Source organism: Diadema antillarum, unplaced genomic scaffold (assembly GCF_040938485.1).
Source record: "Diadema antillarum isolate AM-2024a unplaced genomic scaffold, OU_Dant_1.0 seq00001124_RagTag, whole genome shotgun sequence".
Classification (NCBI taxonomy): Eukaryota; Metazoa; Echinodermata; class Echinoidea; order Diadematoida; family Diadematidae; genus Diadema; species Diadema antillarum.
In genome coordinates, this window is record NW_027271938.1 from 193,940 (window position 1) to 255,000 (window position 61,061).

Below are 61,061 nucleotides of genomic sequence, written 5' to 3' on the forward strand. Positions count from 1 at the left end.
CATGAACGTAAGAGAGGTTATAGATTTAGAGAAAAATCAGCAACTGGGAAAAAAGCAAGTAAATTCACCAGTCCTGATGTATTTGAAATACCTCTTTATCAGAAACCAATGATCTTACAGTTAGCTGAAATATGGAACACTCAAAAGCAAGATTAGGTAAAACTGTACTTTAAATAGAGTTAGGATGTGCATGTAATGATTCTTACTCAGCAGAAAATTAATTTTGACACCAACAAGTTTGAGAACAGAGCCAGTGAAACAGGTGAATATCTATAATTTGCTGTTGAACCCCCTTGTCCCCTGAATAGTGTCTATTTCATTACCGTGCCCTTCCTTACATCCACTCCTATCTCAACACTTCTTTGGATCCATCCCAGTCATCGGCAGTCTGGAGAGAAACTCAGACAGGTGTTATGCTGCCCTCGCTTGTCCACTGATGGCAGCATCAAACTTTGCTCTAATTGTCACAGAGCTCCAGCGTCCTGTCCAATTACAGAGTGGTCAGCCCTGGGACAGGGTCGTGTCATGTGATGTGAAGCCGTTGGTTATTCTAGTTGATTTGAATCATTGTCATATTCCACCAGGTCTGTAATTTTTTCCTGGAATTTTTCTGCTGTCTCCCATGACCCCCTCCCCCCCCCCCCCTTTCCTAAGAAATGAAGACTGTTAACTGAAATGTACAGTGTCCTGTTGATGTTCCAAGAATTATTGGGCATGGTGGTAGGAGAAAAGCTGAGGTGTTCAAACTTCTGAAGCCTGTGTTTATGACATGATTTAGATGACATATCTATTACATAGAGTAGATTTGATACACATTTCAGATGTATATAGAGCTCTAACTTATCTGTATTTGCTATTAAAGCTTTCAATTTGCAATCTTAATTATGTCAGACTGTAAAAGTGGATATTTTCGCGCGACTAATTATTCGCGTTTAGCCGGGTAAAAAGAGTTTCGCGTGTTTTTAATTCCGCGGACTCAAGACCTCAACTACTGGAACATATGGCAAGCAAAAATATTTGCATGCTTTTATTTCTGCGCTAGTTTCTGGTTGCGCGAAATGCACAAAAATTTCAACACCGCGAAAATTTCCACTTTTACAGTACTATGTGAAAATATTTCTTAATGCTTCTTGCATATTAAAACTTGTAAAAGAATTTTAACATAAAGTGGTGAATGCTTTAGGACTATTTGCCAAGTTTGAACAATGCCGTAGCGGAAGCATTTCAGGTTATTTTCAACAACTTGAGAAGAGCGCCCTACACCGGCAAACAAGCTAATTACCAGACCCGCGGGTCTCATATTTGCTCCCAAAACTCTGCTCAATTTCTCTCCAACAATCTTCCCTAATCTATGCTGATGACAAACAAGTATATCACGGTACCTCCCTCACTCATTTTTTTTTTAACATGAAAAATAAAGCAGAGAGGTTTCTTTAGGGCAGAGTAAAACTGTACATCAGTGAGTGATGTATCAAAGGAATAAATATAAAGTGTGAATGTGTCGCAAATTCCCATGAAGCAGGAAAGAATTATCATTAAATGGAAATTAACTGTAAAAGTGAAGTATTCGTGTAAAACAAAGCTCACCAGGATTTGAAATGTTTGAAAAGTGAATTAAATAGCTGATACACGGAGCGCAAGAGTTTTGAGAAAGGGAGAAGGAGAACTATAAAGTCACTAGATGTGTTGAGAGAAATAGAAATGAAACAAGAGAAGGGGATGGATGGAAGTGTACAAGAGGAATTATACATCTGTATATTCATCTGTATTTGTAACCAACTTAGAAAGAAGAAATGATAAGCAGATATATGAAAATAGACTATGTTTATGTAAATGTGAAGTGTGTACTGTGTGTGTGTGTGTGTGTGTGTATGTATGTTTGACGGAGAGAAGGAGAAGGAGGGGGAGAGATGTAATACATAGGGAGAACAAGACAAAGTAGAGACAGACATGAGTAAATGTTCACATTGACACACACATGCAGGTTCACACACATACACACGCACAGATTTTAAAAAAAGAGATATATTGTGGGAGAAAATACAGTAGAGGTAGTCATCAGAGAGGATCATGGGATAGGAGGGGAAGTTTTGCGGCAGGCAGGATTCAGGCCATTGCGTGTCCTTTAGCATGTGGTTTGCCCCAGGCGAGATTTTGACTAGCTTTTCCATCGCTGGAGGCGGTTAGGGGCGCTATGGACAAACCGTAACCTCCGTGTCACTGACTTCTTGCCTCTGTCACCCGCCCCCATCTCATCCTCTCTCTCTCTGTGTGTTGGGGAGGTGTTGATGTAGATAATCTTCTTGTTATTAATTGCCTTTGGTCATCCACAGACACCTGTGTGTGTCTTCAGGGATGCTTTCAAGCCATTGGAAGATGTTGGACAAAGTTGCCACAAAGTTGTACACTCTTTTGTAGCCAAAGTGATGAAATATCATAAGTTACATATGTTTATTTGTTCAATATTTTCACTTAATACATTAATATGTGAAAACAAAATGCCTTTGTATATGAAGGCAAAATTTATGTGAACTGAAAATCATTCCACTACCATGGCACTGGTGTTTAGCACTGTACGCATACTCAGGGCCTACACACACATAAGATGTTTGTAGGTGCAGTAACACTCTCAATATAAAATGATATTCACTGTTACTTCATCATTAATCATGAAGGAATGATAATAGTAATGATAGTGATAATGATAATAATGATGATGATGATATAGATACGGCTGTGATAGTGTCAACAATGTTGATAATATTCAAAATATGAATATGATGATAATAAAGAATTGTACCAATGATGATAATAACCTTAATCATAAATGATTGTAATAATTTAACAAACACAGTAAAAAATGCTAACCTAACCTGGTAATTCATATTAATGAAATTGTGTGTCAAGTTGATTTTATTGCATAACCTGGTATTTGCTTTCCAATCAGTTCTTGAGAGAGTAAACATGCTCAGGTCAGCTGTTGAACAATCTTTCACAGACTGGGCCGAACTGGCAAAAATAGGAAGAGTTAATATATGGCATTTGATCTCCAGAATTGACAGCTAGAGTACATCAGCAAATATTTCATCTATCTCTGTAAACCTGAATTTAATTTCAATACGGAATCACAGTCTGTGACTTCCATAGTAAGACATGACATGCTCCTTTAAAAGCAGACGGAAGAAAAAAATGTACATCGTCATTCCAAATGGTGTTTTTGAAAAGTTTGGGATTCATGTACGGTGTCTGTCAGTGATGGTTAAGTCAGCAAATTCAGCCAAGCTGCGGATTGAGAGTACTAATTAATGACATCGGTTTGTGTAGGAAAGTGAGTGATCACTGTCTGTCATCGATTCTAGTCACAGGAATTTGTCTGCGAAGACAAACACAATCCGCCCAGCTATTTTTGGGGAGGAGGGTTTTAGCGCGAAGCGGAGTTGTCAGGTATTTTTCTTGCATCTCAAGATCGTGCCACCAGAATCCTTTCAGACTGATAATGAGCTTTCGTTTGATGTCTTCGTCTCTTCCCATTTCTCTTACCTTTCTTCATCTTTTCTTCCATTTTGTTTTTCTTCTTCCACATCAGTTTCCTTCTGTCCTTCTCTGGCTTTTTCTCCTCCTGCTCCTCCTGTTTGGTCTTCTTCTTCTTTTTCTTTTCATCATCATCATCGTCATCATCACCATCATCACCATCATCACCATCATCACCATCATCACCATCATCACCATCACCACCATCATCACCATCACCACCATCACCACCATCATCATCTCTTTTGATATACTTTTCGTTTTTATGTCATTCAGATGCAAAAAAAGAAATTATACTAAAATGGTATAATTATACCAAAACATTGAAGCTGTATGATGCATTTATACATCTGAATGCTGACTAATGAAACAACATATAACGATATGATGGTCAGAGCATCGTTTCGAACTAGAACATGATGACGAATCTGCATTCCATCATGTCCATGTGCGTCTGAATATAGGGCGAGCATAGAACAGTGTAACTGGGCGGCTGTGAGTGAGGGTGAAAGGTGACCCTATACCTCTCACCAACCATGACATCATGACCATAACAACATGCGCTATGGGAAATTGCGCATCTATACGACATATTCCCAAACGGTTGAGATTATAGTTAGCGTCTGAATGGTTCGTCGGCTATGCGATGATTCTTTATACGTCGTTACTTTATCAAGTTTTGGTATAAACTGGTTTGCGTCTCAACAGGGGGTTTCTCTTGCTGTATTCCCTCAATTTCCATGTCTGTCTTCCGAAGAAATTTGTTTGTTAATTCATGGGTAACATACCCACCTGGGTCTCAATTCACACATTCATTAGTCTGCAAGCCGTGAGCAAAGTGAAAGGAAGAAAACCAGTTTCCCCTTTTCTTGAATGCACCGTCCCTCAAAACAGCCTGGCAGCCATGAATACTACCATTGTATGTATGCAAGAAAAAATGCTTTAAAAAGTCTTGCATCATAATGCGAGTATGATTTATATCTGACGGAGTGATACATGTTATCAAAGAGACATTTATAGGCGGTGTGGAGCACTTCACCTGTTGAGTGGTCCTCTCATGAAAATGTTTATGCAAAGTGATTTAAGAGTCTGTCCTGAGGCACACTTGTAGCTTCATTTCATTTTAAGAGCGATGACATTGTACCCACCAATTCAGGAAAGAAGTCAAATTAGCTGACACTCTGTGGGAGGAATTTGATGGGTTAAAAAAAAAGCCCCAAACAAACTTCCTTACCCCCTTTCCACTCCTCTGTTCACTCTGGAAGAACAGAGGAGAACCCTAGAGACTAATGTGAGTAAGGTCTAAATTCTGCAGCAGCCCAGTCTCCGACAAGATAATCCCGGAAAGGATAGCTGCATGGGAAGCATCTCATATCACTCGTCGTCAAATCTCTCCCCGTCTCTACCCACAATTAGCCCACATTAATGCCATGCCAGCCCCTGGCTACAACTTCCTCATTAGTCCGAAAGTTAATGTTGCCCGGCTCCATGCTCTAATTTCCACCATAATCCCGCTCTGTCCGTCTCTCATTACTATCTCTTTTTTTCTTTCTTGTATTTTACCATTCATTTGATGGTCATTATTTCTTTAAAACATCTCTGTCTTCTTTGCTTTTATCAAGATTTATGTGTTTCCTTTCCCATTTCTCTGTCTTCTGGCTTTCATTTTGTTATGCAATAACTGTACTTTTTGGACATCGTCTCTGCTCATCGTGTATTATACTCTCTCCATAACAGCTTTCTGTCTCTTTCTTTGTCGGGTATTGCTTCTTTTTGTCAGTAATTAATATTCCTAGCTCTCTTCATGTTATTTATGTCCTTTTTCTGTTTGTTTTCTCTCAGTTTTCCCTCTTGACCTCATAAAATCTGAAAACTAAGTCTCCAGAGAGCATTGAGCTCTGTTCTGTGAAATGTAACTCTTACTGTTACGTAACACTCGGCAAAATCTTGCCTATAGATGAAATTGAAATGAAACGAAATGAAATGTTCAATTAGATTATCGGTATATTTGCTATGTTTGTGTACAAACTCAATATATCCGTGATGCAAAACAGTTAGCCACTTCCTCATTCAGCAGATTCGAAAGACTTGTGGAAATGCTTCAAGGTGTTTGGAGGATAAGGGAAAACGGATGTAGCATGAAGATAACCAGAGGATATCCAAGGATGCGCTGATTTTTTGTTGTTATTTCTATGAATGTTTGTTTGATGTAGTTATAATTATATTTATTTATTCAATTATCTATTTATTTATTTGTTCATTTATTTGTTCATTTATTTATTTATTTATTTATTTATTTATGTATTTATTTATGTATTTATTCATTCATTCATTTATTTATTTATTTATTCATTCATTCATTCACGTATATGTGACCCTGCACCTCAAAACAAACAAAAAGTCGCCAGACATGATTTTTTTAGTTAAGACCATATTCTGAAAGAGCAGACTTTAAGCTTTAAAATGATGTATAACTCAAATCAAATGGACTCTTCTAACCTATCTAAATATTGGAAAGAAAGCACAAACTCGGGAAAAGTGTGAACTGAGAAAAGAAGCTCTGAAGTACAGTGTCTGTTCAAGCGCTTAGTCTTTACCAAACCGTGCTGGCTGTGCGATGAATGGGACAAAAAACAGGAAGTAAACCACCAGAGTAACAACAATGAAGGGATTATTAGATTAAACTGAAATTAAGCATGCCTCATTAACACATTCTGTCCATAATTACTGCCAATTTTCAAAGCAGTAGCACTATCCTTTCAAAAGTTATTAGAGTTGAAAGTGAAGAGTGTGGACAAGGTTTTTCAGAAATGAAAAAGGGATTCTAAAGACACGCCTAATCACACTATTCTACCAAAAATAATCGAGATAAACTGCTAAAAAAACACACCTTCCTGCCCGTTTTATGATACCAAATTTTAGCATAATGTAAAAGAAGACCCGTTCTTTCAGAAAATTATGAAAAAGTCAAGTTTGGGTAGGTTGACCCATTTCACTTATTTTCAGTCCTCACGCAAAATCAGTGTGTGCGACTTTATGTTCGTTTTGAGGTGCACGGTCACATATGGCTCAGTGTGGATCAGTAAAAATCAGTGCATGATAATCGGCCAATCAGATTGCAGAGATTCTAAAGCCCATTTTATTAAAATATAGATGCACAGCAAAGTTAATATCATGCAAGATTCATATAAGGTTTTTGTGAGAAGCAACACCTACTGTCGGATATCAATGATCAAGCAAATGGTATGCAATAATGTTATTGTTTAAAAATGGGATTAATTCTGCTGATTGTGCATGGTTTTGTGTCATTTCATCCCATCAACTGTGATGTCAGACACATTATATAATGTATATCAGTAGTGTAACCTGGAAGTTGTTACCACTTGATGGGACAAGCCTTTCCAAATGCTAAGAAACTTTTATCAGAAAATGTTGGCTCAGCATGGAGCAAGCTAGTTTTATCTCAAGTTACCATTATAGGTTGAAGAAGGGAGAAATTTTGATAACCTTTATTATCAACTTTTGATATGTGTTATTCCATGAGGATGATGATGATTATTATTATTATTGTTATCATCATCATCATCATCATCATCATCATTGTCATCATTATCATCATTAATTTCTATCGTGACATGACATCATATTTAAATTGTTATGACTTTTTTTTGACATAACATGATGAAACTCCAAGATTTGGAGTAATGCTACAGACTGCTTTGTTAAGGAGGGCCAGGACATCTAATATGTTTGTTTTTTGTTTTTTTTCAAGACATTTTGATCACATTTTAGTAGATCATGTTGATATTGTCAGACTGACATAAGAATTTTATTGATGTTGTTTTAGATAGTATTCTGGCAAAATGTAGTGACAAGTTTTGCACTCTTGTGTGATGATCTGTTGAAAATGAAACAAGCCTGAGTTAGGTTGAATCTGATTGGATCGTAATGACGTTTCAAAGATCTAGCTATACAAAGTTGTGTTTTTGAGATTTTATTTGACCTTTAACACTCCAGCAGAGTAGACATAAGCTTTGAATAAAGAAGGAAGACAGAAGTGCAAGTTTTGACAGCTCCATTAACTCTTTGTGTCTAACCAAACCTGACAGATCTGGCCAGCCCGTCCCCATTCCACGTGGGTTATGGGTAATAAATCTTTTGGGGCTCTTAAACATGAACTGAGGATGTTGCCCTCAGAATCCTTGACCACAATTTCATTCTTTCCCTCCCCCTCCCCCTCCCCCCTTCTCCATCTCATTCCCACCCCCTCCCCTTCTCCTCCTCCTCCTCTTTGTCCATCCCCCTCCACCTGTGACTTCTACTTATGCACTTTGCTATTCTTTTGAAATAGCCAGACGTGACAATGCAGGTTTATGAAATTTCTTTCCCCTTAATTCCCCCACCCTCTTCAAAAGACGAGAATTCATAGAATTCTGTCAGAAAATAGAGAGCTTGTTGGAGATATCACAAGTTTTCGATGCGAGGAGACGTAGAAAGGAAATCCAATCAGACGTGGAACTGTGTTCAGGATGACTGGGGCAAGCCCAGAGCTAATACCATTTCTTGTTTCACTGAAATGTGAGATTCTAAACTCTGCAAATCTCTCCTGTCTGTCTCTATACTGCAACAGCTTCTTTCTCTACAATCCCAGACTTTGTCATACGCATAATGTTTAATACATCCCCCTCCCCTCTGTAAGTGCATTTGAGATGAATGTTCTCAGTCAGAGGAAATCTTGGCAGCCATTTTCTTTTTTTCATCCTGCTTTCTTGCGATGTCATTTTGTGCTTGCCTAATTTTGCTCCGGCCAAAGTTTTTAGAGAAGAGATACTTTGTAGATTTTGGGTGGAATCTCAAGTCAGTTTTCATAGGCAAAATTTGTTCTTTGAAATTCTAGCCAGGAATGGAGCAAAATAATTATCATGATAAACCAGATAATACTAGCGCTGACGTAAGTGCAAATATATGGCTGAGAATGAGGGGGAAGATTGTCACAAAGATAGATGATTATTGTCAGTCTGTGGGCTTATGTTTTGTCGTTCTCAATGAAAATTTGGCTATAAATTCTTTATTGCTGCAAGTTTAGGCGGCAAGGGTGAACTAACTCAAATTTTGACAGACAATACAAGTCCGAAATATTCAAAATAAATACTTTTATAAATCCATCACCATTTTTCAAAAACTCTTTCGTTTGATATGGTCAATATCACATAAAGCTATTTGAAAATGAATATTTGCCAAAGGTGTTAGATGCAAACAATAGCTTGTTTAGGGAGAGGGGGTCATAGTTCAAGCAAACATCCTTTTGGCAGCCTCAGGATGGACAGATAGAGACTTGTGGCCTTTTGAAGGGTAGTAAGTTCCATGTGACATATAGCAGCAAAAGAACATCGCTGGATTGGATGTTGAACATAATATATGTGTACAAATCAAGATGCATATAATTTAAGATTGCTTTTTATTTCATTTGCAGTAACTCCATGTAAGAAAGGTACTATATCTGTGATGATTTTTATTATAGACCGATTCGGGTTCGTTGAGGGCAGCAGACATTTCATGGCACTGGGCGCAGCCATAGTGGGTGTCTGAGCCGACCCCCCCCCCCCCCCCCTGCTCTCCCCCACCCCGGGCAACATGTTTATCATGCACTTGTAACAAAGGTTCGCGCACTAAGCAAGCATTCGCGCACTCAGTACGACACGCCCATTGGCTAAAGCATTTTTCCATTCTGCACGCGTGCTAATGTAGGGAGAGGGGTGGGGAATGGGAAGGGGGGGGGGTCGGCTAAGACACCCACTATGGCTGCGCCCATGCCAAAAATACACATAGCGTGTCACAGAATCGGTCTATAAGAGACCAAGTGGAAAAGAAGGAACCATTCTTCAATTTGAGCTATTGTAGTCATGTGTATCATACAGATTGAACATGCAATCTTACTTTCAACAGTTAAAGATAATAAAAAGTTTTGGTACCTCAAAAGCTTCCCTGAATTTCCTTGTCTTGGTTTGTGTTTCAGGTTAAAGTACGTTGTCTGTGAGAATTACTCGCCCCAAAGTGCTCTCATGTCTTAGTAATCATGCAATAATGGTTTCGTACCAGAGCCGACGCTGTACAGCGTCGATAAATATTGTACGAAACCACTGACTGCGACCAGCAGCGTGCAGCCCATTGTACGCATAGCTAACTGCGACCAGCAGCCCCATACGCATAGCGTAATGGGGCTTCGCATTGTAGCATTCAGGATCACGACAGAAGTAGTATCGCGGGTAAATGTCAACTTAAAATCCAAAAATTTCTTCGATTTGAAGACCTACCAATTAAGTTGAAGTATTGAAAACAGGCTTCGAACAACGTTTGGTTCTGCCAATAGTCCCTTTCTGTTCGAATTGATGACTGAATGTGACTCGGTCGAGAGGACCTTGGGAGAGCTACACACTGGATACCATGGCCAGCGCATGCGCACACAAACATCTTATCCGTTCATGGATTTGAAATTTGTGTGCATGTGATGTGTTCGCATGCACTGGCTGTAGTATTCAGTGTACTGTATGTAGCTCTCCTAAGGTCCTGTCGACCGAGTCACATTCAGTCATCAATTCGAACAGAAAGGGACTATAGGCAGAACCAAACGTTGCCCGAAGCCTGTTTTCAATACTTCAACTTAATTGGTAAGTCTTCAAATTGAAGAATTTATGGGATTTTAAGTTGACATTTACCCTGCGATACTAAATCTGTCATGATCCTGAATGCTACAATGCGAAGCCCGATTACGCTATGCGTATGGGACTGCTGGTCGCTATGCGTATGGGGCTGCTGGTCGCAGTTAATTGCATGATTACTAAGACATGAGAGCTCTTTGGGGCGAGTAAGTCTCACAGTGTTAGTTATATGAAAGGTACTTTAACCTGAAACATAAACTAAGACAAGGAAATTCAAGGACACTTTTGAGGTACCAAAACTTTTTATTATCTTTAATGTAACAGCAACAGTAAACACAACTGCTTTCAACTTCACAAAAGTAAGCCCCACAAATTCTCTTTATTCAAGACATGTACAGAATAACTTTTCACTTTTATGATGAATTACTGCTGATTGGTGAATTTAACATGTGAAAACTCTGCCACCTACTTTACATTGTGTGGAACAAAACACATCTTTAATGCATACCACTTCATGTAAAGGCTTATCCGCAGTGTGATACTGTGTTTTCACCAGAATCACTTCAATGCATAGTTACCAATGCATTGATGAAATGTACTCACATTATTCATTTATTGAAATGAGTGATAGCTAGATAAGTATGTCTGCGCCAGCTTGGCGGTGTGTAATCCTATCAGCTTCAGCTACAAATTGTACAAATGTTTGTGGCGCTTCACATATGAGCAAATATGAAGCTTCATGTTCCTGATGTACGGGATTTGCAGGGCAGAATGGGGGTATTTTTTAATTAACTAGGGGTGAACAGATTCAACAATTTTGTATTTGTTTGAATGACTTGAGGAAGAAATTAAATTTGCAGGGGAAACAAAATCAAAACAAGATTTGGATGGGTTTGAAGGTCTGCTACATGTCAGTCGTTAGATTAACAAATCAAGAAAATGTTACTTAATCTCCTCATCCATAAAACTTCTTTGTCGTAGAAAATGTTGGTGCTTTCTGTATCAGTTCGGTACATTATAAAACCAGGATCATCTCAGCCGTAGCTGAGATTGGTTCACTGATGGGCACATCTGATGACATGCTTTTTCATCCCAGAAATTAACTCTTGGTAGATAGGGATTACCAGTATATCATTCTCATTTCAATGTGTGTTATTATCACAACATCTATTGCTATTTAACACATCAGTGGGTTTGTTGAACTCATGTGATATCACCGAGAGGTTTCAGTATGAAATGATATCTTGTTTGTAATCACGTTTCTATACCATGTGGCTAATCATGTTTAGATTTAATAGTTGTTAGTAATTTAGATTAAGTACTCAGACACTGAAAAGACTCTGAAGTAGAAGTGAATACAAGGTCAAGCTTAGCCTTTTCTCCTCAGTCATGCCTTTCAGAGGTCAAACTACTGTAAAACGAGGAATTTTCGCGTGCATTCTAATTTTGTGAATTTCGCGAGCGCCGAAATTCGCGAAATTAAAATGCATGCAAAAGTTTTTGTCTACACTACATGCATTGAACGTCAGTGGCAATTCGCGAAAATTTCATGCCACGAAAAAGGCTGTCGGCTCCAATTTGCGATAATTTCATGCCGTGAATATATCATGTTTTACAGTATTCAGACTGAAACAAACACCAAGAATCAGGTACAATTCCATGGATCACATCAAAATGTAAGCATTTAGTTGCTACAATGCTAGTGGTGGGATCCGTAAACACTGGCTGTATGCTACGTGCAAAAAAAATGAGGTGATCTTATGCACCCATGTGCAACATGTGGAGGTGCAGTAGCGTGGTTACACTATGGATCGAGTTCACTTGTGCACTGCCGCTAATGCTGAGTTACTGTGCAGCAGGCACAGGCAGAGTGTATTATGCAGTAATCTAATCTACAGTGTAATTTTCCACTTGACATGACTAAAACATTGTCACTTCACAATAGAAATGCATTTTTTAGAGCTTGCAGTTGATATTTCTTTTCCCAAGATGTAACAGTTGGTAAGAAAATCCACAAAACTATTGTAGTTTTGAGATAAAGATTGCATATCATGTTTTTTTTGTTTTGTTTGATCAAACAGAGCTTATGCTGTGCACTGGCACAGCATTGTTGACTCATTGTCAACCTGTTGAGGACAGTTTGATTTGGCTACAACATGCATTTCCCATAAACACTTGCCTGAGTATACTCGGGATTGTCCTCAACGGGTTAACAAAACTAAATAGTGCTGCTGCCATTTGAGTTTTTGCAATTATAAACATATGATAGCTAGGATTAGATTGAAAAAAAAAAAAAAAAAACTTCTGGACCTCAACTAGCTTTAAATTTTTATTTGAAAATATGTTTGGATAAAATGCAGTTCAAGTTTTCTTTCAGACTCAGAAAAATGGTCATGTCAGCATAAAACTTGTTTCCAAATTCATTTGGTCAGTATGAAACTCATCATCATCATCAAAGCTACTCATTGGCAATGTGCCTTCCTCCAGCACAGCTGGGGGCTGTGAGCTCACAGGGTCGGAGCAATTAGGGGATTAACATCAATGATCAAAATTTTGTGTGTTTAAATCTTCTCTGTGTCAAAGAAGATTCCGGAAGATCCAGAATTGTTATGTAACAACTTTGATAGATCTGATAATGGCTCCTTCATGAAAGATCTGAAGAAAAATCCTTGTGGAAAATTTAGTCAAATCTGTGGTTTTAAGTAATTTCTTATGATGCAAACTCTTAACATTTTGGTTCTTTGTAGTACTTTGTACAATTCCAAGGATTGGCTGTGGTTTTGTGGCACTTTCAACCCATAAATCATGAAGATTATGTATACAATGGCGATGTTCAGCTAAAAATACTCACCAAGGGTTCTTTAGCCCATTGTCTGGGCTGCTGTGAATGATAAATCATAGGGATTAAACTGAAATGGGTCAGTCTTGACCGAAGAAAGAACTCCCCCCTCTCACATCCCCCTTTAAAAGTTCCCTCAAAGCCATTAAATCATAAGACGCTGGCCCACACAAATGAGTCGTCTAATTAGTGCAAAACCTCGGCTCCCTTGAACTACGCCTTTGGGGCCTAAGATAGGAAGCCACCAAGTCCAGGTCGGTATTTGTGCGATCCTGTGACGGTGTACCAGTGCCTTGCATGCACCTTTGCCCCCTCAGGTGATTTTTCTCCGTCCTTTTCTCTTCATTGGAGAGAGGATATGAGAATTTCTGCAGGATTTTTGTTGTTGATTATCTGTGGATAAACAGCTTTGAATGCAGTCACATGACAAAAATTCAACCCCCACCCCCCTCGTCCTTGCACATAAATCAGCTTCTTGTTTTGAGTCACGTTCATGCGAAATTGATAAAAGGAATGACAGACATGTAATTATGCTTCCAGAAGATTATGTTGGAATATTAAATGCAATACCCACCTTCTTACATAGTGTTTGCAGTTAGGATTATCAAATTAGATGGACATTGAATTATCACACACTTCAGTTTTGAATGATGGAAAATGTATTCACATCACCCTCTGATATCATCATTGTAGCTTTAACTCTGTTTTGTTTGGAATTGTATCTATTTGCTGAAAACAAAGTGCTAGAATTAGTTTCTTATACCTTACTTTGGAATTGTATGATTGCTTGCCCTATTTGGAGGTACGACTTTTTTGAAGTCATAGGAAACTTTGCAGCAACAAACAAAAGAACCTTGGGCAATGGATCTCATGATTATAATGGGGCTTAGTCCAGAAAGATTATGTGGATTTGATCAAATTCTTGTAAATATCACTCTGACCGAGGAAAAGTTGAGATGACTCTGCAGATGACGTCAATCGCATCCTGATCTGGGGTTGGTAAATTTGACGCTTGCTTTGCTAGGACCCAGCAATAGTCTCTCACTCAACGTCTCTTGTCCCAGTTCCATCTCCAGCCCTTGATAGTCCGACCAGCTCACAGTGGCAAGGATAACTGCACAGCCTAACCAATGTGGCTTTGCCGTAGATCTGGATTGAGCTGATGCTGTTTTTGATCTGGTGATGAGAAACGTAGAGGGACAACTGACACAAAATCTCCCTTGTATTGAAATCTCTGATGATAATGATGATTACTTTCATATTTGTATTTTGTTGATAGTGTGAATTTGTAGGGGTTTTATACAGGTCGAAGACTTTTTTGCTGTAGATGTTTCATTACTGTCCCTCTTCCTGAAAAGTATTAGCAAAATTGGTCCTCGACCTAGATAAGAAAATATGATGTATATTATTATTCCCCACATATATATCTTAATCTTACTGCAGGATAGGTTGTTTCCCTTATGCAGTTGTGTGCATGGGCTCAAATTGAGACCAGTAATACTTGATTGTACAAGCAGAGTTGCCAAAGTAGTATGTTTATTATTTTATTTAGTATATTTAATTATGCCTCCGCCACGAAGTGGTGCCGGAGGCATTATGTTTTCGGGTTGTCCGTCCGTCCGTCCGTCCGTCCGTCCGTCCGTCCGTCCGTCCTTCCGTCCGTCCGTCCGTCCGTCCGTCCTTCCGTCCGTCCGTAATGAATTTTGTGGACAGGGTAACTACCAAAACCTTTTGAGGTATCCTAATGAAACTTGGCATGTATGTGTATTAGGGGGTGAAGTTGTGCCTATCAACTTTTGGGTGCACATGCTCAAGGTCAAAGGTCAAAAGGTCAAGGTCAAATGCTTAAAATTTTACTATTTCCCCCATATCTATGCAATGCCTGAAGATATTTTCTTGAAACTTAGTGTATACATGTACTACCCAATTAAGATTCTCTGGTGAAAGTTTGGGGTCATGAGGTCAAAAGGTCAAGTAAAATGTTAAAATTTCACTTTTTTCTCTGTATCTTGGAAATTGTTCAAGGTATCTTCATGGAACATAGTGTATATGCATCTACTGACTGGCAGTGGTTATCTAGGGAATTTAGGGTTCATGGGGTCAAAGGTCAGGGGTCAAAGGTCAAGGGCAATACTTCAAAATCTTACTATTTTCCTTATATTTATGCAATGCCAGCAGGATATTTTTTTTTTTTAAACTTGATGTATGCATGTCTAACCCAATAGAGATTCTCTGGGATTTTTTTTTTTGCCAAGAAGGTAAAAGGTCAAAGATCAAGTGAACGTGCTGAACTTACTTTTTTCTCCATATCTCGGAAGTGGCTCAAGTTATCTTGAAACTTAGTACATGCTGAATTTATGTATGTTCTGCCTGACAGTGCTTCTCTTATAAATCAAAGGCCAGATGAAAATGATAACAATTTACTGTTCAATACAGAAATTGCGCTTTTTCTCCATACCTTGAAAATTACTCAATGCATAAACTTATGAAATGGTCAAAGTCAAGTTAAAGTTCTTAAATCCCCAAATGCATGCTCTCCTATTCATCCAATTAAACATAGGTCAAGGAAGGTAAACATTCAATATATTTGTGACAAACATGTCATTTTAATATTTTGCCAATTTTGTGAAAATGTAATCACACATTGTCCACATGTACTATAGACCTATTAGGAGAATCATGCATTATGGCGGAGGCATACCAGTCGCCATAGCGACATTTCTAGTTTTCATTATTTTTTAAATAAAAAACTGTTTGTTTTTTCCTAATGGCATGGTTCATATGTGAAGTCTATAAACTTAATTTTATAAACTTGATTTTTAAAACCATTGTGATTCTAGCCGTTGAACTATGTTGTTGTTGTTTTTTGATTGGGCATCAGTGTATTTTAATCTTGTAATCAAGTTTGGCAGCCCTGTTGTAGACCAGTAGACCACAGACTGAGACTTTAAATCTCTGGTCAATTCCTTCAGCAGCAGCTCCTTGTTCCCATAGGCAATGGATGTTATCTTCATTGCATAGTCCTTTATAAGGGACTAAAACCTGTGTGTCTCCTGGGCCCTGTTTCATAAAGCTGTTTGTAAAGTTATGCACAACTTTACAAACGACTTAAATATGGCAAGCCAAGTGGGTTTCCTAATCATTGTTAATTTCAATAGCTAAAATTGAAATTGATGTGCAGATGATAATGATTATTCGTACATTCTAATATGCATTTTTAGTTGAAAGTGTATTTTTGCCCCAATGTAGATGAAATATTGACATATAGTCGTACTTTATAAAACGTAAGGAAAAAAAATAGGTACACATATTAGCCATTTGTAAAGCCATGCGAAACTTTACGAACAGCTTTATGAAACAGGGCCCAGGACTCTTGCCTATTAAAGGCAGCTGATCGCCATCCCTAATGGTACGTAAACTCCGAACGGCCGAAGTTTGTGCATGCAATTGCGCAATGCCAGACTCGGTGCTATATCCATTAACGTGTGGGACAATGCTGCCACTGAGACACGTGTGTGTGTGTGCATGTGTGTGTACGCATCATACACAAACATTGTCACCGCGAGCTGCGGTGATTGGAGGAGAGAGGCCAGAAGACGCGTGTGTGTGTGTGTGTACATGTGTGTGTACGCATCATACACAAATATTGTCACCGCGAGCTGCGGTGATTGGAGGAGAGAGGCCAGAAGACGCGTGGCTCTTTTGGCCTCTCTTCATGCGCATGCGCACTGAGTGTGTGCGTCCATTCGGAAGCTCACGTGGCTCGCTCGGACAGCCATTTTGGGTTAGGAGATTAGCACAGAGAGCGCTCTTGTAGCCTACGCGTTTTGTTCGCTGACCCATTGAGCCAGCGCTATTCTCATTCGGGGTCACTACATTTGATACAGAATGGGGGAGGCAGCGTGTTGCGTTCGTCTCCGTGCCGCACAAACCACTCGCCACAACTGAGTGCCTTTAAAGAGCATTTATTGCTTCCTCAGCAGGCACATAAAATGAATAATTTTTCAAATTCAAATTCAATCCATTTCAAATAGATGCACACTTCAATACCATACTTAGATAGACAGATAGATAGATAGATAGATATATAGACAGACAGAGAGACAGATACAGTAGATAGATAGATAGATAGACAGACAGACAGATAGATAGATGGATAGATAGATAGACAGACAGATAGATAGATGAATGGATAGATAGATAGACAGACAGATAGATAGATAGATAGATGGATAGATAGATAGATAGACAGACAGAGAGACAGATAGATAGATGGATGGATGGATAGATAGATAGATAGATAGAAAGACAGACAGATAGATAGATAGACAGAGAGATGGAAAATGGAGCAAAAGAAAGGAGGAAATGTAGAGAGATAGAGAGGGGGAGGAAATGGTGTCTTTCTTGGATACGATTGTGTCTGCCACATCTGGGAGAGGTTCAGAAACTGATCCACTGGAGCAAGTCAAGCATATACGGCCTTCCGTTACTGGGATAAAAAATTGGGCCATGGCTTTCACGCCTGATTATCAATTGCCATGGCAACTAATCTCCCTCCCCAAGCTTTTCTTCTATATTACTTTTTTATGCCTCTACAATGGATGATCAATGCTTACATATGAAAAGGGGGCAAGAACTACTTTTTTTCTTTCAAAATAGTACATCTTGGGGTTTCTTTGTAGCTGCCGTAAAGCGAAAAGTCTTAACTTTGACTGTTATGGATTGAGTTAAATCTCAACGTATATACCCAGGAAATTATTGAATCCATCTTGATTATATGATTTAACCCTGTTAAATGTGCTACCATTTGATATATATATATATATGTATATATGTATATATGTATATATTTTTTTTTTTTTGGGGGGGGGGGGCAATTGATACAGCTATGTGAAGAACTGAAACATCATGTTCTTTCTAAAATCTTATGTCAGAATATTTATCAAAATCCAATGCAGTGAAGAAGTATTAGATGATCTTTTGCTAGGAAACCCGCACGAAACAAATCAAAATCTAATCATGATGTAATCAAATATAAGTGAGATAAACGCACTTACATAAAGTCAAAGGATGTCAAATACGTCTTCTTTAATGTGATTACAGCAATTTTCTCCATATCAAAACTTCTACTCCCAAAACATCTTCTTTTGGCATCATGAAATTTCAGATATCCATTTGTTGCTTTTTGTTGTTGTTATAATGATATAATTTGTTGGATACAGATGATAAACAACAATGATATACTAAATATAAAAGTTATACATTTTACATAATGATTTTATAATGTTTCTAATATCAAGGCAGTTCAAAGACAATATGAAACAACAAACCAAGTGATAATGAAACAAAGAAATACATGTAGAAATAAGATGAGTTTTGATAACTGGGTTGTCAAGTATGCCAATATCATGGCTTGAAAAACTGTAAGGATACTTCGAACTCCATATTCATGTGAGTCCAGCTATAACATCTGTTGCAATCACTGTAAGACCAGAAACATTTGTGGAATGAATTGGAGCTAACTTCCTTTTTTGCGGCATAAAACTTTAGCGAATTGCCAATCAAAGAAAAAGAAAATAGTATGCTACATCGTGTGGATAGAAACTTTAGTGAACATTTTACGCTTGCAAATCTTGGCTCATCGCAAAAGTTTCAGGCATGCACACAAAAATTTCTGGTTTTGCAGTAGGTGACAAATATGTAACCACTCGGTAATAGGGACTACAAACCATAATGAGATAACAGAGAAAGGGAGAGAGAGTGTGAGCAAAGGAGAGAGAGAGAGAGAGGATGTAGGGAGAAAGAGAAAGAAAAAGAAAGGGCCATTGCCAAAGTATTGCTCTCCCTTCCTATTTGAATTAATTGTCCATTAGCCCACGGGGTGAAAGACCTGTTTTGACCTATCTCTTTCCTTTACACTAATCAACTGACAGGCAGAGAAAGCTGGGTAGGGGTTGATGAGAGATGGAGCTACTCACCTTGGGTTTTTCCCCCTATCACCTCTTAACCCCCCTCCTAACCCCCTCCTCCTTACCCCCCCCCCCCCCCTTTATCTCACTCCTTCTGTCAAGATGTTCATTCCATTAAAGCCAACTGTGTGCATAAGAATTTTAAGGTGAGGTGTAGATAGAGGGTTATAGCATGGAGCTGTAGCTCCATGGTTATAGCAAAGTCCCCACCCCTCCCCAAAACACCCCAAAACACAAAGGAAGAAATCCATCAAGGCTTTGAGATTTAAAATGCAGCCAAAATATGAAGATTATGAATTAAAAAAAACACAGAAATATTCATTTTTATCAATGTCAGATATTTGAAATTGAGGCTGCTGAAAAACAAAGAAAATTATTACAAATGTTGTGATGATTTTAATGAAGTTTTCAAAAATACTTCTTGTTATGTAACTCAAGTGTAGCATTATTCAATTTTCTCTCCATTTCATGCTGACTCACTTCAAAAAAAATTAAAAGGGGCATTTATCTTTTTCAAACTCTTATGCTTACCACATCAAAAGAATAAATTATAAGAAAATATATGATTTTATGTTATTGCTCTATCAAGAGATTTCTTCTTTTGTTTGTGTGGCGGGTGGGGTTGGTTGGAGGCATATACATCTCTTGTGTGGTTTAGGGTGTGAATGCAATTTGGCAAAATGTGTTTCAGGAATATCAGAGAATAAATTGGCAGTGAGTCAATGCTTGACCAATGTCATTGTAGCTTTGATAAATTTGAGGCAATTTCCCTGTTTTAACTCTCTCTACGTTTGCCTGCTTAACTCTCGTTTCCTCACACTCGATTATATGGGACATATATATTTAACCACGACGCTGTTTTTTGTTGCGTTGCAAACAAAACGAAATCGCATCGAAACAGTGGTTGGGGATTGTTGGGGTCCTCTCATTCAGATATTGGATGTGGCTGATTATGGGTTTACCCAAGATTTTTCCTTCCCTTTTGTGAGTTTCTGTGATCAGCGGCACGGCTTATCGGTATCCTGCACCGCGCTGTGCCAGAAAGCCTTCCAGTTACTCATGTTCCGCTCATTCACGAAATTTCCCTGCACCCTCCCAGATGGACGCTTACCCTAAAGTTGGGTGAGGGGGAAGAAATGCTCCAGAAAAAAAGGAACTCTAGCAGAGACACAACAAAAATAACAAAAATACAATGAAAAAGAGTGATGACCTCATAGGGTCCACATCCCAATTCACCTCAGGACTGCGTTTTTTCCCCCCATCCTCAATTTTGGGGCTGGACATGAGGAGTGACAAAAACAAATGTTGTCCTCACACTATGAGGCATGGGTGTGGCAGCCATAACACATGTAGTATCATTATTATCTATGAGCAGAGAGGGGGAAACAAACTGGAGGGGGGAAAAAGTTGAGCTACAATTAGTTCTCATGTAATGGTCGTCAGGAGGCGAGAGGGCTGGGTTCCCTCAGAAGGAGCGAGAAAAGATGATTGGACATGCAAGTCGCTGCGCACAGTTTGTGACGTTAGTCTGCGAAATTGTTCTTTCCTGCCAGAGTTGTGGCAGAGATTTCCTGTTGTTCCCCCATGGGAGTGGAGTAGTCCGCTTATTTGCCCCCGCCTGATTGGCTGCATGTGGACAAGCTTTTGTCCAATGAGAGATGATGTGCATCTGTAAGCCAGGCAGGGGTGATTTGTCTGTGTCAGGGATCAGCTCAAATGCTCCTCTGTACTTGCTATGGTGATTGTAATGTTCCTTGAAGGTAAAGCATTTTAAGTTGCTGCATTAGATGTATGGGGATTTAGAAGAGATTTAAACAGGTGGTACTATTGTCTTAGCTTGAATATCAGGCTAGATTACAGGATTGAATGTGAAGTGAAAAAAATCAGTAGAAAGTGATTGATTATCATCTTTTGATCCACAAGTATTATTGCTTATTATGGGTAAACCTTTTTGTACTGTTACGTACATGTCTAAACAGTTTATGGGACTTAATTACATACATGTGTTTTATGCTTGCTTCCAGTGCTGCAATTTTTAAATGATTTGATTAGTCTTGAGTAATTGTTAAAAATTTTAGTATCCGTTATTGTGGATGTAGTACTCAGCCTCTTTTCTTTACTGAAACTCCTGTTTGATGTTTATGCCAGATTTTTGGCAGCCTAACCCAATGTCCACTAAATTTCATGTGCACAATCCATGCTCCAAAACAATGTTTTGTTTTGTTTGTTTGTTTGTTGTTGTTGTTGGTTGTTGTTGTTTTTTTTTTTTTTGGGGGGGGGCTGAAACATTATATTATTAGATTATCCATATTATATTTTTGTGCTGAAACATTATATATTTCAGCCCAAATAGTGGAACATTTTAGAATTGTAACCAAAGAGAAACCCTGGAGTTTCCCTACATTTTCTCTGAAAGTATTTGCAAGAATATCTTCCTATCAATTTTGCACACCCTTTGTAGAATTTCCTCAACTTGATGTGATATGTACATACTCTTTATGGCAGTCTCATTCTGGAAGAAGCTCTTATTTTCCTTTCTAAGTTGAGATTCTAAGGTTTTTTCTTCCTACTCATATTCTTATTTCAATGGAAAGTAAAAATTAAAGATTGATATTATAGAGAGATCAAGAAACCCCCAAAGTATTTTAAAAGCTTTTTTTTTCTCTTTAATATGATATCAGAATATAAATATTTGCTACTCTCTGTAAACTGCTCTTCTAGATTCAAAAAAGAAAAGTTTCTCAAGAAGAATGAATTTTTTGTGTATCATACAGTGATGAGACTGAAATGGGGACAAAGGAACTAACAAGAATGAATTGTGCTGGTTTTGGAATCACACTTGTTAATAATCAAGTTCATGCTTCGAGAAAACATTTGCATTTATACTAAAAAAAAAAACAGGTAATATAAGTGCACTTAGCAAAAAGTAAGATATGGGAAAAACCATGGGCATTCTCTCTGTTCTTGTTGTGTGTTTATGTGAATCTGATTATCCATAAGTATATAAATTGAGTGCAGGTCTGTCTGTAGATTTGACTTGTTCATTCTGTATGTTTGTACGTTAATATCAATATATCTGGTTAGTGTTTTCATATTCTAAAAGCCAACATGTTTCTTAGTGTGACTTTTTCTTGTTAGGCATTATAAAGGGCATAGCGTGATCGATGTGTGATATAACAGCAAGGGGGCGCCCTCTTTCTGTATCATTTCCTCTAACGAGTAGCGACAGCCTTTCACAAATGAGAGTCTGGGAGAACAAGTGTGTTGTTGCGGCTGGCGAGGTGTCTCCACTTCTGAGTTGATCCCTGAGGTTGCACCCTGGATTGAAAGGAAAGCCGGTCCTAACTGCTAAGTGGCACTATAGTCTTGATTAGCAGACTTGCTACGTATAAGAACTAATTATCAAACTTTTGGCAGTTCATTTGTTTGGTCTGCTGTGTGGCAGAGGTTGGTCCAGGCTGGAATATACGAAATTACATGGAATAGTGTGAATTTCTGTGGTTGATGCACGCACAAGAAATCGCAGACTTTGTGCAATATTTTGTGCAGATGCTTTGGCATTCAGCACTGTGGCTAAGAGAACTAAACTAATGGTGTAGACTGCAGTGGAGGCAATCCCTACCAAGAGTGACACAAAAAGAAAAAGGAGGGACTGCTGGTAGAACCCCATGACTGCTGGTGGCTGCTGGCATTGGAGCAACGATCGCACCCCAGCTGATGCAGACTATGTCATTGCCATTCTCAACTCTCCCCTTGTCGAGCATCTAGCAGTTGGAGCACCGGGCAAATTAGATCAGCCATCACCGATTCATCCCTCGGTGCTTGATCAGTGGCCGTACCGCGAGGTGAAGCCGAGATGGTTCATCCGACGTGCGTGTCGATCGCGACCCTGCGGTCACAGCGGCAGCTCACGAGTGGTGACGCTAGTAATAAGAAGGATGTTGCAAATTCATTACCTGCTTGTCAGGGTATTAAGTTATTGTCCAGGCGTGACCAGCCCCTCAAACCCTCAGGCGAGGCACTGCCAAAGTATTTCCCAAAAGTTGCCGACTTTGGGGACATCCTTGCCTTTTTGTCTCAACAATCTTACTTGCCAGAGCTGACACAAACAGAGGTCAAACCACCTTCTGGCTTCTCGGATTCAAAGGAGAACAAGCCAATTGAAGTGCAGAGGGTGGATGCAAATGTAAATGCAGGAAAGAACAGAGAGTGCGAGCAGACTGATTTGAATAGATGCAGGTTGCCATGCAACAGACAGATCGACAACAGAGTCCTGGAAAACCAGTCAGAGAAGGAAGACTGGGAGGAAAAAATTGCGGCTATTGAGCTCACATCTTCTGAAGTAAAGCCACCAGTGATCACACCACCCACGTTCAAATTTACTGACCTGCTGGACATCACCCGGTCACAGCGTCCACTGCGCTATCAAAACAAAACTGCCGCTTCCCTGCAGAAGAACCCAAATCCCAACCAGGATCGACCCGTAGCCCCCCAGAGGAAAAATCCCCCCAGACCGGTCATGATTGAGACATCTTTCCTCGATAACTCACCATACATCCTCCAGGAGGAGCCAGAGAAGGAAAAGCTTCCATTTGACAATGAGGATGACCACGATGGACCTCTCATCATCCCGCTGGACTCAGAGAAAGCCAAGCTCTACGAGAGCCTGAACACCTTTGCTCCACAGGTGCCCTTTATCCCGCCACCCCCTCTCTGGAGTATGATCAACACTCAGCCGAGGGTGTCCCAGCTCCTGATTGACCCACCTTCCTATGAGCCTCCATCGAGCCCACCGCCCTTCTACCAGCCGCCAAGTCCGGCCTACAGTGCACCTCCACCGGTGGAGGACTTTGATACCAATGTGCCCCGTTTCCGTAGTAACACCCTCAGTTACTTGCAAGAAGTCAAGGATTTCCTGTCAATGACTGAGAAGAGGAACCAACTGAAGCAGAAATGTAAGCTTGATGCATGACCTTTTTGACTGTGATAAATAATAATAATATGAAATATTTATATAGTGCTTCATACAAACATGTTTCGAAGCACTTTACAATTATCGAAACAAACAAACACGTAAATCAACTATGAATACAAATAAGGAACTATACATAATCATCAGTTCTGTTTTAGAAATAGAAATATTTTTAGTTTCTTTTTGAAAATGTCAATGAAACAGAAATGCAATGTTGAATGTGTGACTATTCCTCACACTTCTATTATATTATATGAAATGATACTTCACTCTATCATTTCAGTCTTGACTGTGTTAGTAGTTTATAACAGAATATCTTCATCTAGCACAAGGAAGGCACATTAAGTGTTTATTATCTTTGCCCTGAAAGTGTTACTTTATTCCTTTTACTATACTTATTGATGATCATGTTTCAATATTGCTTTGAGAGAAGCATTCCATGTTTCTTAAAAAGAAATCATGCTGTAGCAATGGAAATTGGCTTACTACAATGTATTCTCATTTCACTGTACTTATTATGATGTTTCAATATTGTTTTGAGAGAAGCATTCTATAAAAAAAAAAAAAAAAAAAACTTGCATTAGTGGTGGAAAGCCACTTACCTCTTTATGATTTCTGATGATATCTCAGAGGAAACAACATTTAGGCTTGTAAACATAATCCACTATCTCAAGAAAATGTTCCATGGGTACTGAATAGCATACGAAATTTTCCTTAAAATCTTTGAAGTGATTTCCAGAAAGGAACACTTTTTGAAAAAAAAAATGTGGATATTTCTACAGTCTGAGCTGATATTATTTAACAGTAGCAGTATTTGTTGATCTAATTCAGAGCAGATTGTTCTTGTTGAAGTTCTTTCATGTAGAGAACAGGGCAATATTCTATTCTATTCAGTTTCTACTTAGTTTTGGTGACTTTTCTACAGTGTCAAACTTTTCAGTTTAAATGTGAAGAGAAAGACATGAGACCTCTTATTAGATATTCCATGGTACAGTGTGTATCTAAATACCTTTGTCTGATATACTTGAAGAATGAATGCAGTTTGTGTTTTAAGTGTGATTTGCTCATATTCTACATCGACATGTGTCTAATGTTGTGTACAGTTCTGTAAAAGTCCCTTTATCTAAAGCTGCATCTTTACAATATTTGCCAACAAAGTGCAATATTATGGATTTCTTAGTCAAGTTTTGTGATTTTTTTTCCAGCAATGTGCCTAAAAGTAATGCACCAGTCAGGAGTGAATGGATGCAAATGCTCAGTATTGTGCATTTATGTGAAATTAAGTCATTTTATCTGTGTGAGTGCAAGAAAAACTTGGTTGTACAGGAAGAATTTGCATGTTGCTTTCTGGAGGGATTGATATTCTGCGACAAGGACAGGTCAATCTTAGTAAGATGTGGAATGTTTTCAAGCCCGTTTACAGCTTCATCCCCTCTTGATCTTTGGGCGAGAGCTTTAGGTGCACTCAGATGCACTGGGTGATGTCATTTTGCCGTTCAGCATGGAAAGACGAGTCCTTTCCTCGCGGGAGTGTCGGGGAAAGATATCGGCAGGCATTAATCCGGCTTGCCCGGTGGCTGAGGCCCTAGCTGACTGGAAGCGTGCATGGATAGGAGTGGGAGAGAAAGGGGCAGGGAGAGAGATAGAGAAGCTACAGGGGTAAAGAAATGCACCCCTTTTGGCTGGGCCAGCTCTCTAGGCAGCCATGGATGGAAGGAGGGTGCTGACAGGTCTGCCACTCGCTTGGCTCCCTTCAGATTAGGGGAGGATGATACGGCTGCCCCCTTACTCCTACTGCCTCCTGCCCACAGGGGTATTAGTTTCATTTAAGTCAATCATTGCCACTAGCAACCACATTTTCTTAGGATGTCAGTAGTATTGTATAAGTAACAGTTGGTGGAGGGTTAAACAGATTTAAACCTGTCACTCTTGGGAATGCCCACTTGGGTAGATCAACAGTTTTCTACATGTAGTAAAAGATTTAGTGATGCAGTCTTTGTTGTGAGAATTTGTGTAAACCAGATGAAAAGGGGGTATTACTGTCATAGAATCACAGTAGTTCAGAATCAGTATCACTTTTGAAACTCAGCAGCTGTTCCATGATGCCGTGCTTGCAGTGCACCGACCACTCTAATCCAGAATCAACTTCTCGAGGCTGTTTCCTCATTGATATGCCCCTGTTTTTAATAGTACAGGACAGAAAAAAGGAGCTTTTCCTCAGAGAGAAAGTTGCTTTAATGACATGAAAGGTTTGAAGCAGCATATTAACAAATTATTTTGTTTGATTCCCAAAGTCAAAACAACAGGAGACAGTATCATAGATATCGTGCATTTATACTGAACAAAGATACATTTGTACTGTCATGGAGGGTTTATAATGAATTGAAATATCTGTGATATGTTATGGTCAGTGTTTTATCAGAATATGATATTCTTTACTGATTTGAGGCTCTTGTCATGCTGCTTTCATGCACTTGTAGTTTTGTAGTATCTTAGGATTTTTCCCCCTTTGATAGGACTTCAAATCTAACTGATAAGTCCATAGTTATGATTATTTGATGGAAAATTGATATTTCTTAACCCGTTGAGGACGAGTCCCGAGTATACTCGGGCAAGTGTGTATGGAAAATGCGTGTTGAAGCAAAATCAGTCCGTCCTCAATGGGTTAAAGAGATGAAAATGACTGATTCTGTAAACTGAAAATGATACACTTGAATTTCCAACGTTATATAAGTAAACTGGACAATGCTAGACTGATTCTAGTAAAACACTTTACCACATCACAATGATATTCATAAAGATGAATTATTACACAGTTAGTTCTTTTTTTGATATTAAGAATCAAAGGAATATTATGTTGGTTACATATTAATTGCTATCAAGTTAGTGTCATGTATTTATCTTTCATAAATGTGGCTGAAAGTGATACATTTTGCAGATATGAATATTTTTTTCCAATGTATCATTTATCATTATTCATTTGTCTGCTGCATAACTTATGAACATTGCTCATCATAACTATCATTATCAAAAATTGATAAACAGCAAACATAGGTTAAAGTATTTAGACTAAAGAATGAAAGGTTTGGTATACTATTCAAGCCGGTTAAATAGTATGGTTATTCGGAACACAAGAAATTATAATGAATTTGATCCACAATGGATTATCATTACAATGACACAGACCAACGTGAAACCCTTCTCTCTTTCAAAGAATAACAAAATAAGATTCCACAGGTGAAAAGATGAAATAATGCTTCCTTCACTTGTTTTTGGTGGATGATGCACAATTCTGTTCTCCACAAATGTTCCAAATTAATCTTATGTATGATTGATAGAATTCAATAATCATTATCATTTGATAGTTTCAGAATGAGTAAAGTAGAAATGCCTCATTCTCTTGCAGCTGATAGTAAAATTGCAAAGCTCTCATTGTCACAGTGAGAAAATATATTTTCCATCTTCATGAACTTCATGAACCGGTGGAGCATGTGTCTCTCTTTGGGTGCCTTTAGTCTTGGGTTACCTAATCCTACACCCTGTAGGTTATGAGGAGTAGTGCTGTCATCACCACATCGTTTTACTATCTGACACAGCTTGGAGAAGTAATCATATACGGCAAGCATTTATTGATACGGCTTGAACTGTTTTCTTTCTCTCGCCAACGTTCCTGTTGTGACGCCGTGGCCCCGCGCCGCTGCGCGGAACGGCACCCCCAATTACGCCACATCCTCGGCGGGTATTTTTCTTTGCCGCTCGGTCGTAACGAGTGCGCGGCCGACGAGCCCCCGTGGTAGCGCCAGATTAATAGGCGGAGGGTTACCCTCGTTGGATGATAAGTTTGAGTTTCCCTGGAGGCTTGTAGTAACAGTTAACTGTTATGGCTAAACATCCGAGGAGTTGGTACTCCCAAGTTCTTTGAACTCTAGCCCTTCAGCTTCAGGAATTAGCAAGTTAACTCCTTAAGTGCCTTATTTACATGCGCTATAATCGTTAATGGCATGCAAAGTTCACATATGAGGACAAGAAATACTTTTTCTGTGTGTCTGTGAAATAGAAATTTATGAGGTATTTCTTTTATACTATGTGGGCAAAAATTGATGGATGCAATGAAATTCCCTAAATGTGTATTTTCCCATTTACAACATAAAATTTTGGAAAAAAAGGCACAAGCTCAAAGCAGTATTTTGTAGAAGTTTTGAACAGTCTGTTTTGTCAAAATATTGTAGAAACTTTTTATTTTAGTGGAAAAAGCAAAGTAATAACTTCTGCTACTTTGACACTTACGCTGTATTACCTCAGTCCATTCCAGATTATTTTGCTCGACCCCCCCCCCCCCCCCCCCCCCCATTCCAGGTTCTAATCGCACAAGTTGGTTGGGCTTACAATTACAGGCTATATACCACCATTATTTTTGTGTGTCCTTTCGATGTGGCGGAAAAAAGAAACAGACCAAACATTATAAGACATGTTGCACTGGTACAAATGCACTTGTCTGATGTTATGAATGGTAACAGTATTTTATTTCTTCCATTTTTCTTCTCTCTGTTTCACCCTTTGACAGTATACCATCTTCAGCTGGAAGCTCCCAAGCCAAAGCTGATTCCATGCATAACTCTTCCGGTCTATGGCCCACCTCACTATGGAAAAGAGTAAGTGTTTGATATCAAGGGTTCTAGGGCAGTTACCCCCTGGGCAATTACCCCACACCCTTCCCCTGACCCTAACCCTCATCCTAATCCTGAACCTAATCCTGAACCTAATCCTAACCCTATCCCAAACTCTAACCCTAAACCTAACCCTAACTCTAATCTTTACTCTAACGTTATCACTAACCAGTATTTTTTTTTTTTTTTTTTTGGGGGGGGGGGGGGGGGGGGTAATTGCCCTGATATGTTATCAAGAGTGCAATGATGTTTGTTTAGGAAAAGTGGAGATTTGATGAACGCTGCAAGCTATACAATTTCCATCTTTTTTTTATCACAAGTAATAGCTCTATATACCACTGTACTGAAATGTGTTCATGAACTTTTTTAAGGACTTTATCCAAATACACAAGTGGTTGTTTAGTGGGGTAAGGAATCCATTTTATACATCATGATTTTTATTCCATCAAGTTATGTCAAATAGTGGTTTGTGACTTGATATCCAAACATTAGTATGCCTTCTCAATCTTTATGATTTTGAGTGCACTGGGTGTGATGAGAGCATGTGCATGATGGATAATAGCTTGTACTTCAACAAATTCTTCCTCCCCCAAAAAAACAAACAAACAAACAAACAACACAAGGTGCTCATTCTATATTAGCAGTTAGGGTGCAGTTGGTACCACAGGAAATGTTTTGTCTATTTGGTAAGTGTATTATACCAGCACTAAAGACACTGAACATACACAAACATTTGTGATAATTAAGTGGCATACATGCAGTTTTATGTGTGTGTGTGTGTGTGTGTGTGTGTGTGTGTGTGTGTGTGTCTTCATCTCTTAAGTTCTCTCTCTGTGTTTCATACAAGCTTCAAGTAATGGATGGAATATAATTTTGTATTTTATGAGAAGTCATAAACTGCCGCCCAACAGTCAGTGGTCCATTTCCTCCCCCAATATCCGCTCGACAAGAGCCACTTAGTGACCAGAAGGGGGTAATTTCCACCAAACTTGTTGAGGAATCACACCCTTCTGCCCCCCTTGCCCCGGAGCTTCCGCTCTCTAAGACAACATCGCCACCCGCGAATTGTTGAATCTTCAACAATAACAGTATTCTCATTGCATACATCATTGATTCTATGTGAAATTATTATCTCACCATGCGGCAATATGATGGCATTGTGGGGTTTAATCATACTGAGGGTGCGTTAATCAACTCACTTCTGGCATAACTACTTTCAGGAAGATTTGGGCAGATGATAAACGCACAGTTGTTTCGATTATGGAGTTAGAAACGTCTTTCTGAAATGCTGAAAAAGTGTGATCTCAGACACGTTTGAGCCAAAAACAAATTTCTGTGGAGAAGATATATGCAAATTCATTTTGAAACACCTTTATAGCTTGGTCCTGCCCACGCCAACCACTGCCAACCACACATCTCGGCTCCTCAGGTCAAACTGCACTATTGAGCTGCACAGTAAAAAGGCCTCCGTCTCGACTCCAATAAAGATGATAAATGCAACAACTCGAGAAACGCGATCGAAAAGGCCTTTGGCAAACGTGTTAAGATAGTGGGTATTGAAACATGTTTCAAACATGGGAAATATGATAAATGCAGCCTATGACGGATTAATCTAAACTCTGAAGGCACTCTTGGGTCACCTTCCAATTTATCTGCTTTTGCACTTTTAACCCTCATCATCCTTTGCTTGCCAATCAGTGCCAGCCACTGTCATACCTTCCTCCACTGGCCTCTGCAGAATTCCTGAAATGAAATCCCAAATAAAGAGGGATTACACAATCCTCCAAATCCATTTTGATTCACAATCCCACATTATGAGTCTTGGCATTATTTCACATGCTTTTTTGTTTTTTATAGTCAAGGTTGAGGTTGATAGCAGAGGGTAAATGATTGACCAAGTACTAGTGAAATAATATGAGTTGTAGTCACCTCAGGAACACTTAATAAGTTACAGTGTAAACATGAGTTGCCTCATTCTTTTGGAACATCATTTCTGATTTGAATAGAAATATTCTGTTCAATGATGAATCACCAATGAAGTATGTTTGGTTTTCAGTCTTGGTCCCACTATACTTTGTTTCATTTCATTCATTTTTTCCATTCTTTTAAACAAAAATCAAATACAATCATAAACACAATATGATTATGTGAATACAAAATATTTCAAATATTTACATCTGTGCACAAATTATGTGATAAAGATAGTAAAATTTAAACTGAAGTCATATGCAATGAATCTGTGTTGTATCAGAAATTGGGTAATTTGGATAGGTTTTTGGAAATGTTGGGTACTGCTGAAAAGCTTTAACAGCCTGTAGATTGTAGTTCCGTCCGAAAAACAAAACAAAACCAAAACAAACCATGATAATGCTTTTATTTGGATTGTTGTTGTTGTTGTTTTTTTTCTGTTTTTATTTGTTTTTGTTTTTGCATTGTTTTTTGTGCTGTGAATGCTCTCTGTCTCTTTGTTCTGGTGGTTTAAAGATCATAGTTCAATATAGACATGGATGTAGTTGGAAAATTGGTAAAATTAGAATGCTCTCAATTCTATTTTTAAAACTAAAATTAAAAATTCAATGAAACTAAGATTGAAATTTAAATCTTGAAAATTCTTTCAAGATAGAGTGTTTCTTAAATAGTGTTAGGAATACAGTTAAAATGAGGGTCCAAACACCACAAAGAGTGAGTTCATACCAGGTGAAAGCTATTACATGCTGAATTGGGCAAGCATTAATATAAACTAATTACAGCAAATAGTTGCCTTTCCCCCCACTAATTACCTGTGGTTGTGGAGGTTACTGGTTATTAGGTGAGCAAACAAGGACGTAATTGTCATTGTACCAGAGAGCGCACTACCTCAATCAATGTCATTACCCCATAATGCTTGAAGAATGGATAGAGGTTAAAGAGAATATGGCGGAAAGGAAATACGCCATTAAAGACTTGGTAGCATTGGGATAACACGTAAAGGGAAGACTGCAGTCCCGACTTGGACGAATTCAAGAATCCTTCTGACAAATTGTGTACAGCTTATTCACTGATCTGTATGTATTGTAAGTGCACAGAGGGCCAAAGAATCTCGACTTGAGTTGAATATTTAGTGATGAGCGTACACTTCAATGCACATAATTGGCCAACACGTAATTGTATTCTAGCAGGCCTGTGCTAGTCGTGGTTTTTCAAATGTACCTGATGCCCAGTAAAATGAAGATCAATTCAATTGGGTCACCCTTCTCTCTCCACACTATTGGGTCTTTAAGGTGGGGTATGCCATCAAAAACCAAATAATTCTTGCACATTTGTTGAAGATCACGAATGCTTGCATGCATTTTAATTTTGCAAATTTCACAAGAGCCAAGATTTGTGAAATTAAAATGCACACAAAAGTTCTTGTCTACACTATACATGTATTCATTAATTCCATGCCACGAAAATATCTTGCTTTACAGCAATTGAAACTTTACCTTAGTTGTGTGTCACTTTCATTCTCCAGACATTATTCCACCAATGTTTTCTCTGTGATCATTGTTTTATTGTCATTTAGTGATGTTACCTGAAGGGATCAACCTGATTTTAATTTATTTTAGCTGATCTGAGTATTTTTAGTATCACTTTGCTTTGAGTGTAAAAGTTACAATGTTTGACATTTCAAGCAAGGTCATACTGGTGAACAAAGAACGGGTAAAAAATACTTTTTGTGAAACCTTAAAGAAAGAAAAGCAATACTAAGTAGACAACATCCTCTGCATTACTAGGAGCAAAATTTTATGTGATTACTATTGTTATTTGATATTGATACTTGCATGGCCAGTTGCCATTTTTACTGACCAGAGTTCTTGCACATCTTCGTCCAATACTTAGAAAAAAAAATCACTGTGTTTGTGTGACTCTCATAAAAGAAAGCAAAACCCACATTCAAATGATATCGTTGAGCCATATAATATACCTGTAACGTATTGTAAAAGTCTGTGCTGTATTGGTTTCTTCCTCTTTTACCACTTTGTCCTTTTCCTGCAATTATTCTGTGAACTAAGGTGGAACAGGTTGGAATCCTGTCGCTAATAAGCTGCCGCAGGGTTTTAATTTCTTTGCAATCAAATAAGCCTGTTATTCCATACATCTGAGCTAAATCCTACGATTTACCGGCTAATTAGCAGCTGACCACATTCCAAAATCTATTACTTCCTCGCCCCTAATCTCCAAATCCACGAAAGAGACCAGCCATGCTTTACTGTCCTCCGTAACCTTGGCGATGATTCCCTCTTCTTCCCCAACAGGTTCCACGGGGCGATCTCGCGCGAGGAAGCCGACCGCCTGCTCACCAACGGAGGGGAAGGCAGCTACTTAGTCAGAGAGAGTCAGCGGGCTCGCGGAAGCTACACCCTCGGGCTGAGGTAACGGCAAACACCCTTGCCCCTCCCATGTCCTGTCTTCCGGCCCTCATCATGTCTGCTCTCTTTCTCTTTCATCAGTGTTTGTTTCCCTTTTAAAGCTCACACAGGAAGAACAATATCAACAATCCTTTCCCATCACTTAAAGCTGGTGAACCGCACTTTGCAAAACCTCGCAGTTTTCATGAGATCTCTTCAAATTCAGCATTTGGTGATGTGTTGAATTACAGAAAAGTGGGTATTGTTATGAAAAAGTGGATATGAATCACTGGGGAAAAAAAAGAAACAAATCCAACTGTGAGGGAAGAAGAGTATCTCTTAGATTTCCTTTGATTTTTTTTTTTTTTGGTGTGAATGTGTGACATCTTCTATAACATCAAGATAAAAGGGTGTATACTTTGTTTGGTAAGCATTACCTTCACAACATGGCATCAAGAACCTGTCTACTATTGTACTAAAGAAGTTCTCACTTTGAGCTCCATTGTACAGATGATGTTTTTGATATGATTGCGAGTATGCTTTAAGCAGTCACTGGCTAATAGCCAGTGGCTGGTTTTTTTTTCAAAGAAGATCTATGTGTAACAGGACTTTTTAGTACCTTTAAAATTCTATTCCTTTCTTTTCTCAAAATTGGCAACATTGTCCAATGCATCTTGGCGGGATGCCAGATTCATTGTGGACGAAAACATTGTGATGAGCACCGCTATCTGTTGTAAATGCAGCGATCTTCGTAATCACCAATAATCTCTTCATCCTCTTTTGCCCTAACGAAGTGTGACTCCATTCACAAATTGGTGGAACGTTAATACACGGGGGACCAATGTCAATTTGTACGCTAGGTGGTCTAATAGGAACCGTGGGTGTGAGTGTGCGTTATCTTCCCCTGGCTGCAATGTGTCCAACATCTGTCGCTACTCCAGATGCGCAGCCGTTGTAAATTGAAGACCGATGTGCGGCGGTTGTCCGCGTCTTGTGAGCATTGCGTCGCACCGTTTGAGGAATCGGGAGAAGATGAGCAGTGGCAGCTGAATGCTGCTTCCCACCTTGTTTGTGGCTCAGCTGCAGCTGAAAACGATTTCATAAGAAATTATGTCGTCTCAACGGTGACAGGTGTCTAATAAAAGATATCCTTATACATATGAGTGCAAGGGGAGAGTTGATCTTGAAGTTCCCTTCAAAGCGCAAGTACTGAAGTGGTTACCTGCATGCAGTCTAGAAACTGATCCACCCATAAGGCACCTCATATCTGCAACATACATGTAAAACTTTTGATGTACCACTCTTCCAGCAGATAATGATGAATGCTTTCTCTGCTTTATTTGCTGATTCGAGTGTCAGCTGGAGTGCTCTCTTCACCAATAGACCTTTTCTGTAATGTATTACAATTTATGGATGTTCCTTTTCCTACAGTCTAGTAACTAAGCATTTCATTCACCTGCTCCCTGCCACCATGGACATTCATCGTATCATTGATTAATTCATGCACCCGTACATCTCAAAAGTGCCACAAAGACATTTTTAACATGCTTCACTGCTTTGATCCCATGATCGTTACTGCCAGCAAGCTGGGAGAAGAACAAGAGGGAGATGCGAGAAATCTTAAACTATCTGCGCAGAAGAAAATAACTCACAAATATCACGTAAAGTGAATGTGCCGTTGCAGTGTATGTTAGGAAATCATACCTCAAACAATTTCGCTTGGGAGAAGGAGGCAGTTTTTAAAAGAAAGCTAACATTTTGACAGAATGATTGTCATTTGTGATCTCAATATTTCACTTTTCTCCAGCTTATTCCAGGGCAAAAAGGGACGGTAATGATAGAGAACAGGTATATCTTGCCATTAGGCAAGGTCTTATGCATGTGCGAAAATGTGCGAATCAGCAATTACCCATCTTTTGACACAAAATTTGTAATGATCTCAGGTTTGCTGCTCCTCATCATCTGTATTTAGTCAAAGACATTTCCGTCTGAAAAAAAGGCACAACAGCGAAACAAGACTGAAATGAGGGAAATGATTCTTTTGTTAGTGATGATACATGATCACACAATCGTTATTGTCCAGACACCTGAATGCACGTAATCAGGTGTCGGTGATGATCATCACATCAAAGAAAGACTGCAGTGAAAAGTCCATGTATATTAGGTCCATGCTCCCACTGAGTTCCATAGATGGGAGTTCACTCAGTTGTTGCTAGGCAGGGCAACCTCCAGCAAGCTTTGTGGTTGTTAAGGGCAATTTTTGTGAACAAAGTGTGCATAAAATCTGAACACATTACAGAACTGGTCTGTTGGCACAGACGTCTGAAAGAATGTACCTGTAAAGACAACGACAGGGTGTTCCTCTTTTTCTTTTCTTCTTCTCATTCTTCCCATTATCATTATCAGCATCGCTATTACCATCATCATCACCATTTGAAGATTAGATATTTATATTATTTTGGATTGCTATGAATGGGATACCAGGGTATACTGCACGAGTTAGGGCAAATATTGCACGAATTGAAGATGAATGCATTGTTGGCCCTAACAAGTGCAATATTCCCTGGCATTCCATGAATTTAAGCCTTCCAATATGATTATTATCATATATTATTATAAGTACAGAAAGCATAAACTGCTCAAAAGTACTGCACTTCTACCTGTCTTTGAAGTTGACTCTGCACTGAAAAAGGAGTAGGCCCTCTGCAACTAATTGCATATAAAGCAAGCAACTAGCAAGATGTTTGCGTGCTTGTGAATCGTAACAAGATTCCGTGCACTAGTAGCAAGTGTTGTGCACTGCACTCAGCAAGCACTCGTGCAACAGACAAGACAAAATATGGTGTATTATTGAATGGCCAGTAACAATGTTAGCCTATGGGAAATTAATACATTGGCTATGCGTTTTGTTCAATATGCTCTCACATTGAATGGTAAAAATTGAGGACACAATATGCGGTTTTGATACTCTGCCAAAACATCCTATATAGATGATAATTTGTAATACATAATGGTAGCATTGAATTCTGTCTTACTTTGGCAGTCTGAAATTTAGTTGTAGGATTTCTTTGACTCTCTGTAAGGTTCATGGGACATCTTCTGAGTGACATCTGAGATTTCTTAGCTGTTTTTTCCCCTTATTGTTGTGCATCATCATTCCACATACATCATCAAATTTGCAAGTAGAGAAGACAGTTGTTTGTCATTTTTTATGACATTTTTTTCCAGACAATGGTTTCTGAATTAATATCCAGCTTGGTCGGCATTGGTTCCAATTGACCTTTGAAATCACAGTTGTACAATGCTTCTCATGTTGTAACTGTCTGGCAGTAGACCCCATGGTAAAATACCTGTTGTGATAGTCTGTACATAGTCTTGCTCTCAGTCACAAATGTTCTTTTCATCATAATCTTTCTAACAGTCAGATATCTAAGGATGGGGAAAAGTGATTTGATTGAAATGTGAAAAGGGTGCAAAATGACTGATTATTTGCTCAATGCACAACTACCAAACTACATACATTTGTTTATGATAAATTTTGCTTGTGAATATCAAGGAGTGATAATTGTACAAGTACATCCTATTTTTGCTTTTGATAAATTTCATCTGGCTTGACACTCTTTGTGGCATTAAAGAAAATGAAAAATAAAGAATAGATTGTACTTTTATTTTAAATGAAAATGCTCAATACTTCGAGAGCACTCAGTGGATCTACCTTCAAATGGAAAAGGAATTATTTGAGCTATATTGAGCAAGCCACCAGATATCTGCCTTTTTTGTACCATGAACAAACAAACTTATGACCTTTGCTGAGGCAAAAAGTTTGTGACTGCGTAGAGAAGACTATTTGATTTGCATGGATCCTCACAGCACCTCCCTTGTTACCCTAATGAGATAATAAATGTCATTACTTGGGGACATGATCGCTGGACAAGGCTGATGCATCTGCCAGGAACTTGAACCCAAAAGTTCAGGCATCGTGCACGGCGGGAGGGCCAGGACATGAGTCTGTGCCGTTCATGTGCCGTAGGTCAAAGGTCAGAAGGCTTCCCTCCTCATGGTCCATACCTGGAGCAGTGAGATGAGGGAATGACAGGCATGATATTCTGTAGATTTAAATTGGATTTCAGATTTTTTTTTCTCAAGTCTATACACATTTTGCTTTTTCCGTGTATCAAAATCACCTGGAAATTTTGATTTCCAACTTTTTTCAACAAACCTCAATATCATCCCTGGAATGAGAAGAGAAGAAGAAAGGGAATATGTTTTATAGCAAGTTTGATCTTGCTTTAATCAGTGAATCAACTCAGATGAAGTCTTGATATCAATTATTATATCATGTGCAGTTTTCACTGTATACAGTCAAACCTGTCTACAGCGGCCACCCAAGGGAGACGAAAAAGTGGCTGTTATAGACAGGTGGCCGCTATAGACAGATTCTTTAACATGCTTTTACTCTCGGAGGGAATTGTTTGTGGTGGTCGTATACGGCAGGTGGCCGCTATAGACAGGTGGTCGCTAAAACAGGTTTGACTGTACTTCAAAGAGATTGAGTACTTTTAATCAAGGCAACTGAGCCCTTGTCGAGAAAATACTGGGAAAAAAACAAGAGACATTTTGTAGACACCAATTCCTTAACAGTACACTTCAAATTCAGTCAAACCATAATGAAATTTTGAAATGCTTGCTTTTAAAAAAAAAAAAAAAAATTATATGAGGAGATTCTGGAGTGAATTAATTAAATTCACCCTTCCAGTTAGAGCAAACAGTGATTTCATAGGAATGGTTTTCCATTGTTTGGTTGAATGTCCCAAGATGTTTCCAGCATAAAAGTAGCCGCATGTTTGCTGGCTATCAACAACAGTAAGCTCAAATCTGCTGCGATGGTAAACAGCGATCGCTCGGATCGTAGCGCGAAGGATTGTTGTTATCTGGCTTCCTCCTTGCATTAATAACCCTGCTTAACTGCTTGACCGATCTCACCCCCGCCTGGCGGCCAAGGATCATCCCAATTACTCATGACGAGGGTCAATTTGTTACCCCGCACACATTCCCTCCCCTCAGCAGCTGCCACAGGAACATTTACAGTAGCCTCATCATTAGGAACTAAAGTGCGGGAGCCGAGTAATGCGTGTCAGTGACAACTTTGACGTGAAGATTTGATGTGACATCATGTTGATGAACACATTAATTCAAGCCATTTAAGGATAAGATATTAAGGAAACATTAATTTGCTTATCGCGCCTGTAAAAACAAAGAGTGATGATGAAATGTGCACACGTGTATGGCAAGTTTTATGATACAGCTTTCGAGTTTTCAAACACTAGTCATGTTTTGCCATATGTTGTTGAGAGTGAAGAATTTGAAGAAAAACCCCAGCTTTTCCCCCAACTGAGCTTTTATTACTCATAGGTTTGATATAAGACTTCTATTTATAACACAAAATATTGATTTGGGTAAGAGGATACCTAACCTTTCCTTGGCATAAACACTTCAAAGATTTAGGATTAAGATGGAGGAGTCCTACAACTGAACACTAACCACCTGATGCTCTTGTACTTGTTTGGCAGTTGAGGTAACTCTTAGCACTCCACGACTGCAGTGTCCCATGGTTAATGCACACAATTTCAATGGACTAAAAGTTTGATGAGTGCAGGAGGGGTTAAACAAACTGTAGTGGAGTCTGGATTAGAAGATGCCTTGCTGCAGATATAAATGAAATTGAGTATTATGGTATAATCCCCTGTTTGCCTTATATCATCATGCGAGATACGTAATTTGCCGTTATCGATGTCGATAAGCAAGCAGTTGGCTCTATCGTCTTACAAGTCATGCCGTTATTAATCTCAACACGCACGGCTCGATCGTTGATGGCTCCGTGGCAGCTGCGCCGATTAATCCGCGGTTGCTTACGACAGCCTTCGACGGGAATCGATGTATCGCTCGTGATACCGAAATCCGCAAAATTATCTCGGCGAAAAACCTGTCCCTCTTGGTAAGTGGTGTTGGCCGAAGAGAGAGGGATGGATGGGTGGGTGCATATCCATCTGTGGTCACTGAGCAGCACTTTTAGCATCGATTCTTTAAAGTTGTAATTTGAAGGGGAAAGGGGGAGTGGGTGATAGTGCGGAATCGTGCTAATGCAATAGAGCAGCTGTTGAATGGTCAGGAGTGCAGTTTGCGGAGATCGCTTTGTTAGCAAAAGTGCCTCTTCAGAGGCTTGTGAGGTCACTCCAATCACTTGATCTGGGAAAGAAAGAAATCTGCAAGCGGTGACAAGCCGTCCCGATTAATCTCGCCTACAATCTTTAGAGCTCTCGAGTATTAATTCATCAAGTTTAACTTAGGAATAGGATTAATGAGAAATTCCTCTCATGGAGGAGCTTGTTCAGTAGCATGATTGATTGTTTGTGTGCTTTAAAGGCATACTGTAGTCAAGGATACTGATTAAGATATAATCACACAATTTTTTATGTTTTGATGCTTTAGGTAATCACAGAGATTTTTCAAATCCTGTTCTGAGGGTGTTATGATTGGAATTTCTGTAAATCTCAAATTTTCAGTCTCTTAAACAGAAGTGTGTTCGTAATAGTTTACAAATAACCCATGAAAGCACATTTGATAGGGAAGAATAATTCTATAATTCCTTCATAGACACAATGTTGCAAATACCAACCAAATTTTGACCACTCTGATCTTTTGGTAATCAGTGTCACATCCCCATTACCATCTGAAGACAATTATAATGAAGTCCTAGAAATGCAGACACTCAATTTCTAAATGCATTCGTAATTGAGTTGAAGTTCCCCCTTGCTCTAGTATTATCAGAGTAAAAAATCTTACGAATAAAGGAACTACTTTGAAGAGGGCTTTGCTTTAATTTTTTTTTTTTTGGGTACAATCGCATCACCAATGATTTGGCATCAGATTGAGTAGCAGGGGAAAATTGTACAACTTACTATCTGTTTCGCTTCCTTGACCAGTTAACCTGTTTACCTTTGTTACTTATCAGTGAACCTCACTATTAAAAGTATATGATTTGATAAATGTATTGTGATGTCATTTATACTTTCTATTGGAACTGTTTGTCAAAAAATACATATCATGCTTTTGAATTTGAATGCTTAAACTGAAGATATGCTAGTCAAGGTTGGCATAGTCAACAGGAAATGGCATGGGGCTGTCCGGCTGCTAGAAAAATTGCTTTGCATATAAAGTGTGACATAAAGCATGATATGCAGGCATCAGTATTTTGCGAAATCTCATTAATGTCAAAGGCTTCTGTATCCAACAGACGGCACGGGCTGTTTGCGCTCTACTCACTCGTAAATACAGGAAGTGTTTGATTTTCTTCAAGCTCGTGTGACACCAGTTGATGAGATTGGCATTGATTTTCTGTGATAAACACTGGGACTAGAGCCAAGCTATTGCCGAATAGACAGTCTCGATGTTACACAAGGGGCCTCAGGATTTGAGTTCAGCGTGAGATTAGTGTCATTCTGTGATGAACAATGCAGAGATTCTGTTTAACCCTTCCGGGTCCACCCACTCGAAATGCTATTGACATTGTGTACAAATAGTCATCCGTTGAGTTTAAGGGATGGTACAGTATTGGTGGAGATGAGAATTGGGCTTTTAACTTTTGCAAGATACCAAGAAAACACTTATGATATAGTACAGAGCATACCATTTTAAGAGGAATTCAAAGTTTATTTGATGATATTCGGGTTTGGAATGACTGAAACATCCAAAAACAAAGTAAAACAAAGCGATGGTAATAAAGTGTGGGTCCCACACTTTCTTATAATTGCTCTTTTTTGGATATCTCAGCCATTTCAAAACCAATTTTCATCAAATAAACATTGAATTCCTCATAGAATTACATGCTCTTTCATATTTCACAAGAGGTTTCTCATTATTTTACCCAAAAAATGTTAGAAACCTGAAATTAGGTCTCAACCAAAACTGTACAATCCCTTTAACCTCAGATTACTGAATCTCTTTTCCAGTTGAGTGTCAAATCACGAGAAATTAAACAACGTTTTGATAGAGGGCTGAAAAAATTGCATAAAAAAGATCTCACAGAGCTAGTTCTTTTTTTTTTTATTGTGAAACATCACATAATGATATGAGTAGGAAAAAATCTAATGTAGATGAGACACATTCATTAAAGTATTGTCTTACAATTTCACCATTATTACAATATTACATGAAATTACATTACAGTTTTTGGGACAAACCAAAAATACCGTGTCCCACATACCCATAGATTAAAAGAAGTGGTATATTTGTGAACCAGATTGTAATAGTGTCTGTAAATGGCCTATATTCTTGCATCTTGGGATGAGTAAAGACCATTTCACCAAAGGTTAGATTTGTGATCAATATCCACAGTGATGGACAGATAAAAAAGAAAATGCTAGTCCTGCTTCAAGAACGGGAATCAGCAATAGAGATGATGTACAAATGATGAGTGTGTGAAATTGACAAAGCACTTTTTTGTAGAAGTGCCACAATACGATGCTCTGCATTATATCTCACTTAACCCGTTGAGGACGAGTCCCGAGTATACTCGGGCAGGTGTCTGTGGGAAATGCGTGTTGTAGCAAAATCAGTCCGTCCTCAACGGGTTAAGCACAGGAAAGTACTGTTAGGTGGCGATATAGAGCAGTTAGTGGATAATCAGTTTAAGTCGATGGAGCTATTAAGACCAAAAAAAAAAGGCAATAAAAGAATAGAATGGGACGGAAGGAGCTACACAGGACTGTCTTGTATGGGGGGATGGGGGATATGAAAATCTGTACCACCTAATCTGTATGCTGCTGTGTAATCCAGGCAATTTGGAAGGCGCACTTACACCTTGTCATCCATCAAGTGTTGAATGAATGGGTTAAGTTCTCCCCCATTTCCCGAGCCCTCTCTGTCGAGAGATGTATCCTGTTGTCGTCACTCGCACTCTGCATATCCCATCATGCAACAATCTGCAAACCATTCTGATCGATTGATAGCTGTCTTTTTCGGCATCTTTTTGTACCCATGAATGCACGGACGAGTGTGAATCCAGTATTATACATGGATGAAATCCTGATGATGCACCTACTTCAGATATTTCTCTGATGGGGTAAAGTGTCTCCCTGTGATAGATATCTCAGTGCAAACTTTTTTTTTAATGTTTTGCTTTTATTATGTTGGCATTCTGTTTCTCTTTTTTTTTAGTACAAGTATCAAGAATGTATTGATCATTGTTGCCAGATGGAAATGAGCAGATCTTGCGGCTGAAACGTATAAAATCCTTTTCATTTTACCTCTCTTCGTGTACAAACTGATTAACCTTATTCTTTCAAAGTACTGATAACCCACAGAGAAAAACAAAGTTAAAAAAGATTCAATAATCAACAGCTGAGCTACATGTGTTTATGGTTATGGTGGTATGTTAGCAGAGTCATTCTCTGTCCCCTCCCCCTCCCCCCCCCCAAAAAAAAACAAACAAACAAATCCTGTCCTTTATATCAGGCTGTTTGTCATTTTCCTGAGATGGATCAGGCACTAAATTTGTTGAATTCTTCATCTTGGAATCTTGTGTGGAATATGAAATCAACATGAACTCCTGTGGACCTTCTATTTGTGGAAGATTTGCCCCCTCCATGGTATGACCTCAAACACTAGATCTCTCTGTGCGAACTTGAGGGTTAATCAGTCTGTTTTGGAGGCTAAAAGGTGTCATCTATTAATTCTCACTCCACCTCAGCTCCTACCTGCCAGGAGCGAGAGGAGGCACAGAACGCAACATGAAAGTCAGCGATTGTAATCTGGCCGATGTGCTGAGGCATTCGTTTTGCAAAGTGCGCTGATAATTGAGTGCTTCCTAATCAAATGGATGCGGCGCTTGCCCGCGATCGCGATTGCCGTTCCCGGGGAGCGTTATCATCTCAGGTACACATTGCTGTCATGTGTGCCATGGAATATGTAGTGTAGTCTCTGGACAAGGCTGAAATACCAAATATTTATGAATGTACCTAGCACAAATCATCATGAACGTTGGGAATATCATTGGCTGGGAACCAGAAGGGCTAATGCGTTATAAGATTTGAGTGTAACTAAAAATGAAACAATAGATTTTTATTTTATCAAAAGTAGGTAGACTTATAAGCATCATTCCAAATATTGGGTAAAATAGCACCCTTGTGGTTTTGATTTTTCAGAGCAGTTACGAAAAATATATCTATTCATCTGTTTGTATGTCATTGCAAATTTATCAATTCTCACTCTTTTCTGTCATCAGTATTGATAGTCAAGTTTAAGCAAATTTGTAATTGTTAATATGTTTTTCTTTATTCAGGGTAACTTTTTCAGTGTAAACACTGTTGGACATAGAGGCATTCTTCATATACCCCAACATTACCAGACATCAGTTTATTCACCTGGGTTAAGAGCGATGCAGTGGTTAATGTCTTGTCTAAATACACACGTTTGAACCCTGAATCTCCCATTCAAGAGTCCAGACTGTTATCCACTGTGCCACAGTGCTCAAACTCTTAGCCACAGATGACTATTATTCTTCAAAATAAAGTGCCAAGCAGACAAGATTAGATGCAGATATCTTTTAGAGTTATCGAGTTAAAATCTATATAAGTGCTGCCTCATTTTGGGTTAAAATCTTGTGAAACCATTACTCATCTCGAGAGGGAGAAATTAGGGAAATGACTCGTAGCCTCCAGCAAAATCTGGGCCTGCTTTGATGCCGATTTCATCTTTTCCTTTGCGCAACCGATGCCCTCCTCAGCGAATTGGATCTTTTCCATTTTCTTAATTGATGGTCATGTGGGATTTCATCTCTTCCTTCACAAAACTGATAGCCACCGGGGATCATTTTCAGTGTCCAGTCCAAAGCCACTGGCAGCACATTATTCCCTTTGGTCATCTTAGGTGACCGGTATTCGATATGATGTAGAGAGAATTCACTGATTCTGCATACCTGTAGCCAGTCCCATCTTTTGCAGTCACTTTGCAAGTCAGAGAAATACCAGCAGACAGTCATGAGTAGAAGTTTTATGAGTGTTAGGTGTTAACACTTTTATAAATGTCATTTTTTTTGTTTTGTTTTCTTTTTGTTTGTTTGTTTGTTTGTTTGTTTGTTTGTTTGATGTTGTTATTTTTGAACCACAATCAAGTATTATTTATTAAAACCTTGCCTGGGAATTTAAGGATGCAGTAATAAAGTTATCTTTGGTGTTAGCTTATTTATTAAAAAAAAAGGTAATGGTTATTGTAATAACAACTGACACTGACACTGACACTGACACTGACACTAGCTAAAGAAAGAAATGTCATGTTGGTGCCATTTCTTTTTTTTATAAAGTGTAGTTTAAAAATTCAAAGCATCTTTGAAAAAATTATGGACAATTGAAAAAGAAAGGAAAGCTTTACAGAGAATCAAATCTGATTTATAACAAAACTTGTTCATCATGAATGTCTTCCCGTACCAAATTGGGACTTGTAAAATGCCCATATGAAGTCTATGTCATCAGCTAAAGGTTGAAAGTTGCATGTGGTAATACATCATAATTTGGGTGTCACATAGAAAAGGAGGGGGGGGGGGTAGGCAGAGAGATGAAGGGTCCCTGGGTCCCGTCCTTCCTCATGCACGTGCCCAAATTTCAAGACGTTGTAACAACACATCATAAATCAAGTGACATGGCACAGAAAGGTTCCTGCTAATAATGACACTCTGTCTCAGAGCGGGCAGACAAAAATAATCAAAACTTCCAGCAAAGTTGGCATTTTTCAAATTGGTCCTTCCTCTTGTACCTCTTAAAGCCATTGATTGCAGCTATATTTTCTTTCTCTTTTTTTTTCTTTTGAAGATTGCAACATAACCTGGCCCTCTAGCCTTCAAAGCTTCCATATTTAATAGGACAATGATCAAATAAAAAGAGATTATATTATTTGAGGCCCAAGCTATAAAAGTAATCTCATTTCTCCCGCAGTTTGATTCTCCCTTGTCAGTCAGTCAGTCTGTCTTGTTGGAAATAATAGTCAGGGCTGTAAACGTGGTGGGGAGACAAAAATATCACCTGTTGCCATGACTGGTTTTGCTGCGGTGAAAAGTATACAGTTTGCTTTGTGTGTAAACCGAGTATCCCACCCTTGGGAGAAATCAGTGCCTGTCAACACCTTTGCGGTCTGCAGTCACCGAAATGACGTTGCAAAAAACACGTCGTCAACTTCTTGCGCTCTCGTGCGCTTGTCTGTCAGTCGGACTTATCCTAAATTAGTGAGAAGAAAAAAGATCTTGGGTATTAATTTGTTTTAGCCTTGTGTTGGTTTATAAGCTACAATATACTTTAGGCTGTGAATGTGTCTATTTGAAAAATGGGGAAAAAATGTAGACAATAGTTGTAAAGGTAAACTCAATTATTTTGATGGTTGGAAAACAGATGAAATAAGATGTAATTTACAAAACTTGCAGAATGTGACAATTTGTTCTGAAAGTAGCAGTACGGACTATATGAACATGGGTTTATATGGATTCTTAAAATACTGAAATTATTTGCTTGTTTCAATACAATGAATTCAAAAGAAACTGAGTTTTAAGAAAGTAATGTTTGCATCAAATGAAAATCAAAGACAAAATGTTGAATGGTATTTGTTAGCTTTTCATGGGCAAGAAGAGGGTGTAATGAGAATGATGGGAGATAAATCATGTCTTATGAAGGTGCCATGTCTCACAGTCAAAAGACACAATCGCATAAGAAATTACATCGTGAAAATGACATTATAAATGCATAGAAGGAAAGATATATAGTATAGGAAGATATTTTTCAAAAGTAAAGATACAAACCATAACATGAATGTATCCCACTATCAAAGACTGTCAGCAGTGTAGAAAATTTGAAAATACAGAAAAGAGGACAGGAAAGCGTGCATCAATCTGGCTTGCATCAAGAACTGTGGTTTTCTTCGGCAGCAGGGTCTTGTTTCCATGGCAACGACAAGGATTTGGTGGAGGGAGGATCAACCGCTTGGTATTAGGGTAGGAAACGTTGGCATGAGGCGGGTCTTGTCTGGCAGTCTCTGCCTCGGGAAGAAGGGGATGAGTCCAGGATGAGGGTTGCCTCGACTCCACCTCGTCTCTTTCCATGACAAGCAAATCCTCGGTCTTTTGAAAAAAAAAGAAGAGAAAAAAAGGATTTAGATAGTCATGGAACATTTTAACTGACAAGAGGACATGTTCTGTGATCAAGAGTTCAAACCTTACATCGTGGGCTAGACCTCTGTCCTGATAGTTTTGTCAATATCCATTAGTTTACATCAATATCAAATCAAAATATCAAATAGTTATTTGTGTCTCTGTGTGCAGAGGTGGAAATTTATGGCAAGATTCTTATTGGTGCATTTTATTATTTCTCTCTTGTTTAAATGTCCATTGTCATATGATGGAATGATGAAAATGTGTGATTATTTTGCTGTAGTGATTGTGTTGCAACACTGTATTTGCGGTTACTAATATCGTATTGATGTCAGGCTTATCATTATTTCAAGCTAAAGTTAAAAAAAAAAAGATCATATGTGACCGTGCACCTCAAAACGAACATAAAGTCGCACACACTGATTTTGCGTGAGGACTGAAAATAAGTGAAATGGGTAAACCTAGCCGAACTTGACTTTTTCATGTTTTCTGAAAGAGCGGGTCTTCTTTTACATTATGCTAAAATTTGGGATCATAAAACGGGCAGGAAAGTGTGTTTTTTAGCAGTTTATCTCGAACATTTTTTGTAGAATAGTGTCATTAGGTGTGTCTTTAGAATCCCTTTTTCATTTCTGAAAAACCTTGTCCACACTCTTCACCTTCGACTCTAATAACTTTTGAAAGGATAGTGCTACTGCTTTGAAAGTTGGCATTAATTATGGACAGAATGTGTTAATGAGGCATGCTTAATTTCAGTTTAATCTGATAATCCCTTCATTGTTGTTACTCTGGTGGTTTACTTCCTGTTTTTTGTCCCATTCATTGCACAGCCAGCACGGTTTGGTAAAGATTAAGCGCTTGAATAGACACTGTACTTCAGAGCCTCTTTTCTCGGTTCACACTTTTCCTGAGTTTGTGCTTTCTTTCCAATATTTAGATAGGTTAGGAGAGTCCATTTGATTTGAGTTATACATCATTTTAAAGCTTAAGGTCTGCTCTTTCAGAATATGATCTTAACTTAAAATTCATGTCTGGCGACTTTTTGTTTGTTTTGAGGTGCACTGTCACATTTGAGCATCCCCCCTCCCTTACTGTGCAAAATAAGTACTTTATGAAAGTATGACCAGCTTCGTGGAAGTAGGAGCATGCTATCGTTATAATTCAAAGGTAAATTATTCTAGGGAAAGCTTTGCATTCATGATCAAGGAGGTATTTACGCTACATGTAACACCCTCTTTTTCTATATGCTTCTTACAGGTTGCTTGGTGCTACGAAAAACTTCAGACTGTACTTTGATGGCCAGCACTACGTTGCCGACAAGCGCTTCGACACAGTTCACGACCTCGTCGCCGACGGGCTGATCACGATGTACGTGGAGACCAAAGCGGCGGACTACATCGGCAGGATCGAATTTGACGAGCCGATCTACGACAAATACTCCAAGCAGGCCACCTTCAAGGGTGATTTCCTCCGGACCAAAGGCTCAAGCAACGGCAGCCTGTCCAGCATGCCTTCCACCTCACCCCCAGAGATTCCATCTCATTTCACAGTGGTAGGGAGATGACGGACACATTTCTGCATGTTCCACTCTTAACCTTTTCCTTACGGGAACCCTATACACCAGGTTCCCAGAGCATGAACTCATAGACAGAAACTTGGTGTACCAGGTTCTCATAGTATCAACTGGTAGACAGGAACCTGATATACCAGGTTCCCCAAATGTACAAAAGTGTATGCATTGGTGGCCTAAATTCATGTTTTTTAGTGTCATGCTGAGTTTAAAAATTACTATAATCAAAAGATTAGAGTTTCTGCTATCAACATCTATTCTTTTTCTGTCTCAAAATTGAGTGTACTTTTGGCATAATTTACCTTTTTCATCTTAGTAGGGTGCTTGTTTTGCTGCAAAACAAGCACCCTACTAGATTTTGACTAGTCCAAGGAGACCGAGGCATATTACATGAAAGCAAGAGATTTTAAAGCAGAGAGATGAAGATATGGGGCGTGCGTTTTCTTCAATTTCTCTGCCCTCTGTACAAATGAAATTTGGAAGATCGCAACTGCTGATCTACATTTTAACAAACATGTCAGAAAAATGGAACCAGCAGTAATTGGACCTGTCATCTGTGTATCATAACAATGTCAGAATTTTTAGAGCTGGGGTATTTATTCCAAGTTCATTGTGTCACTGCCAGCAGCTAGGGATAACCTGGTGGTAGCATCACTGCCAAGAAAGCAGTAGATGACAAGTTTGATTCCTGCTGGTTCCTTTTCTTTTTTTCAAATATGTTTGTTAAAATGTAGATCACCAGTTTCATTTGTGCAGAGGACAGACAAATTGAAGAAAACTCATATCTATTATTTCAAATTGACTGCAATTTTACAATAATTCATTACTTCTACAAGAATCTTCATATTGTCCTGTAATTAGTTTTCAGTTTGGATAATTTTCTAGAAACAATTAAAGGATGTTAAGGTTTGATGCAGGCCATGTTATTATGAAACGGGTATCTTTAGCAGCATCCTGCAAGTTATATTTTGTGTGCTCGATATTCTTGTTCTAAAAATGATTTCACGCAAACTTTGATAATAATTCCCGGGTTTAAAAGTTTTGATTATTTTGGTGGTGTAATTAAAGATGTATTACAGGGTAGCTAAAAGTTGATGTGATTCCGTTTTATTCCATTCTATGCAGTTTGATGCAAGGAACGACAGACTTCCACCGCATGGATCTCACTGTCCTGTGCAAGTGGAGAAGGACCACTCATTCAAGGTGAATACATCCCTTTCGGAAGCAGCTGATCAACCAACCAAAATTAGTGCGACTCATGCTCTATGTACTAGTGGATTTTATCTCAGCTGATAAAATCATTGCTTATAGGAACCATCTGCGCTATGTGTTAAGGCTGTGAGGATTACCAAGGGTACCTTGTCTAAGAAACGAGAGTCATGAGAAGTTTTATCACCACAAGGATTATATTACATTTTAAAGAAAAAATACTTCTACTCTCACTCACTCTCTTTCTCACTTCTTCCTCATCAATTATCTCCTATCTCCTCTTCCAACAGTCCTTTTCAGGACTACCACATGGTGAATGGCAAACCCAGTATCCGTTATCTACACCACCATGCAAACCTCCTCCTTCAAAGATTATATTGTTATTCAACCTGTTGAGGACGAGCTAATTTTGCTATAACACGCATTTCTCATAGACACCTGCCCGAGCAAACTCGGGACTAGTTTTCAGTGGGTTAGAGAAGTAGAGTAGCCAAGACTTATGAAACATTAGCTTGGATTCAAAAGAAATATGTATGTAGCACGGTATGACAGAGATATTTGTATGAAGTATATGTGGAGATGAAATTTTTATGATATTAAGACAAGAAGTTCCTCATTTAATAACTCAACACTTTTGATTGCCAGTTTAATATAATTGGAGAATTTGATGCCTTATGCTCGAGGCTCTTGACATTCTCACTGCAAGGCTCAAACTTCAGCACCTTGCTCTGCCTAAATTTCATTGCAATATATCTTGAGTTTACATGTTTGGTCTTTCACTGGAAGAGTATCAATTAGTATGCAGGAAATTGATATTGAAGCTATGTAGACAAACTCATTCAAATTTGTAAGTTGTTGGCTCTTTGTTCCGTCATTGTCAACAAACATTTCCTGTCCTTATCTGGCAAGATCAGTGAACAAATATTTAACATAAATTTGTGATGACTTGAGAATATAAGGAAACTTCACTGTATGATTCAGATTCATAGCACAGAGCCGTCGGCATCCAATGCTTGGAAAAAGGAATATGTATAGAGTGAATCATATATATTGGGTTTTTTGGGGGAGAAAATAGATCAAGTGTGGAAGATGTGATGTAAATGTGTAATGAACATGCCAAAAATGGTGAAATTTAAAGTGTGTGTCTTGTTAAAAATCAGCTGGGAGTAGGGGAGTTTCCGTTTTGCCTTTCAGAACTATGTCATCTGTCATTACCCGCATGTCACTTTGAGGTCACGATCTTTCCAAGGCCAAGATTATTATGTCCATGTTTCATCTGGCTCCACCTCTTTGATTTGCTCTGATAGAGAAAGAGAGAATTCATATTTCCATTCAGCCTTGAGTGCCCTAGGATACAGAAATTTCTGATTGAGATTTTCCTGAACCAATCTGATAAAAAGTACTTTTAAATCTTTCAGTGCACCATTGTGGCCTGGAAGTCATGTTAAGTGAGAAAATGATCGGCTTGTGCTATTTTTGATAATCAAAACAATATGTGTATCGCAGTCTGTTGGGAACTACCCAGTATGTCATCAGAGGTCCTTTTGATCTGATATTTCAATTACAATTATAGTTGAGGGATGGTATTATGTTTTAAAATGTACAGATTTTGCTACTCAAAAAATTTTCCCATTCCTGAAGTGTGTAGTTATGAGCTCAGGCTTGGAACACTGGCAGTCTTGTCGTGACAGTTCCAACTGTGATTGGAATTTGAGTTCCAACTGTGATTGGAATTTGAGTGCCAACATTGGATAATGAATAACTCTGCATTTTCATTTGTTTTTGACAGATTCACACGTTTGTTGGCCTCAACTGGTGTATGTTCTGCGGTAACTTCCTCTGGGGACTGAAAAGTCAGGGTGTAAAGTGCACAGGTTAGTACAAAACAGATCAAAAGGAGTACTGTAAAAGTGGAAAATATCACGTTGAAATTTTCATGCATTTTTGCTCAACCAGAAACTAGCGCGAAAATAAAAGCATGCGAATATTTTTGCTTGTCATACAATGTATGTTCCATTACTTATTATTAGTTGATGTCTTGATTCCGCAGAATTAAAAACCTGTGAAACTCTTCTTACGCAGTCGAGCGCAAAAAAATAGTCACGCAAAAATATCCACTTTTACAGTAGATCATATTTGTCTGTTTCAGCACTGACAATAGGCCAGCTCACAGTTAGCATTGGTCTGCAATGACCTCTGAACTCAGTCAGGAAGAAAGTGGTACTTTACATATAAACGGTGCAAGAATGGCTGATATTAATTTGGTTGACAAGAATGCACAGTCACCTATACATTCCCATATGCACCACACTGCTGCAGCTCACTTGAAGTACCAATGTTTCTATATGATTTACTGTCATTAATTGCCCCGGCTAGGTTAATATTAGGAACAAGATCCTCCATTATGTATGTGTGGGACTAAAGTTATTATTAACCAGTCAATCCCTTGTGATTGTCAACTGATGGAGCCTGCTATTTACTTAGCCAATGCTCACTGTAAACAGATTTGCCAAGTTTCCCATGTTCAGCATGAGGGTTCCTGAAAACTTTGATTTAAAAAAAATATAATAATAATAATAAATTAGACTTATTTCTCTTCATATCCTTAATGCCTCCCTGGTTTGGGATTATTTTCCACTATATTGAGATACATACCATTTGTGTACACACAAGCATCTTCCTGGAAACTGTTTAGAATCATCCTAATTTTCATGTGTAAATGGCAGCCTTTCCATTATTATAATCAAGTGAGAATAAACCTTTGTGACTTTCCACCACCTTTGCATACAGACTGCGGTCTGAGTACACACAAGCAGTGCTCAAAGCGTGTCCCCAGGGACTGCACGCCGGACATGCGGCTGATCAAGCGAGTTTACGGCGTCGACCTCACCACCCTGGCCATCGCACACAGTGCCAACACCTCACTGGTGGTCGAACGATGTCTGGAGGAGATCGAAAGCAGAGGTAACCAAACTAACTGTTACAAGAACTCCTTCAAACCAATGACCATCACAGAGTGATAGGCAGTGCCATCAGCAGTCACAAACATTAAAAACAAAGATACTTTCAAAATCAGCAGCTCTCCACAGCATAAAAGAGCAAAGCAATTGACTTCTAACTTTTCTCTCTGTGCAGTCAACATCTGTGCACCCCCTGTGTTGTTGGTCCCAACCTTGGGGTGTTGATCAGTATCCCTTAAGAAGAAGAAAAAGTGGTCACAGAAGGATTTGCCAAGGAGTCGGGCACAAAGAGCTTCATGAAATGATGATTGTAATCATACCAGGATAGATTTGAAGCTCATCATTACAATATTATCTCCTTTCAATCTCAGAAAGATTTAACAAGAACAAAACTAAAAGTGAAAAAAATCACATTAAGATAGAGTTGTTCACATTTTATGGGTTGCAGGGAGTGCTCGACTATTCCATAGTGTCTTATCAATGTCTTCCTCCAGCAATGTTCCACTGGCATATTGATACATCAAGAGACCTAGAATGAAAACAACTTGTTTGGTGGGTGTCATTGAGATGTGTGGGGGAAAAAGTGTAATTATTAAGCAGAAATGGTGCAAACTGTAAAGATTGTGAACAGAAATACAGAGTAGTTGCCCAAGGTAGTGACTTTGTAATGTGTCGTTCAAAATTTGTTAAGGGGAACATGACACAAAAGTATCGAAATGCAGTTTGTCTGTTCATGTCCCCTCCCCCCAATCCAAGGCCTGTAACCCTCTCTCAAATCTGTCTGCTACGATTTGTAATTGGCACACAAAAAGGCAGGATTAGATTTCGGTTTAATCCAATGTGCTTCAAACTTTGATGATCCCTTCCTATTTATGCAATCTCTTTCCCCCTCGTTCCAGGGTTGCGTGCTGAAGGTCTGTACCGGATACCAGGAATGCAGGATGACGTTGAACTCATCAAGCAGCGATTCGACAAAGGTGAGCATCATCCTCTTTGTTAGATCATCATCATCTGAGGCCGGGCATTGTGTCGTGCGCCTGTAATCCAGCTACTTTGGAGGCAAGGGTGGGAGATGTGGCTCAGTCGGTAGCGAGTCTACCTACACATCCAAGAGCACCGGGTTCAAGTCCCAAGCCTCACTGAGCAATGTTGTGTGTAAGCACTCCATCCCCTCTAGTAAGAGGCAAAACACTCTGTCCCTCGGATAGGACATTGAATGGAGGTCCTGCGTGTGTGTTAGCCATGACACGCGCACGTAAAAGATCGCACTTCATTCATTCATCGCAAAGAGCAGGGTGCCAACCTGGTGAAGTGGTCCCCCTATTGACCGATTCGGGTTCGTTGAGGGCAGCAGACAATTTGTAGCACTGGGCGCAGCCATTACATCAAATTGCGGTGTCCCAGCCTACCCCCCCTCCTCTCGCCCACCCCTCGGGCAACACTGTTTATGGCGCACTTGTAGCAGGAGTACGCACACTTGTAACAAAGGTTCGCGCATTGAGGAAGCGTTCATGCACTCAGTACGAGACGCCTATTGGCTAAAACAACCATGAATCAGTTTTTCATTCCGTGCGCGTGCTAATGTTAGGAGGGGGATGGGGGAGTGGGGGGGGGGGGTCAGCCGGGACACCGCAGTAATGGCGCTGCCCATGCCAATAATACACAAAGCGCGTCACAGAATCGGTCAATACCCACCCACACAAGAAAACAGGCAAATGATAACGACCCCTCGTAGCTCACCCCAGGTGACCAGCAATAGTCAGCAAAAACGGTATCAACCAGGCACAGTGTGCCATACGCTTGAATGAATCATCATCAGTATGTCTGTATATTCCTGTGCTTATTGAAGACATTCCAGGGTCATGTGATCATGCCTCTGCTTGTGATATTTTAAACCCTGTTCACATTCCCAGATTGAAAGGTCAAAGGTTGTAATGTCGAGAACTTTCTGCTTTCCGTGAACTGTAGCATAGGAGAGAGAGCATATCTATGGTATCCCTTCATATCTTTATCTACTCCTTTTTTGTTGTTGTCTTGATCACTTTTATGTGCATTCTTGGGTATAAGCCATATGTGATAGAGCAACCACATTGTATTATTCATGATGATGACAATTATAACGATAAATAATGAAAATGCTGTTGGAGATGATGTTTCAGTTATAGCGTTAGTAGTAAAAAAAAATGAATATAATGACTGTTATCATTATCCTAACCATCAAGATCATAATAATAATGAGAGTTGGAAGGAAAAGAAAAGCAATCGTCATCATTACCCTAATCAAGACTATAACCAATCACAGTAACAATATTATTCTCTAATGTAGAGCATTTCTTGGTAAATCCTGATAATTTTGCTGAATTTCTTGAATGTTGGATCCTCCATGGAGCATACCATACATTGTGAGTAATAAATTTAAACCATTTTCCAACACACCAGACGGGATCGTGGCGCGGATCGGAATGAGGGAGTTCCCAGACGTCAATGCGATCACGGGGGCGCTGAAGCTGTACCTCAGAGAGCTGCCCATTCCCCTTGTACCCTTCAAGATGTACACATCATTCATGGCAGCAATAAGTAAGTACAGTAGGTGATACTCTCAAATGAGGACTGTCTTAAAGGGATGGTATAGTATTGGATGAGGTGAAGATTCAGCTATTAACTTTTTGTGAGATGATTGGAAACTACTTTTATGAAATGTTTAAGAGCGTACAATTCTAAAAGGAATTCAAAGTTTATTTGATGAAAATCAGTTTTGAAATGGCTGGGATAGCCAAAAACAGAGTAAAGCAAAGCAATCCTGATAAAAAGATGGGTTCTGCCATTTATTAGGATTGCTTAATTTTGAATATCTCAGCCATTTCAAAATCAATTTTCATCAAATAAACTTTGAATTCCTCATAGAATTATATGCTCTTTCATATTTCAGAAGAGGTTTCTCATTATCTCAAAAAATAAACTTAAAAACCCACTAGAAACCTGAAGCCTCATCTCAACTGAAACTTTATCATCCCTTTAAGAATGAGAGGTACTGTAAAACACGATATATTCGCGGCATGAAAATTTCACGAATTGGAGCCGACAGCCTTTCTCGCAGCATGAAATTTTCGTGACTTGCCACCGACATACAATGCATATAGTGTAGGCAAGAACTTTCGCGTGCATTTTAATTTCGCGAATGTTGCCAATTGCAAAATTTGAAAAAAATTAAAATGCACGCGAACATTCCTGGTTTTACAGTATGCAGTAACACCATGTGTATTTAGTCTGTGAAAGGACTGTTGTTTGGTGAAAGAAGAGCCTAGAAAGAGAAGAGTGGAGGAGGGAAGTGACATAGGGAGTGTGTAAGGCAAATAGTGACAGTGGAGGGACAGTAGTGAACTGAAAGTTGAAGATGCGCTAGTGGAGACAGGAGAATGGGAAATGAGGGACAGTTGTAAGAAAGAATAGAGTGAGAATCAGGTAAAGGGTTTGGAAGTCAGTGGGAGGAGAAAGATTAACCAGAAAAATCATGGAGATATGAGAGAGAAAAAAAAATTGTCTGTCTTATTGCTAGTTTAACCCATTGACTCATTGCTTCTGATATAATATTAAATCGTCTTATTCTCCTCAAGACAAAGCAAAATCTGCTTTCAGACAAGCAGCCAACACATTTAATCCCTGATTTTGAAATCCATCGAAATCTCTGAACAAACAGAAGCATACTCCTTGAACAATAATGATATGGATGCTACTTGGGGGCAAACTGGCAAGTATGGACGTGTGATATTGGTGAGGATACAATGTTATAACGCACAATAGCAAAGAAGGAATCTTTTGATGCAAGTCGCTATCATGACTTGCAGTAGGTTTAGCATGAAGTCTGAATTATGTTTCAAATTGATTAAAATGGCAACAAACTCACTGACGATTATTAGCTGTTTCACCAACAAGACATCTTCTATGCTGTATTAGAATTGGTGACAGGGTAACAATGACTCTACATTTCCATATCATTTATAGAGAAATGACTAGCAAATAGAAAATAAAAAATATCATTGGTATTATCAGTAGAGTTTAATCATGAGAGTGAGGATCCTCATTAACTTTTTATCTCTTTCATGTTTTTCTGAAACTTCTCTTTTTGCCGTACAGAAATCCAGAGTCCGACTGGAAAGCTTGAGGCTATCTGTGTCGCCTTAGAAGAGCTGTACACGTCATTTCCCGCTCACTACCACACACTAAAGCTTCTCCTCGCCCACTTCACGAGGTATGTTCTCTTCAGTTTCACCACACCAGCGGAATTCTGTAAACGTCGATATTTATCACGTGATTAATTTTTCGCGCTGAGCGGGCTCAAAAACATATTTGCAGGTTCTTGAATTCGTGGTGTGCAATTGTCAACCAATTCAGAATGTGCAGATTTTTGCACATTGGAGACAAAGTTGCCCGTTGTAAGCAAACAGCTTCATGCCTTCCATGTACAACATGTAGTGCCACTTCTGTGGTTTTCTTCAGTGCAAACGGGGGCAGGAGTTGTGATGGTGTTGGGGGGGGGGGGGGGGGTGAAAGGGAGAGATGGTACATATATGTTTATAGAGGGCAGCAGACTACATGTAATAATGATCAGCACAGGCCTCTTCGTTGCATTGAGTTTGTAGGAATGGAAATGAGCCTCTCTGCCTGCTTAATTGATGACAATGCCATTTTATGTAGAAAAGTAGCTAGACTTGCCATAAATGTTTTAGCCAGTTTTTTTTGTTTTCACTACTTGAAGAGAATGAAGATCTTCTCATAGCTCCTGTGTCATATTTTTTTATTTTTTTTTTATTTTGCAGAGTCGTGGAGTTGCACGAAGACAACAAGATGAACGTAGAGAACATGGGCATTGTTTTTGGCCCGACGCTCATGCGACCTCCGTCCAACCAGCCAGCCATCGATGACCTCTACATGTTACACTTCCAGAGGAAGAGCGTGGAGATCATGATAGAAAACTACGACACCTTGTTCTGCCAGTGATTCGCCAGTCAGTCAGTCGTCACAGCGACAAGGATGAATGATGATGATGATAATTGTGATGATGACTCTTGCGACGATGATCTTTACACTGGGGAAATGTGATCATGTTTTTTTGTTTCCTTCTCCTGTTCTCTACTTAAATCACAAGAGTGTAAATGTCTTGTTGGTATGGCCCCTGCTTTGGTGGTTATCCGAGTTTTTGTTGAAGAGTCTCCGCGTGTGTTGTCGCCTCATTGTCAAAAGTTCTCATCAAATGCATGAGTTTCAAAATAATTGCACATGATAACAGAAACAGGGTGCTTTGTTAGCCTCTAGGATGCAACCAATGAGCAGGATGAACTTGTTGCATGTTTCATAATTTCGGATTGATATCTCAGAATGTGAAGAACAAACATGTCTTTTGGAGGATGTAAGATAATGTGATATGGAAGGAATCTATCCTATGTGTATCATGTCATAAAACTATTTTGTCGGCACAGCTTGAAACATTTTATCCCCACCTGTGAGTTTTAAACTACCCTGTATTTGTATGGTGTGTGCTGTGCTCTTTGTGCAGACATGTTGAATAGGAGTCCCTCCATTTGCAGATGAAGGCGTGGCCAGAATTTTGTCTTGGTGAGGGAAATTCATTGCATACTATGCAAACAGTGCTGCAATTAAAATGTATCAGATACGGTCATACATTACACTTGGTGCTTCCTCATATCAAACAAAATTTGGACATTATGTCTGAACTTCAGATGGTAGAGATAAAGGTCAACAGAAAACATTGTAATGAATATCTAATCAGAACCCACTATGTGACTAAATAAGATTGTTGATGTAGCATACAGTTTTCCACTGATCCAGATCCTGTATTTAGAGTGAAGTTGACAGAAATAAGTTTCACATAGTGCTCTTCAAAAAGAAGATTGTTTGCATGAAATACACAAGGAGTCTTGTCTAGTTGACTATTGCAGCATTGATTTATTCTTGGTATACCAGATTTAACCCTTTTGATGTGCTTTGAGTGCTGATTGGCACAGTAAACCCCATAGCATTGTACACACAGTCCGAAGTCCATAGCACAGAAAGGGTTATTAAGTGTTATTTGGGGATAGTGCATGATGCAATGGGTTGAGTATTGCTGCAGTAAAACTTAAAGACTACTTAACACATTAAAGAACCCTTCAAATGGATGATCAGATACTGAAATATCTCTCAGGCGCAGTGACATATACCAGTCAGATTCATTTTCAGTATCTGTTATGTGTTTTCTTCTCGATTATGCAAGTAAGAAATGCCCCCTTTTTCCTGCTGTATGTGTGGTGTGCTCTTCATTGGAAACATGTGGTATTCCTCCTTGTCAACTTAAAGACAGACTTCAATGGGAAAGCTTTTATTTTGCAAATACTTTTGTTGTATAGACCGATTCTGTGACGCGCTTTGTGTATTATCGGCATGGGCAGCGCCATTACTGCGGTGTCCCAGACGACCCGCCTTTCCCTCTCCCCCACCCCCTCCCTACATTAGCACGCGCACGGAATGAAAAACTGATGCATGGTTGCTTTAGCCAATAGGCATCTCGTACTGAGTGCGCGAACGCTTGCTAAATGCGCGAACTTTTGTTACAAGTGCGCGGTAAACAAGTTACCTGGGGAGTGGGGGAGAGGAGGGGGGGGGTCGGCTGGGACACCGCAATTTCAGCTAATGGCTGCGCCAAGTGCCACAAAATGTCTGCTGCCCTCAACAAACCCGAATCGGTCAATACATCTGAAGATGTGTAAAGCCAATGCAGTCTTTTAAACATGTAACACTTTTTATTTCCTTCATTATCTATCTCTCTATCTCTCTTTGTCATTGCTAATTTCCAGCTTTATAATGAAAATGTGAAGTGAAAGGTTTTGATGATGAAAGTTATCTCTTTTATTTTTTTCAAAATGTAGGAGGAGCCAATCTCGGGAGGTTGTTCTGACCTGGTCTCCATCTTCCTCAATTCATAATTCCATCCATCCAATTTTATAGATATATTTCAGTCAGGTGGAGATGTGGGGGTTTACTGTAAAATTAATCAGTAGTGAGAATATGACAGGTGAATGGATTTTTACAAAAGTCTTCTCTTCTTCATGTTGATGTACGAAGCAGAATCGGATTAGGGTAATACATGCGTATGATGATATTGCAGAGTTTGATTACAAAACCAATTAATTCCATTTGTGTGAACTTGAGATATTTTTTATTAAAGGGGATAAAAAGTAAAGAAAATGATAAGAAAATAAGGAATATTTTTCATCATAACTTGAAGAATATTCCTTGTTATGAAATAAGTGAGGTATCACTGGAAAGGTTTTATTTTGCTCTACTTGATGGTGGACTTACTGTAAAAAATTTGAAAATGACACTTAAACCATTTTGCGATCAAACTCTTCATATATATATATCAGGGCCCAACATTAACTTGTTTTTCTGTGGTGGCCCATTCAGGCCACTAAAATCTTTGAATATGAAATTTCTGTGGCCCTGAAAAGAAATGTAGTGGTCTGAAAATAGGGGGAAATATAAAAATTCAATTTGAATTTTAGCTGCCTGATAAGGCCTCTAAAAGATAACCCGTTTGGAAATTTGGTGGCCATAATTCAATTTTCAGTGGCCGTGGGCCCCCGGGCAACCATTAATATCAAGCTCTGAATATAAATAACAAGAGAGAGAGAGAGAGAGAGAGAGAGGCCAACCAACAGTCAGACTGACAAACAGACATTGCATGGACTGAGGTAGAGGTCAAGTAGTATACACAGTATTCTTCAAACGACCCAAAAGTGAATGAACTCGTAGTAATCTTTCATCTGCATGTCACTGTGATACCCTCTGGGAAAATCGTGCAAGAATTTACCATCATAGTTTAATGAGAAGACAAATGATAATCCCTCCCCATTGGTCTGAGAGTGTCCCAGAGGTCCAGTTGGATTTCGGGGCAAAAAAGGCAGTATTGCATTGATTGGACAGCACTTTGATTGATCTGTGTATGAGTCGAGTTTCTCTTGTCATTTTGATCCTTTTTCCGTTTGGTTCATGACAAAACGCACAAGTCATGGACTTAAATGTATCTCTATTTGCTTTTGTAATGACTAGATGTAGACATTCCAGTTCCATTAGTATCCATGATTTTTTTTTTACTTCCTTTTTGCACAAATGTGGAAAAACACTCCAGTCATTATTTCCCTCCTGTACAGCATGATTTTCTAATGAAGGCAAACTTTACATAACCTCGCTCCCCCATTCCTATAGATTTGCATTTTCTTGCTGTTTTGTAGATTCGCTTACAAAACAAAGTTGTTTCGTTAATTTGGTGTCGTGGTCTGCTGAAGAAAATATTGGTTGCCTTTGAATCGTGACGAAAATGTAAGCTCAGGAAAAAAAAGAAAAAAAAATGTTTGAAAATAAGAATACTTTCTAGCCTGTCATCATAACAAATGTTTTCTTTTTGACATGTTTACTTCTTAAGGGATGAGGGGGCATAGTACACTGTCCATCACTTATGAGCAGCCAAGTATCATCGCATATTAAGATTAGAGACAAGTGTATGCACTAAGCCTCCATTTGGATTAAATGCCTGTTGTCATGGCGATGACTGCATCACCATAGAAAATCAAAGGAAGAGTCTCCACTTGTCAGCTGCTGCACCATTTTTCTCTCCTTTTTGAAGAGGTTTATTTAAATGCATGTATTCTTCAGGTGGTAATCCTCCGCTATGAAACTATGTGAAGCAAAAGTTAACACCCCCCCAAAAAAAAAAAAAAAAAATAATAATAATTTCTTACAAATAACAACATTCATTAAAATATATAACATGACCCCCCCCCCCCCACACACACACACACATTTATGGTGCTGAGAAGTAAGACTGTTCTTTATAATTGCACACACATTTTTTTTTAAAGCAGCAACTGGTGATGACTAATAAAGCTATATTATTTTAATAATTTCATAGCCATATATCCATTGTTTCAATTCAATAAATGTATTGCGCTACTCCAAAACTATTTAGCCATGATTCTGATATAGACACACTCACATCCTAACATTAAACTGAACAGACTTTGAAATGGTGATGGGGAATTATGAAGTAGATAAATGCTTTGCTTCCAATGG

At 39.0% G+C, this 61,061-nt stretch overlaps 1 protein-coding gene across 1 annotated transcript; it reads left to right on the plus strand.

The window, feature by feature from the left end:
- The first annotated feature begins 22,854 nt into the window (after window positions 1-22,854).
- LOC139743948 (N-chimaerin-like) lies at window positions 22,855-57,497 on the plus strand. The gene is made up of 11 exons (XM_071654415.1): window positions 22,855-23,953; window positions 28,535-28,622; window positions 32,915-33,031; window positions 47,454-47,748; window positions 48,892-48,969; window positions 50,765-50,849; window positions 51,766-51,939; window positions 52,835-52,912; window positions 54,375-54,512; window positions 56,070-56,184; window positions 56,753-57,497. The coding sequence occupies exons 1-11, from the start codon at window positions 22,855-22,857 to the stop codon at window positions 56,931-56,933; spliced, it is 2,448 nt and encodes an 815-aa protein (XP_071510516.1). The 3' UTR covers window positions 56,934-57,497.
- Window positions 57,498-61,061: the final 3,564 nt, after the last annotated feature.

Coding starts and splice junctions, on each gene's coding strand:
- LOC139743948 (XM_071654415.1), top strand. CDS start 22,855: ATGGTTCATCCGACGTGCGTGTCGATCGCGACCCTGCGGTCACAGCGG. Junction 47,749..48,891: donor TTCCATCTCATTTCACAGTG/GTAGGGAGATGA, acceptor CATTCTATGCAG/TTTGATGCAAGGAACGACAG. Junction 54,513..56,069: donor ATCATTCATGGCAGCAATAA/GTAAGTACAGTA, acceptor TTTGCCGTACAG/AAATCCAGAGTCCGACTGGA.